Below are 72,089 nucleotides of genomic sequence, written 5' to 3' on the forward strand. Positions count from 1 at the left end.
TCACATCACCATACATGACCACATGGTTCACCACACCAGCATACATGACCACAAGGTTCACCACGCCAGCATACATGACCACAAGGTTCACCACACCACCATACATGACCACAAGGTTCACCACACCAGCATACATGACCACAAGGTTCACCACACCAGCATACATGACCACAAGGTTCACCACACCACCATAAATGACCACATGGTTCACCACACCACCATACATGACCACAAGGTTCATCACACCAGCATACATGACCACAAGGTTCGCCACACCACCATACATGACCACAAGGTTCACCACACCAGCATACATGACCACAAGGTTCATCACACCACCATACGTGACCACAAGGTTCACCACACCATAAATGACCACAAGGTTCACCACACTATACATGACCACAAGGTTCACCACACCAGCATACATGACCACAAGGTTCACCACACCAGCATACATGACCACAAGGTTCACCACACCATAAATGACCACAAGGTTCACCACACCATACACGACCACAAGGTTCACCACACCACCATACATGACCACAAGGTTCACCACACCACCATACATGACCACATGGTTCACCACACCAGCATACATGACCACAAGGTTCACCACACCAGCATACATGACCACAAGGTTCACCACACCAGCATACATGACCACAACGTTCATCACACCAGTATACATGTCCACATGGTTCACCACACCAGCATACATGACCACAAGGTTCACCACATCAGCATACATGACCACAAGGTTCACCACACTATACATGACCACAAGGTTCACCACACTATACATGACCACAAGGTTCACCACACCACCATACATGACCACAAGGTTCACCACACCAGCATACATGACCACAAGGTTCACCACACCAGCATACATGACCACAAGGTTCACCACACCATACATGACCACAAGGTTCACCACACCACCATACATGACCACAAGGTTCACCACACCAGCATACATGACCGCAAGGTTCATCACACCACCATACATGACCACAAGGTTCACCACACCATACATGACCACAAGGTTCACCACACCAGCATACATGACCACAAGGTTCACCACACCAGCATACATGACCACAAGGTTAACCACACCACCATACATGACCACAAGGTTCACCACACCAGCATACATGAGCACAAGGTTCACCACACAAGCATACATGACCACAAGGTTCACGTACCACACCACCATACATGACCACAAGGTTCACCACACCGGCATACATGACCACAAGGTTCACCACACCATACATGACCACAAGGTTCACCACACCACCATACATGACCACAAGGTTCACCACACCAGCATACATGACCGCAAGGTTCATCACACCACCATACATGACCACAAGGTTCACCACACCATACATGACCACAAGTTCACCACACCAGCATACATGACCACAAGGTTCTCCACACCATACATGACCACAAGGTTCACCACACCATACATGACCACAAAGTTCATCACACCACCATACATGACCACAAGGTTCATCACATCACCATACATGACCACATGGTTCACCACACCAGCATACATGACCACAAGGTTCACCACGCCAGCATACATGACCACAAGGTTCACCACACCACCATACATGACCACAAGGTTCACCACACCAGCATACATGAAGGTTCACCACACCAGCATACATGACCACAAGGTTCACCACACCACCATACATGACCACAAAGTTCATCACACCACCATACATGACCACAAGGTTCATCACATCACCATACATGACCACATGGTTCACCACACCAGCATACATGACCACAAGGTTCACCACGCCAGCATACATGACCACAAGGTTCATCACACCACCATACGTGACCACAAGGTTCACCACACCATAAATGACCACAAGGTTCACCACACTATACATGACCACAAGGTTCACCACACCAGCATACATGACCACAAGGTTCACCACACCAGCATACATGACCACAAGGTTCACCACACCATAAATGACCACAAGGTTCACCACACCATACATGACCACAAGGTTCACCACACCACCATACATGACCACAAGGTTCACCACACCACCATACATGACCACATGGTTCACCACACCAGCATACATGACCACAAGGTTCACCACACCAGCATACATGACCACAAGGTTCACCACACCAGCATACATGACCACAAGGTTCATCACACCAGTATACATGTCCACATGGTTCACCACACCAGCATACATGACCACAAGGTTCACCACATCAGCATACATGACCACAAGGTTCACCACACTATACATGACCACAAGGTTCACCACACTATACATGACCACAAGGTTCACCACACCACCATACATGACCACAAGGTTCACCACACCAGCATACATGACCACAAGGTTCACCACACCAGCATACATGACCACAAGGTTCACCACACCAGCATACATGACCACAAGGTTAACCACACCACCATACATGACCACAAGGTTCACCACACCAGCATACATGAGCACAAGGTTCACCACACAAGCATACATGACCACAAGGTTCACCACACCACCATACATGACCACAAGGTTCACCACACCAGCATACATGACCACAAGGTTCACCACACCAGCATACATGACCACAAGGTTCACCACACCATACATGACCACAAGGTTCACCACACCACCATACATGACCACAAGGTTCACCACACCAGCATACATGACCGCAAGGTTCATCACACCACCATACATGACCACAAGGTTCACCACACCATACATGACCACAAGGTTCACCACACCAGCATACATGACCACAAGGTTCTCCACACCATACATGACCACAAGGTTCACCACACTATACATGACCACAAGGTTCACCACACCATACATGACCACAAGGTTCACCACACCACCATACATGACCACAAGGTTCACCACGCCAGCATACATGACCACAAGGTTCACCACACCACCATACATGACCACAAGGTTCACCACACCACCATACATGACCACAAGGTTCACCACACCAGCATACATGACCACAAGGTTCACCACACCAGCATACATGACCACAAGGTTCACCACACCAGCATACATGACCACAAGGTTCACCACACCACCATACATGACCACATGGTTCACCACACCACCATACATGACCACATGGTTCACCACACCAGCATACAAAACCACAAGGTTCACCACACCACGATACATGACTACAAGGTTCACCACGCCAGCATAAATGACTACAAGGTTCACCACACCAGCATACATGACCACAAGGTTCACCACACCACCATACATGACCACAAGGTTCACCACACCACCATACATGACCACATGGTTCACCACACCAGCATACATGACCACAAGGTTCACCACACCAGCATACATGACCACAAGGTTCACCACACCATACATGACCACAAGGTTCACCACACCATACATGACCACAAGGTTCACCACACCATACATGACCACAAGGTTCACCACACCACCATACATGACCACAAGGTTCACCACACCAGCATACATGACCACAAGGTTCACAACACCAGCATACATGACCACAAGGTTCACCACACCAGCATACATGACCACAAGGTTCACCACACCACCATACATGACCACATGGTTCAATACACCACCATACATGACCACAAGGTTCACCACACCAGCATACATGACCATATGGTTCACCACACCAGCATACATGACCACAAGGTTCACCACACCACCATACATGACCACAAGGTTCATCACATCACCATACATGACCACAAGGTTCACCACACCATACATGACCACAAGGTTCACCACACCATACATGACCACAAGGTTCATCACAACACCATACATGACCACAAGGTTCATCACATCACCATACATGACCACAAGGTTCATCACATCACCATACATGACCACAAGGTTCATCACACCACCATACATGACCACAAGGTTCATCACACCACCATACATGGCCACAAGGTTCATCACATCACCATACATGACCACAAGGTTCACCACACCATACATGACCACAAGGTTCACCACACCATACATGACCACAAGGTTCATCACACCACCATACATGACCACAAGGTTCATCACATCACCATACATGACCACATGGTTCTCCACACCAGCATACATGACCACAAGGTTCACCACGCCAGCATACATGACCACAAGGTTCACCACACCACCATACATGACCACAAGGTTCACCACACCAGCATACATGACCACAAGGTTCACCACACCAGCATACATGACCGCAAGGTTCACCACACCACCATACATGACCACAAGGTTCACCACACCACCATACATGACCACAAGGTTCATCACACCAGCATACATGACCACAAGGTTCGCCACACCACCATACATGACCACAAGGTTCACAACACCAGCATACATGACCACAAGGTTCACCACACCAGCATACATGACCACAAGGTTCATCACACCACCATACGTGACCACAAGGTTCACCACACCATAAATGACCACATGGTTCACCACACCAGCATACATGACCACAAGGTTCACCACATCAGCATACATGACCACAAGGTTCACCACACTATACATGACCACAAGGTTCACCACACTATACATGACCACAAGGTTCACCACACCACCATACATGACCACAAGGTTCACCACACCAGCATACATGACCACAAGGTTCACCACACCAGCATACATGACCACAAGGTTCACCACACCAGCATACATGACCACAAGGTTAACCACACCACCATACATGACCACAAGGTTCACCACACCAGCATACATGACCACAAGGTTCACCACACCAGCATACATGACCACAAGGTTCACCACACCACCATACATGACCACATGGTTCACCACACCAGCATACATAACCACAAGGTTCACCACACCACCATACATGACCACAAGGTTCACCACGCCAGCATAAATGACCACAAGGTTCACCACACCAGCATACATGACCACAAGGTTCACCACACCACCATACGTGACCACAAGGTTCACCACACCATAAATGACCACAAGGTTCACCACACTATACATGACCACAAGGTTCACCACACCAGCATACATGACCACAAGGTTCACCACACCATACATGACCACAAGGTTCACCACACCATACATGACCACAAGGTTCACCACACCATACATGACCACAAGGTTCACCACACCACCATACATGACCACAAGGTTCACCACACCAGCATACATGACCACAAGGTTCACAACACCAGCATACATGACCACAAGGTTCACCACACCAGCATACATGACCACAAGGTTCACCACACCACCATACATGACCACATGGTTCAATACACCACCATACATGACCACAAGGTTCACCACACCAGCATACATGACCATATGGTTCACCACACCAGCATACATGACCACAAGGTTCACCACACCACCATACATGACCACAAGGTTCATCACATCACCATACATGACCACAAGGTTCACCACACCATACATGACCACAAGGTTCACCACACCATACATGACCACAAGGTTCATCACAACACCATACATGACCACAAGGTTCATCACATCACCATACATGACCACAAGGTTCATCACATCACCATACATGACCACAAGGTTCATCACACCACCATACATGACCACAAGGTTCATCACACCACCATACATGGCCACAAGGTTCATCACATCACCATACATGACCACAAGGTTCACCACACCATACATGACCACAAGGTTCACCACACCATACATGACCACAAGGTTCATCACACCACCATACATGACCACAAGGTTCATCACATCACCATACATGACCACATGGTTCTCCACACCAGCATACATGACCACAAGGTTCACCACGCAAGCATACATGACCACAAGGTTCACCACACCACCATACGTGACCACAAGGTTCACCACACCATAAATGACCACAAGGTTCACCACACTATACATGACCACAAGGTTCACCACACCAGCATACATGACCACAAGGTTCACCACACCATACATGACCACAAGGTTCACCACACCATACATGACCACAAGGTTCACCACACCATACATGACCACAAGGTTCACCACACCACCATACATGACCACAAGGTTCACCACACCAGCATACATGACCACAAGGTTCACAACACCAGCATACATGACCACAAGGTTCACCACACCAGCATACATGACCACAAGGTTCACCACACCACCATACATGACCACATGGTTCAATACACCACCATACATGACCACAAGGTTCACCACACCAGCATACATGACCATATGGTTCACCACACCAGCATACATGACCACAAGGTTCACCACACCACCATACATGACCACAAGGTTCATCACATCACCATACATGACCACAAGGTTCACCACACCATACATGACCACAAGGTTCACCACACCATACATGACCACAAGGTTCATCACAACACCATACATGACCACAAGGTTCATCACATCACCATACATGACCACAAGGTTCATCACATCACCATACATGACCACAAGGTTCATCACACCACCATACATGACCACAAGGTTCATCACACCACCATACATGGCCACAAGGTTCATCACATCACCATACATGACCACAAGGTTCACCACACCATACATGACCACAAGGTTCACCACACCATACATGACCACAAGGTTCATCACACCACCATACATGACCACAAGGTTCATCACATCACCATACATGACCACATGGTTCTCCACACCAGCATACATGACCACAAGGTTCACCACGCAAGCATACATGACCACAAGGTTCACCACACCACCATACATGACCACAAGGTTCACCACACCAGCATACATGACCACAAGGTTCACCACACCAGCATACATGACCGCAAGGTTCACCACACCACCATACATGACCACAAGGTTCACCACACCACCATACATGACCACAAGGTTCATCACACCAGCATACATGACCACAAGGTTCGCCACACCACCATACATGACCACAAGGTTCACAACACCAGCATACATGACCACAAGGTTCACCACACCAGCATACATGACCACAAGGTTCATCACACCACCATACGTGACCACAAGGTTCACCACACCATAAATGACCACATGGTTCACCACACCAGCATACATGACCACAAGGTTCACCACATCAGCATACATGACCACAAGGTTCACCACACTATACATGACCACAAGGTTCACCACACTATACATGACCACAAGGTTCACCACACCACCATACATGACCACAAGGTTCACCACACCAGCATACATGACCACAAGGTTCACCACACCAGCATACATGACCACAAGGTTCACCACACCAGCATACATGACCACAAGGTTAACCACACCACCATACATGACCACAAGGTTCACCACACCAGCATACATGACCACAAGGTTCACCACACCAGCATACATGACCACAAGGTTCACCACACCACCATACATGACCACATGGTTCACCACACCAGCATACATAACCACAAGGTTCACCACACCACCATACATGACCACAAGGTTCACCACGCCAGCATAAATGACCACAAGGTTCACCACACCAGCATACATGACCACAAGGTTCACCACACCACCATACGTGACCACAAGGTTCACCACACCATAAATGACCACAAGGTTCACCACACTATACATGACCACAAGGTTCACCACACCAGCATACATGACCACAAGGTTCACCACACCAGCATACATTGTGGGATATTTGGGTTTGATTCTGATTAATTAATAATTAAAGTAGTAAATTAAATTACGAAGGACCACCCGCTTTTAAAGTAAAGAGGGAAACTGAGAATTTCAGATCATTAGATAAAATTCTAGAGAAAACCAGTGACTATGGATATGACTAGAAAGTATGATCATAAGAATAATTAATGGGCTGTATTATTAAAACCAAACCTCAAACACCTACATTGGGGGGTTATTACTGGAGGTCAGTACGTCCAGGAATCAGTGTGGTTCGTTCACTAATTCTATTAATAATAATCTAATCCTATAATTAATGTAGAATATAATATTATTCATACAAAGAAGAACATGAATATGAGCATAATAATGAATTACAGTAAATCACACATTATGTTGAAAACATTCTGAATGTATCAAATTGCAATGTTACGAGTAAAAGAAATAAGCCTTAGCTGGTAATAGATTCCTTTAGATAACCCTGGCAGTCCTCTTAATCTCCAAGTCTGGTACACCGACGTCAGACACGGTTAACATGGAGAAGACAGCATGAGGAATTCGTCTCTCGAGCTGCAAAATAAATAACTACCAGTAGCAATTGATTTAACTACTCAATACATATTCAAGATTATTGATATCTACAGAGAAATTTCTAATCACCTGTTATTAGGTGTTGTCGTGCCGCGTGACGCGCAATCACCCCGCTATTATTAAACCTGTAAATGATGCATCAAATAAAAGGTACTTAGCTGTGGGCACTGTGTAAGTATTAAGATTGCCGTAATTTCGCATCCCAGGCTCCGGTGAACCTATCCTGGATTGATGCGTTTCTAGTTGGCTGATCACGTGTCGTCAGGAACCAAGTCTAGGGGTCCCTTATTTAACACCAGCACTAGTTGAAGATATTATCTGCAAGGTCGTTCACGCCTCACAGTGGCGGCTTTCATCTGTAGATAGACACACGTGTCCTATTTACTGGACAATGGCGTCTTTTGTGCGTACGTTAAGCGCAGGTCTGCCTCTCTCCGGTTCCCCACGTGTACGCGCACCGACACCCTCACCGAGTGAGTATGGCGTCGCGTCCCTCCCCCCACGCCGAGTCGACGTTCATTACACAAATTATTGGCATGAACATTAATATTTCTCGCATTCGCGCTTGAAACTCTAAAGACTGGACGGGTTTATTATTTAGAGGAACGAAATATTATTCTTTAACTATTTAAGAATAGTAAAGATACAAGGGAGAGGAATTAATGTCTCCCCATAGCATTCATTGATGACGTTAACACTATCGCGAGGTAGACGGTATAAATCTAACGCTCTATTCGGCTTTCAGTTAGAGAACAATTCGTCTGCAATCAGTTGTCATACAGAATGCCTTAATTATGGAGAATCGTATTTAATTCTCACACAAATTGTATATAATGTGTTTTACTGTAAAGAAATCTGACGCAATACTAACGTTAGATGACGTGAGAATTCTAGCCTAATGCACAGATGAATTATTAGTACAGGAGAATTCTACGAGTTGTTAATTTTACTTACTACAATATTAATATGATTAGTAATAAGTAATGAGAATACAACAATGTTGTATTCGATGTTGGAAATATCCAACATAACTCCGGGGGGGGATTCCCAGGGTCGCAGTGTACTGTGTTGTACTGACCTATCCCGAAGTAATATTAAGATTAACACATTAGTATGTTAGTATGTTAGTACACACATAACGAACGTCCCGGATTTATCAAGGACTTACAAGAATTTAAGTCTTGTTATTCACATGTCAACTGAAACATGTTTGTAGCCTACACAATATTTATAAATTTAACTCTCCCAATTTAAACTAACAGAATCTACAGTGATGCGATATCTTGGGTCATAGTGACGTGTAATGTTTCGTTACGCGATATCACATCGTAGTATCAGTACAGTTTCCTTAGGGGGAATTGAAGGAAATTATTCTTCTTCAGAGTTATAATAGGCTCGCAAATTCCGTCTACATTGTTGAGCTGCAGCTCTAGTGGGACGGTTGCTTGGAGGAACAGATTCATTGTCCTCTGAAATTACTGGGGAAGCTGGATTTGGCTGATATTCTTGTTCAGTCAGTTCTAGGGGAACCAGCTTCTCTAAAGTTTTTAGAGTAGTGTTGCCCTTGCATAAGACTTTAACCACTCTTAGGACACCTTGTCGATCTGGGTGGATGGTGACGATTTTTCCTATAGGCCACTCAGACCTTGGTCCATCACTGTCGACTAGTACAAGGTCTCCAGGTTTTAATTGTACCTTATTGTAAGGACTCGAAGCTCCGTAGTGGTATTCTCGTAGAGCTGTGAGGTATTCTCGAGTCCACACCTCATTCCACCTGTTGATAACTCTAGAAAGATGTTGGTAGCTTTCCACCAAGTCTCCTCGAGTCACATGGGATGGGTCTACTGGGTCCTCTTCGACTAAGGGGATGAGAGGGCTCAATAGACCTCCATGGATCAAGTGAGAGGGGCTCAGTGGTTCTCTCTGGGTGTAATCATCAGACAGGTAGGTGATCGGGCGGTTATTGACTCGCGCCTCGATTTCTACAACAATAGTTTGGAGTTCTGAGTAACTGACCCTTTGTCGGTGTAACGTTTTCCTTAGACATCTTTTGACTGTGCCTACCATTCGCTCATAGAACCCACCTTGCCAAGGGGCTCTTGGTGCTATGAATTTCCAGTGACATTGTCTTCTTTGTAAGACTGATTGCACTTCAGGGTGGTTCCAGACTTCTCGTAAACAGCTTTCTCCCGTTACAAAATTAGATCCGTTGTCTGATATCATTAATCTAGGACATGATCGACGGGCAGCAAATCTGCGGAAAGCTTGAATGAACGCTTCAGCACTCATGTCTGGGGTGACCTCTAAGTGTACACCTCTGGTTGTAGCGCAGGTAAAGAGACAAATGTACGCTTTCACTGGTATATTATCTGGGTTACCAGTGAGGAGTAAGGCTCCTGTATAATCTACTCCAGTGGTTTCGAATGGACGAAGATGAACTACTCGCTCTTCTGGGAGTGGAGGAGGTCCTGGGTAAGGACAGACTCTAGCGTCGTATCTCTTACAGATTACACAAGATTTAATAATGGTCTTAACAGTCTGACGACCTTGAGGAAGCCAGTACTTTTGTCTAAGATCGGTGAGAGTATCTAAAACTCCACCATGTAGGGTACCATATTGATGGTGATGTAAGACAAAAAGTTTAGTTATGATGTGGTGGCGAGGTAAAAGGATTGGGTTCTTAGTGTCTAAGTCAATCTTTGCATGTAGCAAACGTCCTCCACATCGTAGTATGTTATGAGTGTTGACATCGTACCAGATGCCCAGAGATTTAGTGAGTTTATCCGGAAGATTCTCAAATTCGCTTCCGTAAGTCTCTTGCTGCGCCCGCTTAATCCAATAATGAACAGGATTGGGGAATTTGTGTCGTATTCCTATTTTAGAGAGGAAATCAAACACGTGTGCAGTCACTCGTAACAATTTGCTTAAATTAGAATAATGATGAGGATTAATGGCTAATGTTCGCTGAGGCTCTGGATCCTTCATGGGAGTGGTGATATTGGTCACGATGACTTGTGGCTTTTGTTTGGGCCACTGACCACCAACAAGCCATGAAGGTCCGTTGAACCACAGTGAAGATTTGACAAGTTGTTTTAATGTCAATCCTCTCGACAAATAATCTGCAGGATTGTCCTTAGTAGGGACATGTCTAAACTTATATCCTGCGGATAAATCATGAATCTCCCTGACGCGATTACTGACGTAAGGAGTTTTGTTGTTATTGTTTCTTACCCATTGTAAGACTGCCTCGTTGTCTGACCACACTACAATCTCACCAAAGTGGATATTACTGAGTGTCTTTGCCAGACAATGGGCTAACCTTACTCCCACTAGCAACGCAGTCAATTCCATCTGAGGTAAGGATCTCTTTTTGATGGGAGCAACTCTTGCTTTTGATGTGAGTAATATTGATTGAGCACTGTTAACTAAATAGGCTACTGCGCCATATGCTTTGCCAGAGGCATCGCAAAAAACGTGCAAATTGGTGGGTAAGTTTGGTCCCGAGGCATTACGTGGAAATTTCAAAACACCTAACTGATTAAAATCCGTTGAGAGTATTTGCCATTTGGCTTGTAACTCACTTGGTAACGGGTCATCCCATCCCATATGTTGTTGCCAGCACTCCTGCATTAGGAGTTTGCCCTTTATTAATATAGGACTAAGTAGGCCTAAAGGGTCAAATGGTTGACTGACAAATGAGAGCAGTGTTCTCATGGTAAGGGTGGAGTTATCAGTTTGCACTGACTTGACATTCATTTCGTCAGTGTTGGTGTTCCATTCCACGCCTAGAACCTTTAAGCTACTGGGTACCTGATAATCGGGAAATTCCTTCTCAATTAACTGGTTAAGTAGTTTATTATTTGAGGCCCATGACTGTAGAGGCATATTAGCTCCTAACAGTTCACGGTTAGCCTCATGGTAGATTTCTACCAGATCAGCTTGATCATTAGTTGTCCCCTGGAAATTGTCGACATACAAGTTGTCGCTAATGGTTGCCTTATAAGGGCTGTCTGATTTCCTCAAATGCGTGTCTAATGTGGCTTGCAAAAGAAACGGTGAGGATGTAGCACCAAATAATACAGAGGCGAACCGATAGGTGATTATTTCACTGTTAGGATCCAGTGGATCCTTGTACCAGAGGAATTTTGTGTAGTCACGATCTTCCTCCTGCAAACCTACTCGGAGAAAGGCTTTGCTGATGTCAGCAGTGTAGGCAAAAATGCCTGTACGAAATCGTAACAATACGTCATGTAGCCTTTGTGTTAGGCTAGGTCCCGTTTGGAGACATTCATTTAGAGACACACTATCAGGCTTTACTTTAGCACTGCAATTAAAGACAATACGAATAGGTGTTGTCAGTGAGTCTTTCACCACAGCATGGTGAGGTAAATAATGACCTGCTTTTCGGTCATCGTGTTCAACAACTTCAATGAACTTATTGTTAAGTTGTTGTTGGATAAGTTGGTGATACATGGTTAATTTCTCTGGCTGCTTCTGCAGTCGTGTTAATTGAGACCGCAATTGTGAGGCTGCCATAAAATAATTCACTGGAAGTTGGGGATGATCTAACTTCCATGGGAGTCTTACCCAGTATTGTTTATTTGAGTAGACAACCGTATCCAGATATTGCTGGTAAGTCCATGTATCATCAGGACTTGGTTGCTCAGGGATGATGCCTAACGTATCTAGATCCCACAAACGATGTATTGGTGGGTCAGACTCAATGTCCTCGGCTATTTCCCTGAAGCGTAGGGGTGACTGCTCTAAGCCTAGTCACGCCACAATTACATTATTGGTTTGTTGGTTTGTGGGCGCTGGACCTTGTCTGAAAAGCACGGGTCCTGTGAGCAATTTGCCCCCTGCGGACGACAACAAATTCATACCATGTTGCCTAGTGCATCCAGTGATAAACTTGTAATAATGATCCGCGCCTATTAATATTCCAATATCTGTGAGACAATCGGAATTTATTTTATGATCCGCTAGCCTCATGCGGTTTCGCTTAAGGTGTCTCGCAGTTCGAGCTAATCCTGTGACTTGTAAGTCCGTAGGAATTTTATCTACGACCACAGCATGAATTGGGCTGGCAGAGGATCCTAATCTAACTAGTAATTTGACTACCTTGTAGTCACGTGGTCCACTATTTGATAGGAAACCAGAAATGTTTAACTTCACACTTTTGGTAGGTTTTAAATTTAAATCATCTACCAACTGTTGTGTGATGAAAGTTTTTTGGGAACCTTGGTCAAAGAGACCTCTACTGTTAATTCTAGATCTTCGGTTTATTAATTTAAGCTGAGCAGTAGGCAAGGTAGTACTGTTGCCTGACTCAGTAGCGAGTACATTCACTTCGTGATGTACCTTACAGTATTGCACTGATGTAGAATTAGTAAAATTCTCTCCAATGGGCATAGTTGGTGTAGGAGATTTCCTACATAAGGCGTAGTGGTGTACACCCTGTTTACAACGGTTGCAAGTACGTAGTGGTACTGCACATTTCTTGGGATCATGAGAACCCATACATTTAGTGCATTTGTGCAATTCCTGTAACCTTTTAACTCTAGCATTATACGTAGGATAAGCAGAGCATTGATAAGTGGTGTGTTCCTGATTGCAGAACAGACACTTTCTTTGATTAATAGACCTAGTCTCTTTAGTAGACAAGTCATGAGTTATCTCTGAAGGAGATACTGAATATGTACCTACATTTCCACTTCTTTTCCTGGTGGATGGAGTAGGTTTGGATTTATATTTATTAGACTTACTTGGAGTCTGTTTAGGTTTAACTGAATTATCAGTATTAATTGGTTTGGACTCAGGTTTAATTTTGTCATGAGTCTTTAACCTATTAACTGTGATCCTCAACCCCTCGAAAATCTGATCGAGAGTAAGAAACTCAGTATTATAATGTGAGCAGAGCTCTGTCAAGACATTCCGAGGTAATTTCCTCTGTAACAATAGCTTGATAGACCATTCAGAACTAGGTATATTAACCTTGGTACCTAAGGCCTTTACTAGAGACTCTACTTCTAGTCTGAAGCTTTGAAGTGACTCTGGTCTACTGTTTGGTGCATTCAGATCTAGCAATTGATAATAAAGGGTAGCTATACTTAACTCTTTGTTGCAATAGTTCAACTTCAGGAGTTTTATAGCTTCCTCATAATTACTCTCATCAAGAGTAAGGTTATGTATGACCTTTTTAGCCTCTCCTGTGAGAAGACTGAGTAGGTATGAAAATTTAGAAACCTTGTCTAGAGACTGTTTCTTATGGATGTGAACTTCAAAGGAAGTCCAAAAATTGTCCCAATTTTCTGTATCTAATCCTGAAAAGGTGGGCAAGTCTAGAGTAGGTAAACGAACCTCAGGTAAGTGATTATTGAAGTGAGACCCAGTGTTGCTGGCATTGGATCCAGACTGTTTGGCTAATTTAGAAAGCCTGAAAATTTTATCATGAGTCTCCTCTTCATATTGGGAGATGTCGTTTACTATTTGACTTACTTCATCAGGATCAATTTCTACAGTATTTAGCAGAGCAAGATAAGATTGACCTGCAGTTCTGACTTGATCAAACTTCAGATCAGCCAATCTAACTGTTGACTCTAAGTGATAAGAGTCAATGGGATTATCTTTAGTTAAGTCATCAGCCTTATTGATTAATCTGGTCAAGTGACCTTTAAGGCCAATGTAGGTTCTCCTCAATTGTTCAGGAGTAGCCATGTTGGGCTTAGGTTCAAACTTCACAGTGTTAGGGTATGTATTACTAATGAAGCTTGGATACTTGTTCATTAGTGAACAGGTAACATTAATTGTAGCCTAAATTAAAATGACTACTTTATGGTTTACCTCACTTGAGGTTGAATGTACCTACCTACCTAACAACAAATAGCTAGATATTTTGTGCACTGTCTGAACTCCACCATTAGTTCTCGTCCGGTTAGCTCATCCTTATCACCATCAGAGTTAATGGAGATAATCCAGCACTACACAAAATAGATACACAAAATAATGTATACAAGAGAAATATTATGGAGATACTCCAATCAGAGTTATCTCAAAATTTATCCCACCCTGTAGAGGGTCAGCACAATAATGTAATATATACACAACACTGACTAGTTTTAGATCTAGTCATAATAATTCCTAACTAAGAACTATAAAATTATTTAGTCTGGGCTTGTACCAAATTCAGCACAATCTCAGCCTAAATTCTACCTAATAACATGGGTAAAGATTATTGTGGTGCAATAAGGTAAATATAGTTGTGCTGTATTTTTTGGGTTTTTTGTTTTATAAGAGTGCTCTTGCACACACAGGTGAGTAATTATGTACAGTTAAGTTTGGCTTGCTAGCCACAGCCTTTTGTGATGGTTGATGGTGTTAATTAACTTGTCAACCACATGCAACCTAGATTCCCCTGACAAATGTACACCGTCTCTGGTCAGGTTCTGTCTGTAAGGTCTGGCTGTAAATTGTATATATGTGGCATCCAATCTCACTCGTTTTTTCAGCCTGAAATTTATGTACTTAGCAGCTCTCAGGTAGTATTCCGGAGTTACTCCCCAACGATTATCTTGGCTAGGTTGGCGAGGCTCCACTAATGTGAATACTACTGATTCACTGATGAGCTTGAAAGAAGAAATTATGTTTTTGAGGTGTTTGATCACCTCGGCTGGATGACGATTGGGGTGGATGTCATTGCCACCTAAATAGATGATGGTTAGGTGGTGAGGCCACTCTAACGCAGGTGTTAGGGTGGTGTTATTGTAAAAGTTGTGAGCTGTTGCTCCTGGTGACCTAAAGATTCTCACCTCGGTGTGAGGTATAGGTCTAAGTGTTGTGGGTAATTGGCTATGACCCACTAAAGCCACTTTATACATGAGATAAAGGTAGCAATATGTTAGTGTGATCTAGACTAACTGATGTGTTACAATGTTAGTTGACACAATTGATTAAATAGTTAGTCTAGCTTCTATCACACAAGGATTAGTTATTAATGGTTAATAATTTAATTATAAATTTAATGCCTATCCGGTTCGAAAAGGACCATAATGTGGGATATTTGGGTTTGATTCTGATTAATTAATAATTAAAGTAGTAAATTAAATTACGAAGGACCACCCGCTTTTAAAGTAAAGAGGGAAACTGAGAATTTCAGATCATTAGATAAAATTCTAGAGAAAACCAGTGACTATGGATATGACTAGAAAGTATGATCATAAGAATAATTAATGGGCTGTATTATTAAAACCAAACCTCAAACGCCTACATTGGGGGGTTATTACTGGAGGTCAGTACGTCCAGGAATCAGTGTGGTTCGTTCACTAATTCTATTAATAATAATCTAATCCTATAATTAATGTAGAATATAATATTATTCATACAAAGAAGAACATGAATATGAGCATAATAATGAATTACAGTAAATCACACATTATGTTGAAAACATTCTGAATGTATCAAATTGCAATGTTACGAGTAAAAGAAATAAGCCTTAGCTGGTAATAGATTCCTTTAGATAACCCTGGCAGTCCTCTTAATCTCCAAGTCTGGTACACCGACGTCAGACACGGTTAACATGGAGAAGACAGCATGAGGAATTCGTCTCTCGAGCTGCAAAATAAATAACTACCAGTAGCAATTGATTTAACTACTCAATACATATTCAAGATTATTGATATCTACAGAGAAATTTCTAATCACCTGTTATTAGGTGTTGTCGTGCCGCGTGACGCGCAATCACCCCGCTATTATTAAACCTGTAAATGATGCATCAAATAAAAGGTACTTAGCTGTGGGCACTGTGTAAGTATTAAGATTGCCGTAATTTCGCATCCCAGGCTCCGGTGAACCTATCCTGGATTGATGCGTTTCTAGTTGGCTGATCACGTGTCGTCAGGAACCAAGTCTAGGGGTCCCTTATTTAACACCAGCACTAGTTGAAGATATTATCTGCAAGGTCGTTCACGCCTCACAGTGGCGGCTTTCATCTGTAGATAGACACACGTGTCCTATTTACTGGACAATGGCGTCTTTTGTGCGTACGTTAAGCGCAGGTCTGCCTCTCTCCGGTTCCCCACGTGTACGCGCACCGACACCCTCACCGAGTGAGTATGGCGTCGCGTCCCTCCCCCCACGCCGAGTCGACGTTCATTACACAAATTATTGGCATGAACATTAATATTTCTCGCATTCGCGCTTGAAACTCTAAAGACTGGACGGGTTTATTATTTAGAGGAACGAAATATTATTCTTTAACTATTTAAGAATAGTAAAGATACAAGGGAGAGGAATTAATGTCTCCCCATAGCATTCATTGATGACGTTAACACTATCGCGAGGTAGACGGTATAAATCTAACGCTCTATTCGGCTTTCAGTTAGAGAACAATTCGTCTGCAATCAGTTGTCATACAGAATGCCTTAATTATGGAGAATCGTATTTAATTCTCACACAAATTGTATATAATGTGTTTTACTGTAAAGAAATCTGACGCAATACTAACGTTAGATGACGTGAGAATTCTAGCCTAATGCACAGATGAATTATTAGTACAGGAGAATTCTACGAGTTGTTAATTTTACTTACTACAATATTAATATGATTAGTAATAAGTAATGAGAATACAACAATGTTGTATTCGATGTTGGAAATATCCAACATACATGACCACAAGGTTCACCACACCATAAATGACCACAAGGTTCACCACACAATACATGACCACAAGGTTCACCATACATGACCACAAGGTTCACCACACCATACATGACCACATGGTTCACCACACCAGCATACATGACCACAAGGTTCACCACACCAGCATACATGACCACAAGGTTCACCACACCACTATACATGACCACAAGGTTCACCTCACCAGTATACATGTCCACATGGTTCACCACACCAGCATACATGACCACAAGGTTCACCACATCAGCATACATGACCACAAGGTTCACCACACTATACATGACCACAAGGTTCACCACACTATACATGACCACAAGGTTCACCACACCACCATACATGACCACAAGGTTCACCACACCAGCATACATGACGACAAGGTTCACCACACCAGCATACATGACCACAAGGTTCACCACACCACCATACATGACCACAAGGTTCACCACACCAGCATACATGACCACAAGGTTCACCACACCACCATACATGACCACAAGGTTCACCACACCAGCATACATGACCACAAGGTTCACCACACCAGCATACATGACCACAAGGTTCACCACACCATACATGACCACAAGGTTCACCACACCACCATACATGACCACAAGGTTCACCACACCATACATGACCACAAGGTTCACCACACTATACATGACCACAAGGTTCACCACACCATACATGACCACAAGGTTCACCACACCACCATACATGACCACAAGGTTCACCACGCCAGCATACATGACCACAAGGTTCACCACACCACCATACATGACCACAAGGTTCACCACACCACCATACATGACCACAAGGTTCACCACACCACCATACATGACCACAAGGTTCACCACACCACCATACATGACCACAAGGTTCACCACACCAGCATACATGACCACAAGGTTCACCACACCAGCATACATGACCACAAGGTTCACCACACCAGCATACATGACCACAAGGTTCACCACACCACCATACATGACCACATGGTTCACCACACCACCATACATGACCACATGGTTCACCACACCAGCATACATAACCACAAGGTTCACCACACCACCATACATGACCACAAGGTTCACCACGCCAGCATAAATGACCACAAGGTTCACCACACCACCATACATGACCACAAGGTTCACCACACCACCATACATGACCACATGGTTCACCACACCAGCATACATGACCACAAGGTTCACCACACCAGCATACATGACCACAAGGTTCACCACACCATACATGACCACAAGGTTCACCACACCATACATGACCACAAGGTTCACCACACCACCATACATGACCTCAAGCTTCACCCCACCAGCATACATGACCACAAGGTTCACAACACCAGCATACATGACCACAAGGTTCACCACACCAGCATACATGACCACAAGGTTCACCACACTACCATACATGACCACATGGTTCAATACACCACCATACATGACCACAAGGTTCACCACACCAGCATACATGACCACAAGGTTCACCACACCAGCATACATGACCACAAGGTTCACCACACCACCATACATGACCACAAGGTTCATCACATCACCATACATGACCACAAGGTTCACCACACCATACATGACCACAAGGTTCACCACACCACCATACATGACCACAAGGTTCACCACACCACCATACATGACCACAAGGTTCACCACACCACCATACATGACCACAAGGTTCACCACACCACCATACATGACCACAAGGTTCACCACACCAGCATACATGACCACAAGGTTCACCACACCAGCATACATGACCACAAGGTTCACCACACCAGCATACATGACCACAAGGTTCACCACACCACCATACATGACCACATGGTTCACCACACCACCATACATGACCACATGGTTCACCACACCAGCATACATAACCACAAGGTTCACCACACCACCATACATGACCACAAGGTTCACCACGCCAGCATAAATGACCACAAGGTTCACCACACCACCATACATGACCACAAGGTTCACCACACCACCATACATGACCACATGGTTCACCACACCAGCATACATGACCACAAGGTTCACCACACCAGCATACATGACCACAAGGTTCACCACACCATACATGACCACAAGGTTCACCACACCATACATGACCACAAGGTTCACCACACCACCATACATGACCTCAAGCTTCACCCCACCAGCATACATGACCACAAGGTTCACAACACCAGCATACATGACCACAAGGTTCACCACACCAGCATACATGACCACAAGGTTCACCACACTACCATACATGACCACATGGTTCAATACACCACCATACATGACCACAAGGTTCACCACACCAGCATACATGACCACAAGGTTCACCACACCAGCATACATGACCACAAGGTTCACCACACCACCATACATGACCACAAGGTTCATCACATCACCATACATGACCACAAGGTTCACCACACCATACATGACCACAAGGTTCATCACATCACCATACATGACCACAAGGTTCATCACACCACCATACATGACCACAAGGTTCATCACACCACCATACATGACCACAAGGTTCATCACATCACCATACATGACCGCAAGGTTCACCACACCATACATGACCACAAGGTTCACCACACCATACATGACCACAAGGTTCACCACACCATACATGACCACAAGGTGTGGGATATTTGGGTTTGATTCTGATTAATGAATAATTAAAGTAGTAAATTAAATTACGAAGGACCACCCGCTTTTAAAGTAAAGAGGGAAACTGAGAATTTCAGATCATTAGATAAAATTCTAGAGAAAACCAGTGACTATGGATATGACTAGAAAGTATGATCATGAGAATAATTAATGGGCTGTATTATTAAAACCAAACCTCAAACACCTACATTGGGGGGTTATTACTGGAGGTCAGTACGTCCAGGAATCAGTGTGGTTCGTTCACTAATTCTATTAATAATAATCTAATCCTATAATTAATGTTGAATATAATATTATTCATACAAAGAAGAACATGAATATGAGCATAATAATGAGTTACAGTAAATTACACATTATGTTGTACATTCTGAATGTATCAAATTGCAAAGTTATGAATAAAAAGAAATAAGCCTTAGCTGGTAATAGATTCCTTTAGATAACCCTGGCAGTCCTCTTAATCTCCAAGTCTGGTACACCGACGAATGACACGGTTAGCATGGAGAAGACAGCATGAGGAATTCGTCTCTCGAGCTGCAAGATAAATAACTACCAGTAGCAATTGATTTAACTACTCAATACATATTCAAGATTCTCGATATCTACAGATAGAATTCTAATCACCTGTTATTAGGTGTTGTCTTGCCGCGTGACGTGCAATCACCCTGTCATTAATACACTTATAAATGATGCACCAAATAAAGGTACTTAACTGTGGGCACTGTGTAAGTATTAAGATTGCCGTAATTACGTATCCCAAATTCAGGTGAGCTTATCCTGGATTGGTACGTCTCAAGTTGGCTGATCACGTGTCGTCAGGAACCAAGTCTAGGGGTCCCTTATTTAACACCAGCACTAGTTGAAGATATTATCTGCAAGGTCGTTCACGCCTCACAGTGGCGGCTTTCATCTGTGGATAGACACACGTGTCCTATTTGCTGGACAATGGCGTCTTTTGTGAGTACGGTAAGCGCAGGTCTGCCTCTCTTCGGTTTCCCACGTGTACGCTTCTCGACACCGTCACCGACTGAGGATGGCTTCGTGTCCCTCCCCCCACGCCGAGTCGACGTTCATTACACAAATTATTGGCATGAACATTAATATTTCTCGCATTCGCGCTTGAAACTCTAAAGACTGGACGGGTTTATTTTTTAGAGGAACGGAATATTATTATTTAACTATTTAAGAATAGTAAAGATACAAGGGAGAGGAATTAATGTCTCCCCATAGCATTCATTGATGACGCTACCTCTATCGCGAGGTAAACGTTTTGATTCTAAAGCTCTATTCGGCTTTTAGTTAGAGAACAATTCGTCTGCAATCAGTTGTCATACAGAATGCTTTAATTATGGAGAATCGTATTTAATTCTCACACAAATTGTATATAATGTGTTTTACTATAAAGAAATCTGACGCAATACTGGCGTCAAATGACGTGAGAATTCTAGCCTAATGCACAGATGAATTATTAGTACAGGAGAATTTTACGAGTTGTTAATTTTACTTACTACAATATTAATATGGTTAGTAATAAGTAATGAGAATACAACAATGCTGTATTCGATGTTGGAAATATCCAACATAACTCCGGGGGGGGGGGGTTCCCAGGGTCGCAGTGTACTGTGTTGTACTGACCTATCCCGAAGTGATATTAAGATTAACACATTAGTATGTTAGTAGGTTAGTATGTTAGTACACACATAACGAATGTCCCAGATTTATCAAGGACTTACAAGAACTTGAGTCTTGCTATTTACATGTCAACTGAAACATGTTGTTTGTAGCCTACACAATATTTATAGAATTCAACTCTACCAATTTAAACTAACAGAATCTACAGTGATGCGATATCTTGGGTCATAGTGACGTGTAATGTTTCGTTACGTGATATCACATCGAAGCATCATCAGAGTTATCTCAGTGGGATGTGAAAGAAATTATTTTTCTTCAGAGTTGTAATAGGCTTGCAGTTTCCCTTAGTGGAAACATGCATGAAATATTGAAACATTAAATGATTAAGTTATCGGTAATCAGGAACACTCTAAAGCTCACAATAAGCTCAACAACTAGGGTCGCAGTGACATGTAATGGTGAATTACGTAGCTGCTGAATCGTAGGTAAACTCAGAATAAGTTCCTAAGAACTGATAACACTATTGTATGATTATACAGTAAAGTATTATTAGTCATTTAAGATCAAGGAGACTATGACACTACAGTAAGGTCACTGTCTAGGGTCGCTGTGACTTGTAACTATTGAGTTACTAGACAATAACATCACGCAGCATCACGATCACCTCAAATTCAAATGAGGAAATTGAATTAAATGTGCACTGCCGTGCAGTAGTCATGCTGACTGATGGTACAACTAATTTGCTAACTAGCTAAAATAGAAAAGTAGAAACTGAAAAGTTTATTCATTAAAATCAAGGAAAATTCTGAGTCGACAGTGAGATTAGTAGCCTAGTCATTCTGACTTATGAGCTAATTAAATGGCAGCTCATAGGCTTGACACTGTAAACTTGTTAATACGAAATCACCTTTACAGGAATTTGAGTTTCTTAAATCAGTCTCTATAAGTATAGTCAACTGTAATTAATGGTGAGTACAGATTAAGCTAGTACTCAGTTGACACTACTAAAGTCCCTAAACCTACCTAAATAAATGGTTTGAATTTCTAACCTACCTAAGTAAGGGACTAAGCTAATTGTGAGCAAAAATGTACTCGAATTAACATTGTGAGCAGTATTGAGCTCATTAACAGGTCGAGTTATATTAAACTCTTGAACATGGTGAGCTACAGTGAGCTCGTCAGCAGTGCTGACAGGGTGAGCTACAGTGAGCTCGTTAGCAGTGCTAACAGGGTGAGTTGCAGTGAACTCGTCAACAGTGTTGACAGGGTGAGCTACATTGAGCTCGTTAGCAGTGCTAACAGGGTGAGCTACATTGAGCTCGTCAGCAGTGCTGACAGGGTGAGTTACAGTGAACTCGTCAACAGTGTTGACAGGGTGAGCTACAGTGAGCTCGTTAGCTAGTGCTAACAGGGTGAGTTACAGTGAACTCGTCAACAGTGTTGACAGGGTGAGCTACATTGAGCTCGTCAGCAGTGCTGACAGGGTGAGTTACAGTGAGCTCGTTAGCAGTGCTAACAGGGTGAGTTGCATTGAACTCGTCAACAGTGTTGACAGGGTGAGCTACATTGAGCTCGTCAGCAGTGCTGACAGGGTGAGCTACAGTGAGCTCGTTAGCAGTGCTAACAGGGTGAGTTACAGTGAACTCGTCAACAGTGTTGACAGGGTGAGCTACATTGAGCTCGTCAGCAGTGCTGACAGGGTGAGCTACATTGAGCTCGTTAGCAGTGCTAACAGGGTGAGTTGCATTGAACTCGTCAACAGTGTTGACAGGGTGAGCTACATTGAGCTCGTTAACAGTTAACAGGGTGAGTTCAGTGAACTCGTCAACAGTGTTGACAGGGTGAGATACAGTGATCTCGTCAGCAGTTCTGACAGGGTGAGCTACATGGAGCTCGTTAACAGTTAACAGGGTGAGTTCAGTGAACTCGAATTAACGAGGGGGAGTTTTGTCATTCAATTATCATGGCGAGCAATATTAAGCTCGTGCACATGGTGAACGAGCTCTCATATTATTACGTTAATTCTAAGGTGAGCTATGTTAAGCTCATGAAGCATGTTAATTAACAATGCTAATGGTTAACGGTAATGTATTAAACATATTAGTTCTCTGGAAATTCACTTACCTATTAGTAAGTTTGCAAGTTTGTTGTGTTGCGCTCCTACACTAAATAAGCAGAAACGAAAGAAAAAACAACTCAAACAATTAATGCAAGTATTTATCACTAACTCTTAGTGCAGAAAACATGGTATTAAGGTTTTCTTGGCAAACCTTTAAGCGCAAGTATAGTGGACCAGTGGTCCTAGTGAATGTTATCACTAAATGCAGGAAATGCCAGTGGCATTAAGTGCTAGATTCTCTAGCCTAACATGATTAATTCCTAGGGAGTACTAGTTTCTCTAGCCTAACATTACAATTTAACTAGGAAGACTGAGTGTGGTCAATTACTACTTGTCGAGAATAATTCCAGGTCTGCAGTGAATTCAATGGCTTGGTCGCTGTGACTTGTACTTGTTTGAGTACGGACCATTGGTTATCACTGAGAGCTATGAAACATCTCGGCGAGTATCAATTGCACTACATACAATCTGAGTTTATTATTCAGCTGTGTTTCTCCTTTTAGCTTGCTGCTGGAGAATTGATTTTCTGCTGACTAATTTATTATTGGCAGGCTTAGGCTTGTTCACATTCAGAACTTTACCAGTAAGTAAGTAGCCTCCTGCAGATTGGAGCATATTCATTCCCAATCGTTTAACATGTCCAGTTATGAACTGGTAATAGTAGTCGGCTCCTACTAGTACATCTACATTGTTAAGCCGGTCAGACATTAATTTGTTGTCAGCCAAATTAATTTCACGTTCCTGCAGGAAGTGGGCTGTGTACCCCAGACCCTTAATATTTAAGTCTAAAGGTATTTGATCTACAACAATGGCTTGGACAGCCTTGGCTTGACTACCTAGTCGTACAAGCGGTTGAACTACTGTGTATTCATGGGTTCCTCGATTTATCATGGACCCTGACAAGTTTAATTTTACCTGTCCTATTGGTTGTAAATTAAGTGCCTCTGCTGCCCTTTGAGTAATGAAAGTTCTCTGGGAACCTTGATCAAATAGTCCACGTATGGTGATCTTGGCTCCTCTGTTCTTCACTTGAAGTTGGGCAGTAGGCAAAGCAGCATCCACTTGAGATGCTTGTGAAGTTACGCTGTACACATCTCGCACCTTGCAGCACTGTACTGGTGTAGATTCTCTACGTCCTATTCTAGGATTGACATAATTAGTCTTAACTAATTTGCACAGTGCAGCATGATGCTTGCCCCTTCTACACCTGTTGCAGGTGTTCAGTGGGGTGTCACAGCTGTTAACATTATGTGGTTTGAGACACCTAGTACATTTGTGTAACTGTTTGAGTCGTCTGACTCTTGTGTCTCTATTAGGATAATTAGTACATTTGTACAGAGAATGTTTTTGATTGCAAAACAAGCACATTCCCCATCCTACCGATCGTTTAGATGTTACCGGTTTAGGTAAAACAGTATTAGCAGGTGGTGATGGTTTTGCTGTTTGCATTTGCTTGTTATTTATTCTCTTGTGAGTACTTGGTGTACTCTGGGGAACCATTAACAGGCTCTTGGGAGTGCTCTTTGGACTATCAGGTCTCTTAGGAGCACCTGTGAAGTTATTAGCAGTGCTCTTTGGACCATTAGGTCTCTTAGGAGCACCTGTGGGACTCTTAGTCCTCACTGATGAATCAGTACAGTATTTGACTGATTGTTGTCACATTGAGTATTAGCACCTTGGTTACCTAGTGACAGTGTCACTTTAGGAGTTTCAGGCAAGGAAACTGATGTAGGTACAGTTTTGGTGCATTCAGATTTAGCATTAATTGCTTGGTCTGCTGTATGATTGCTCATATTACGCAAACCTGTAAATATATCCTGCATTGACAGGGTATTACCATTCTGGCATACATATAGTTTATTAAGTGTGTCACCAGACAATTTTCTCTGGATGATAATTTTAGTCATCCACTCAGTAGTTGGGTGATCCACCTCTTTACTGAAAGAATTTATCAGTGACTCAAGCTGAAAACTAAAAGCTTGTAAAGAGTTAACTGATTGCTCTGGTGAAGATAAATTTAATAATTGGTGCACAAGGTTTATAATAGTCTTCTCATTGTTAGCGCTTGCTTTAGAAGGCTGTTGTGAGCAATTGTGACCATTACTTGTGTTGCTTAAGGCTTCTTGTGTAGCCTCAGCTTGAATTATAGCTTCAACTGCTGCTGCAGCATTAGCTTTATCATTTTCTGGTTCAGATTCACTGATCATTGCAGCTTCACTTGTTTCATCTGCAGCTTCATTTGTTTCTCTGGGTTCTGGTGATAAGCTAGTTAATTCAGTAGCAATATGTATCGAACTTATAGAATCCAGGGAACATTGAGAAGAGTGGTCTGAAATTTGATCAGACTCTGTAAACAAATCATCACATGGAGCTGTATTAGATGAGAGGTTAGAAAATGAAGGTTGATCTTCAGTTGCTGATCTTGTATAGTGATCAGCATTGATTAGAGGATTCTCCTCGTCTTGATTTAACTCAAGTATTTCATCTGAGCTGAGTGTTAGCTTGGATACAGGTCTATTAATGATCTGATCCACCCACTCGGGAATATCTTGCTTCGCAAGCACCTCCTTATATCGGTCTAAACTGGTTTGAACAGAATGTTCATATTATCGAGATCAGATTCTGTTAGACTTGAGGGGTCTGAGACAGTATGACCGGCCTGGAGTAAATTCCTGTGGGTCTCGATTACAGTCTTGATATAATCATATTTTTGGCTGGCGATCCTTATGGAACTTGCTAGTCTGTAGACGTCACCTGGGTCAGTTTCGACACAGAAATGACATTTCATAAGCAGTTTTCCTAAAGGGCCTTGAAGAGCTCTCAAGAATCTTGCGTTCCTTTGTAAAGGATCCATTCTTGTGGTAAATTGAGCCTGTTAGGGCTTATGTAGCTAGTGGTATAGCTATAGTCTGCTCCTTGATGCAGAGCAGGTATAAGTATTGACAGCCTAATATTTCTTGAGGCTGGTTGTAATTTACCTCATTTAGAGGTTAGCTACCTACCTAATAATAAGCAACTAAGATTTGAGTGGTACCTTGGTCTCACTACAGGTGTTCCTCAGCTTAGCTCTTCTAAATCAGCCTCGGATGGGTAGTGGACTTACAGTAACACTCAAAGACATACATAGAAATATGCAATAAAATAATTACACAATAAATGGTTAATCCCACCCTTGATAGGGTCAGCACAAAAGAATAATATATGTGTCACTAACTAGCTCAAGCCTAGTCGTGAGAATTTCTACTTGAGAAACTACAACTATATTTAGTCTGTGCTTGTGCCAGATTCAACACAATCACAGCCTAAATTGCTAACTAATAAGGTTGGCAAAGATTATATTATGGTGCAGTAATGTGCAAATAATTGTGCTGTGTTTTTGGGTTTTTTGTATTTTATATAATATACACTTGTGTAATTATGTGTATAAAAAATTAAATGAACACAAAGGAATTAATTGTGTTTGGCAGGTATTCTACTGCCGTAAATATTATCTAACTCCTGAATGTACTCCTAATTGTGGAATAAAATATTATCAGGGTTAGTAATGATTAACTAGTATGAGATCAGTAATTTATATGAGTATACTGGATCCCTAAATGTTAATTATCCACTGACTTGAGTGAATCAGTAATTATAACATGGATTCAGGCTATAATGGACAGTCTGCTGACAGCCATATATTGAAGCATTGGTATAGCCTAAAAGGTTAACACTTAATTGGTGTTAGTGATTAATATAAGGTTATGAGCTGTTGCTCTTGGTGACCTAAAGATTCTACTTCAGTATGAAGTGTAGGTCTAAATGTTGTGGGTACTTGGTTATGACCCACTAAAGCTACGTATAAGGTAGCTATGTTAGTGTGATCTAGGCTAACTGATGTGTTACACTGTTAGTTGACACAATTAATTAAATAGTTAGTCTAGCTTCTATCACACAAGGATTAGTTATTAATGGTTAATATTTTAATTATAAATTTAATGCCTATCCGGTTCGATCAGGACCATAATGTGGGATATTTGGGTTTGATTCTAATTAATGAATAATTAAAGTAGTAAATTAAATTACGAAGGACCACCCGCTTTTAAAGTAAAGAGGGAAACTGAGAATTTCAGATCATTAGATAAAATTCTAGAGAAAACCAGTGACTATGGATATGACTAGAAAGTATGATCATGAGAATAATTAATGGGCTGTATTATTAAAACCAAACCTCAAACACCTACATTGGGGGGTTATTACTGGAGGTCAGTACGTCCAGGAATCAGTGTGGTTCGTTCACTAATTCTATTAATAATAATCTAATCCTATAATTAATGTTGAATATAATATTATTCATACAAAGAAGAACATGAATATGAGCATAATAATGAGTTACAGTAAATTACACATTATGTTGTACATTCTGAATGTATCAAATTGCAAAGATATGAATAAAAAGAAATAAGCCTTAGCTGGTAATAGATTCCTTTAGATAACCATGGCAGTCCTCTTAATCTCCAAGTCTGGTACACCGACGAATGACACGGTTAGCATGGAGAAGACAGCATGAGGAATTCGTCTCTCGAGCTGCAAGATAAATAACTACCAGTAGCAATTGATTTAACTACTCAATGCATATTCAAGATTCTAGATATCTACAGATAGAATTCTAATCACCTGTTATTAGGTGTTGTCTTGCCGCGTGACGTGCAATCACCCTGCCATTAATACACTTATAAATGATGCATCAAATAAAGGTACTTAACTGTGGGCACTGTGTAAGTATTAAGATTGCCGTAATTACGTATCCCAAATTCAGGTGAGCTTATCCTGGATTGGTACGTCTCAAGTTGGCTGATCACGTGTCGTCAGGAACCAAGTCTAGGGGTCCCTTATTTAACACCAGCACTAGTTGAAGATATTATCTGCAAGGTCGTTCACGCCTCACAGTGGCGGCTTTCATCTGTGGATAGACACACGTGTCCTATTTGCTGGACAATGGCGTCTTTTGTGAGTACGGTAGGCGCAGGTCTGCCTCTCTTCGGTTTCCCACGTGTACGCTTCTCGACACCGTCACCGACTGAGGATGGCTTCGTGTCCCTCCCCCCACGCCGAGTCGACGTTCATTACACAAATTATTGGCATGAACATTAATATTTCTCGCATTCGCGCTTGAAACTCTAAAGACTGGACGGGTTTATTATTTAGAGGAACGGAATATTATTATTTAACTATTTAAGAATAGTAAAGATACAAGGGAGAGGATTTAATGTCTCCCCATAGCATTCATTGATGACGCTACCTCTATCGCGAGGTAAACGTTTTGATTCTAAAGCTCTATTCTGCTTTTAGTTAGAGAACAATTCGTCTGCAATCAGTTGTCATACAGAATGCTTTAATTATGGAGAATCGTATTTAATTCTCACACAAATTGTATATAATGTGTTTTACTGTAAAGAAATCTGACGCAATACTGGCGTCAAATGACGTGAGAATTCTAGCCTAATGCACAGATGAATTATTAGTACAGGAGAATTCTACGAGTTGTTAATTTTACTTACTACAATATTAATATGGTTAGTAATAAGTAATGAGAATACAACAATGCTGTATTCGATGTTGGAAATATCCAACACAAGGTTCATCACACCACCATACATGACCACAAGGTTCATCACATCACCATACATGACCACATGGTTCACCACACCAGCATACATGACCACAAGGTTCACCACGCCAGCATACATGACCACAAGGTTCACCACACCACCATACATGACCACAAGGTTCACCACACCAGCATACATGACCACAAGGTTCACCACACCAGCATACATGACCACAAGGTTCACCACACCACCATACATGATCACAAGGTTCACCACACCACCATACATGACCACAAGGTTCATCACACCAGCATACATGACCACAAGGTTCGCCACACCACCATACATGACCACAAGGTTCACAACACCAGCATACATGACCACAAGGTTCACCACACCAGCATACATGACCACAAGGTTCACCACACCACCATACATGACCACAAGGTTCACCACACCACCATACATGACCACAAGGTTCACCACACCACCATACATGACCACAAGGTTCATCACACCACCATACATGACCACAAGGTTCATCACACCACCATACGTGACCACAAGGTTCACCACACCATAAATGACCACAAGGTTCACCACACTATACATGACCACAAGGTTCACCACACCAGCATACATGACCACAAGGTTCACCACACCAGCATACATGACCACAAGGTTCACCACACCATAAATGACCACAAGGTTCACCACACTATACATGACCACAAGGTTCACCACACCATACATGACCACAAGGTTCACCACACCACCATACATGACCACAAGGTTCACCACACCACCATACATGACCATATGGTTCACCACACCAGCATACATGACCACAAGGTTCACCACACCAGCATACATGACCACAAGGTTCACCACACCACCATACATGACCACAAGGTTCACCACACCAGTATACATGTCCACATGGTTCACCACACCAGCATACATGACCACAAGGTTCACCACATCAGCATACATGACCACAAGGTTCACCACACTATACATGACCACAAGGTTCACCACACTATACATGACCACAAGGTTCACCACACCAGCATACATGACCACAAGGTTCACCACACCAGCATACATGACCACAAGGTTCACCACACCAGCATACATGACCACAAGGTTCACCACACCAGCATACATGACCACAAGGTTCACCACACCACCGTACATGACCACAAGGTTCACCACACCAGCATACATGAGCACAAGGTTCACCACACAAGCATACATGACCACAAGGTTCACCACACCAATATACATGACCACAAGGTTCATCACACCAGCATACATGACCACAAGGTTCACCACACCAGCATACATGACCACAAGGTTCACCACACCATACATGACCACAAGGTTCACCACACCACCATACATGACCACAAGGTTCACCACACCAGCATACATGACCGCAAGGTTCATCACACCACCATACATGACCACAAGGTTCACCACACCATACATGACCACAAGGTTCACCACACCAGCATACATGACCACAAGGTTCACCACACCATACATGACCACAAGGTTCACCACACTATACATGACCACAAGGTTCACCACACCATACATGACCACAAGGTTCACCATACATGACCACAAGGTTCACCACGCCAGCATACATGACCACAAGGTTCACCACACCACCATACATGACCACAAGGTTCACCACACCACCATACATGACCACAAGATTCACCACACCACCATACATGACCACAAGGTTCACCACACCACCATACATGACCACAAGGTTCACCACACCACCATACATGAACACAAGGTTCATCACACCACCATACATGACCACAAGGTTCCCCACACCATACATGACCACAAGGTTCACCACACCAGCATACATGACCACAAGGTTCACCACACCAGCATACATGACCACAAGGTTCACCACACCATACATTACCACAAGGTTCACCACATTATACATGACCACAAGATTCACCACATCATACATGACCACAAGGTTCACCACACCATACATGACCACAAGGTTCACCACACTATACATGACCACAAGGTTCACCACACCATACATGACCACAAGGTTCACCACACCACCATACATGACCACAAGGTTCACCACACCATACATGACCACAAGGTTCACCACACTATACATGACCACAAGGTTCACCACACCATACATGACCACAAGGTTCACCACACCACCATACATGACCACAAGGTTCACCACGCCAGCATACATGACCACAAGGTTCACCACACCACCATACATGACCACAACGTTCACCACACCACCATACATGACCACAAGGTTCACCACACCAGCATACATGACCACAAGGTTCACCACACCAGCATACATGACCACAAGGTTCACCACACCAGCATACATGACCACAAGGTTCACCACACCACCATACATGACCACATGGTTCACCACACCACCATACATGACCACATGGTTCACCACACCAGCATACATAACCACAAGGTTCACCATACCACCATACATGACCACAAGGTTCACCACGCCAGCATAAATGACCACAAGGTTCACCACACCAGCATACATGACCACAAGGTTCACCACACTACCATACATGACCACAAGGTTCACCACACCACCATACATGACCACATGGTTCACCACACCAGCATACATGACCACAAGGTTCACCACACCAGCATACATGACCACAAGGTTCACCACACCATACATGACCAGAAGGTTCACCACACCATACATGACCACAAGGTTCACCACACCAGCATACATGACCACAAGGTTCACAACACCAGCATACATGACCACAAGGTTCACCACACCAGCATACATGACCACAAGGTTCACCACACCACCATACATGACCACATGGTTCAATACACCACCATACATGACCACAAGGTTCACCACACCAGCATACATGACCACAAGGTTCACCACACCACCATACATGACCACATGGTTCAATACACCACCATACATGACCAAAAGGTTCACCACACCAGCATACATGACCACAAGGTTCACCACACCACCATACATGACCACATGGTTCAATACACCACCATACATGACCACAAGGTTCACCACACCACCATACATGACCACAAGGTTCAACACCAGCATACATGACCACAAGGTTCACCACACCAGCATACATGACCACAAGGTTCACCACACCAGCATACATGACCACAAGGTTCACCACACCATACATTACCACAAGGTTCACCACATTATACATGACCACAAGATTCACCACATCATACATGACCACAAGGTTCACCACACCAGCGTACATGACCACAAGGTTCACCACACCAGCATACATGACCACAAGGTTCACCACGCCAGCATACATGACCTAAGGTTCACCACACCAGCATACATGACCCAAGGTTCACCACATCACCATACATGACCACAAGGTTCACCACACTAGCATACATGACCACAAGGTTCACCACGCCAGCATACATGACCACATGGTTCACCACACCAGCATACATGAGCACAATTAGGTTCACCACACCAGCATACATGACCACAAGGTTCACCACGCCAGCATACATGACCACAAGGTTCACCACACCAGCATACATGAAAACAAGGTTCACCACACCAGCATACATGACCACAAGGTTCACCACGCCAGCATACATGACGTAAGGTTCACCACACCAGCATACATGAGCACAAGGTTCACCACACCAGCATACATGACCACAAGGTTCACCACACCATACATGACCACAAGGTTCACCACACCACCATACATGACCACAAAGTTCACCACACCAGCATACATGACCACAAGGTTCACCACACCAGCATACATGACGACAAGGTTCACCACACCACCATACATGACCACAAGGTTCACCACACCACCATACATGACCACAAGGTTCACCACACCAGCATACATGACCACAAGGTTCACCACACCAGCATACATGACCACAAGGTTCACCACACCACCATACATGACCACAAGGTTCACCACATCACCATACATGACCACAAGGTTCACCACACTAGCATACATGACCCAAGGTTCACCACGCCAGCATACATGACCACAAGGTTCACCACATCACCATACATGACCACAAGGTTCACCACACTAGCATACATGACCCAAGGTTCACCACGCCAGCATACATGACCACAAGGTTCACCACACCACCATACATGACCACAAGGTTCACCACACCACCATACATGACCACAAGGTTCACCACACCATACATGACCACAAGGTTCACCACACCACCATACATGACCACAAGGTTCACCACGCCAGCATAAATGACCACAAGGTTCACCACACCAGCATACATGACCACAAGGTTCACCACACCACCATACATGACCACAAGGTTCACCATACCACCATACATGACCACATGGTTCACCACACCAGCATACATGACCACAAGGTTCACCACACCAGCATACATGACCACAAGGTTCACCACACCATACATGACCACAAGGTTCACCACAACATACATGACCACAAGGTTCACCACACCAGCATACATGACCACAAGGTTCACAACACCAGCATACATGACCACAAGGTTCACCACACCAGCATACATGACCACAAGGTTCACCACACCACCATACATGACCACATGGTTCAATACACCACCATACATGACCACAAGGTTCACCACACCAGCATACATGACCACAAGGTTCACCACACCACCATACATGACCACATGGTTCAATACACAACCATACATGACCACAAGGTTCACCACACCAGCATACATGACCACAAGGTTCACCACACCACCATACATGACCACATGGTTCAATACACCACCATACATGACCACAAGGTTCACCACACCACCATACATGACCACAAGGTTCAACACCAGCATACATGACCACAAGGTTCACCACACCAGCATACATGACCACAAGGTTCACCACACCAGCATACATGACCACAAGGTTCACCACACCATACATTACCACAAGGTTCACCACATTATACATGACCACAAGATTCACCACATCATACATGACCACAAGGTTCACCACACCAGCGTACATGACCACAAGGTTCACCACACCAGCATACATGACCACAAGGTTCACCACGCCAGCATACATGACCTAAGGTTCACCACACCAGCATACATGACCCAAGGTTCACCACATCACCATACATGACCACAAGGTTCACCACACTAGCATACATGACCACAAGGTTCACCACGCCAGCATACATGACCACATGGATCACCACACCAGCATACATGAGCACAAGGTTCACCACACCAGCATACATGACCACAAGGTTCACCACGCCAGCATACATGACCACAAGGTTCACCACACCAGCATACATGAAAACAAGGTTCACCACACCAGCATACATGACCACAAGGTTCACCACGCCAGCATACATGACGTAAGGTTCACCACACCAGCATACATGAGCACAAGGTTCACCACACCAGCATACATGACCACAAGGTTCACCACACCATACATGACCACAAGGTTCACCACACCACCATACATGACCACAAAGTTCACCACACCAGCATACATGACCACAAGGTTCACCACACCAGCATACATGACGACAAGGTTCACCACACCAGCATACATGACCACAAGGTTCACCACACCACCATACATGACGACAAGGTTCACCACACCAGCATACATGACCACAAGGTTCACCACACCAGCATACATGACCACAAGGTTCACCACACCACCATACATGACCACAAGGTTCACCACATCACCATACATGACCACAAGGTTCACCACACTAGCATACATGACCCAAGGTTCACCACGCCAGCATACATGGCCACAAGGTTCACCACATCACCATACATGACCACAAGGTTCACCACACTAGCATACATGACCCAAGGTTCACCACGCCAGCATACATGACCACAAGGTTCACCACACCACCATACATGACCACAAGGTTCACCACACCACCATACATGACCACAAGGTTCACCACACCATACATGACCACAAGGTTCACCACACCACCATACATGACCACAAGGTTCACCACACCAGCATACATGACGACAAGGTTCACCACACCAGCATACATGACCACAAGGTTCACCACACCACCATACATGACCACAAGGTTCACCACACCAGCATACATGACCACAAGGTTCACCACACCAGCATACATGACCACAAGGTTCACCACACCACCATACATGACCACAAGGTTCACCACACCACCATACATGACCACAAGGTTCACCACACCATTATACATGACCACAAGGTTCACCACAGCACCATACATGACCACAAGGTTCGAATGGTGATTATACTTGATAATGATACTCTTATTATCGCATTATCACACTTGATAATGGTGCTCTCCTTATCGATCCCGCGATCGATAATGACTCCTGAGAATTACGTTACTCGACTGAGCGGTTGGCTGTCACTCCCGACAGCCTTGTCGCTCACCACAAAAATCTATCAAAATTTACATTAACATGTCAGTCACGAACATACATATATATACAACCACACTTGTCACAACCTTGGGGAACACAACATGAGAAATAATCACACTCTGTTATCACTCCACAATAATCAAATGCCAGGAATCCCTGGTGTTACACACGGACACTATTACCAGTGCACTTATGATGACCAGTACTGGATTTCCACACCTGCAGGAGATTACATCACATGGAACATGATAAACATCATGAATGAATTACTATAATTCTACCAGAGTGGAATATAAATATTACTTGGACATCCATCACAGTACTTGGCTAATCTATGTAAACTTTGTTCCCGTGTGTACTCACTAACACACACACATACAGGGACACCTGTCTACACCAGTCTAAATCCGTCTGGACTGACATGAATGTCAATAAGGGTGAAAATCTCACACGTTCCCATTTCACTTCACCCCACCGGGAGCTTGGAGAAAATGGGACGGAACACCTGACCTCGAATTCAGGCTTAAAGATAAAATCACCAAAAACACACACAAGGTTTTTATTCTCATTAACACAGCCGGCTCACATCCATACACCCTAGTGTCCCACTCCCTACACAGACCACCTGCTTTGTAGATGGTTGGTCAGCAATACCAGCGATAGGCTAAGCTGGTATAGCCTCGTGCGTTGATGGTCGTACACGGATAGCTCGGCGCATTTTTCGTAACCTCTCACACAACACATGGCTCGGATCGTACACCCCCGACCCACCGGTGAAGCGGTGCGTTCGTACACAAATGGCGCGTTCACGTCTAGCTTCAATTTTTACGAATTTCTGTGGGAAAACCTGCCTCTGAACACGATATTTCTCCGTTCACTCGACTGCTATAAGGCACTAGCAGGATTTAGAACGTTTGTATGATCACTGGAGTGGGGACCCACTGTAACACCGTAAAGGTGTTTTGTATTTAAAATATACATAGTACAGGAGTCACAGACAAGATTTCGAAAGGCACCAGGTTGGCGGCCTCTAGTAATTAATAAACTCTAACCTCTAAGTATTAACGACCACCAAGTGACCAAGGTCAGGTCGCGGGAAGTTGACCTGGTCTCTGCTAATCTCATAACTGCAGGCGGCTAGACGGGGAGGGGGGGGGGTTGACCTTCAAACATGCCGCCAATTTAAGGTGTGGTTTGGTAGAGTGCCTGGGGCTATCTACTTGTGGGCGGAGTTAGCTAGTTGGTCCCCAATATATACCCCGGGTACTGTACACTCGAGAGATAGACCGATAGGAAGAGACAGACAGAAGACAGGAGAACAGCCAGCAGACCAAAACCGAGAGGCTGTCAGCAGCACGGGGTCGGACAGTCTCTGTCAACTACAGTCCTCCCCTCTCACACTCTATCCAGCTATAGGCAGACACTTGGTGAGTTGATCATGAAAGGTGACGTAGTCGTGTTTACTAGTGTTGTGTGGCAATCAGGGAGCAGACGGCTGTAATGGTCTCGAATTCTGGTGTAGTGACTCACTTGGTACATTAATAATGAACCTTCAGTTCGATTGCTTGAATTCCACTATTTATCATACTAAATAAATAATTTATTCACTTGCTTTTAATTTGACTTTAATTGTGTTCCCGAGTTGTTGGAATTACTGATATATGCAAAACTAGAGGGTAGAGTACTCTAGAGTTAGTGAAAAGAGAGAATCTTGCCTGGAACACGATTCCAGTTAAATCATGCTAATAATGACCTGTTGATTCATCTTTGAGAATTTTGTGATACCGACAAGTTCTATTCCTTATCTTGTATATAATGGTTTTGAATGGACGATGGCAGTCTACCTTCTACTTCTACTATCTACTTTTCTACTTCTACCTATCTACCATTCTACCTCCACCACCACATCCTATTCATCTCTGTACCCTCTCTCCCTTTCACCGAACCACACTCCTCCCTCCTCCCTCACTAATTACTTCATTATTCATCTCTTTCCTTTCCTTTCTCTGATTCGTTCGTGGCAGTGAATTGCTGTAGAGTTCTCTTGAGTCGCGGGTAGCTGATCAGGTTACAATGCCTTGTGTTCGTGATACCTAGGTAATCAAATACCTAGGTCACAAGGTGTTGAATTAGAGAGGCTGCAGTAGGGACTCTGGGGGGAACTTTAGAATAGCTAACTGGGGAGTGGGATAATGGACAAGAAAGAGCTATTTCCCCCACTCCCCAGTTAGAATAGTTAACTAGGGGTGGGATAATGGACTAAAGAGAGCTGTTCCCCCCACTCCGCGTTACACCACGAGCACATTGACCGCTAGTATGCAAATTACCCACGTTCCAGATCTCTACTCACTACACTCCCTGTCTTTCTCCCCTTCGAACGGCGACGGCCGTATTGTATTCTGCTGCAGACGACGTCATAGTTGAGGTGGAGCATGGAACTTGTGGAGTAGTCAGCCGCCACGACGTCTTCTTTACTCAATTTGATCGAATTGAGCAAAGCAAGCGTCAGGACAAGGTGGCGGCTGGATTCCGAATGATGGCGTCTCTCGGCGAGTTGAAGCATCTTCCAAGGTTCTCCTCAAAAGAAACAATCAGAGGGAGGCACAAAGCGGCGTACCCCTCTCAACCAATCAGAGGCGAGCTACTAGGCCTGCAGGGCGACTCTAAGATGGCCGACCCAAGGTGGCGTCCAAGATGGCTTGCTGCCGTTGTCGTGGGAACAAGGCTGGCGGTGTGGCGGCGGGTGGCTACCTGCATCACCACGCTCTCCTCCTTCCCCGCAAACCTGTCTCCCTCAAACTCTACACAGTAAGAGTTGTTGCTGGCTCTATCTCTTTCTACAAATACGTCACAACAGCCATTGTGACATATTTGGATTGCTGATGACTGGGGCTCTCACATGAGCCCAAACACAAGATGATTCGGGTTCTGGTAACAAACTTAGGTCCCTGCACTTGCAAAGTGCACCGTCCGCCACAGGCACATAAAACCAGTGGAAGTTTAGTCTGGTGAAACCATCCCCTCTCACTATACCAGGTCTACACCACCAGCATCACGGTCCTCACCATACCAGGTCTACACCACCAGCATCAAGGTCCTCACCATACCAGGTCTACACCACCAGCATTATGGTCCTCACCATACCAGGTCTACACCACCAGCATCATGGTACTCATCATACCAGGTCCACACCACCAGCATCATTGTCCTAACTATAACAGGTCTACACCAACAGCAGCATCATGGTCCTCACCATACCAGGTTCACACCACCACCAGCATCATAGTCCTCCCAATAACAGATCCACACAACCACCTGCATCATGGTCCTCACTATACCTGGACCACACCACCACTAGCATCATGGTCCTCACCATACCAGGTGCACAACACCACCAGCATCATGGTCGCCACCATATCAGGTCCACACCACCACCTGCATCACAGTCCTCACCATTCCAAGTCCACACGATCAGCATCACGGTCCTCACCATTCCAGGTCCACACCACAAGCATCATGGTCCTCATTATACCAGGTCCATACCACCACCACAATGGTCCTTACCACACCAGGTCCTCACCACCAGCATTATGGTCCTCACCCTATCAAGTTCACACCACCATCTGCATCATGGTCATCACCATTCCAGGTTCACACCACCAGCATCATGGTCCTCACCATACCAGGTCCACACCACCAGCATCATGGTCCTCACCATACCAGGTCCACACCACCAGCATCACGGTCCTCATCATACCAGGTCCACACCACCAGCATCACGGTCCTCACCATACCAGGTCCACACCACCACCAGCATCATGGTCCTCACCATACCAGGTCCACACCACCAGCATCATGGCCCTCGCTATACCAGATCCACACCACCTTCATCACGGTCATCACAATACCAGGTCCACACCACCAGAATAACGGTCCCCACCATACCAGGTCCACACCACCACTATCATGGTCCTCACCATACCAGGTCCACACCACCACTATCATGGTCCTCACCATACCAGGTCCACACCACCACATCATGGGCCTCACCATACCAGGTCCACACCACCACCAGCATCACGGTCCTCACCATTCCAGGTCCACACCACCACGAGCATCACGGTCCTCACCATACGAAGTCCACACATCCAGCATCATGGTCCTCACTATAGCAGGTCCACACCACCACCAGAATTATGGTCCTCACCATACCAGGTCCACACCACCAGCATCAAGGTCCTCAGCTTACCACGTCCACACCACCAGTATCACGGTCCTCACCATACCAGGTCCACACCACCAGCATCATGGTCCTCACCATACCAGGTCCACACCACCAGCATCACAGTCCTCACCATACCAGGTCCACACCACCAGCATCATGGTCCTCACCATACCAGGTCCACACCACCACCTGCATCATGGTCCTCACCATATCAGGTCCACACTACCAGCATCACGGTCCTCACCATACCAGGTCCACACCACCACCTGCATCATGGTCCTCACCATATCAGGTCCACACCACCAGCATCATGGTCCTCACCATACCACATCCACCAGCATCACAGTCCTCACCATACCTGGTCCACACCACCTGCGTCACGGTCCTCACCATACCAGGACCACACCACCACTAGCATCATGGTCTTCACCATACCAGGTCCACAACACCACCAGCATCATGGTCCTCACCATCAACATCATGGTCCTCACCATACCAGGTCCACACCACCACCACCATCATGGTCCTCACAATAACAGGTCCACACCACCAACAGCATCATGGTCCTCACCATACCAGGTCCACACCACCACCTGCATCACGGTCCTCACCATACCAAGTCCACACCACCAGCATCACGGTCCTCACCATACCAGGTCCACACCACAACCAGCATCATGGTCCTTACCATACCAGGTCCACACCACCAGCATCACGGTCCTTACCATACCAGGTCCACACCACCAGCATCACGGTCCTCACAATAACAGGTCCACACGACCACCAGCAATCACGGTCCTCACCATACCAGGTCCACACCACCAGCAACATGGTCCTTCTCATTCCAGGTCCACACCACCAGCATCATGGTCCTCACCATACCAGGTCCACACCACCACCAGCATCATGGTCCTCACCATACCAGGTCCACACCACCATCAGCATCATGGTCCTCACCATACCAGGTCCACACCACCACCAGCATCATGGTCCTTACCATACCAGGTCCACACCACCACCTGCATCATGGTCCTCACCATACCAGGTCCACACCACCACCAGCATCATGGTCCTTACCATACCAGGTCCACACCACCACCTGCATCATGGTCCTCACCATACCAGGTCCACACCACCACCTGCATCATGGCTCTCATTATACCAGGACCACACCACCACTAGCATCATGGTCCTCACCTTTCCAGGTCCATAACACCACCAGCATCATGGTCCTCACCATCAACATCATGGTCCTCACCATACCAGGTCCATTACCACCACCAGCATCATGGTCCTCACTGTTGGAAATTTCCAACACCGAATACAACACTGTTGTCTTCTCATTAATTGTTACTAATTCTACTAATCATTGTAGTAAGTAAAATTAACACAACATAGAATTCACATGTACTAATAATTTCATCTGTGCAATAGGCTAGAATTCTTACCTCACCCGACGCCAGTATTGCGTCAGATTTCATTGTAATAAACACATTATATCCAATGTGCCTGAGAATTGAATTCGATTCTCTATAACAAAAGGTGTTCTGTGTGATAATTAATTACAGATAAATTGACCTCCAACTAAAGCCGAATAGAGCGTTAAAGTCATAGCAGTTATCTAGTAATAAAAATTAACGTCACAAGTGAATGCCATGGAGAGACATTAATTCTTCTCCATTATATGTTTACTCTCACTGAACTGGCAAATAATAATATTTAACTCTTCCAAATAATAAACCCGTCCTGACTCGAGCATTTCAAGCACAACCGCGAGAAATACTAATATTCATGATAATAACTTGTTTAATGAACGCGAGATGCGGAGCGGGGAAGGAGAGGAAGCCAGTGCACGTGTTAAGACGCTCCCGAGCGGACCTGTTCACGTAGTGCTCACGAGGAGACGCCATTACCCAGCCATCAGGGTAAACTCTATTCATTCTCCCGAAGAAAGTCGCCACTGTGAGGCATTAAGAGCCTTGCAGACAATATCTTCACCTGGTGTCAGTGTCATATAAGGAACCTATCAGATCTGGTTCTTTGTGATTCCACGTGACCGGCCAGTGAAGCGCGTCATTATCCAGGATAGGCCAAGCCAGAGCCTGGAACGCAAATTTCGGCAAACTTAAAACTTACACAGTGCCCATATTAGCTAAGTATCTTATCCTTATTTGATGCATCTGATAGGGTGTAGAATTATAGCTGGGTAGTTTGTCGTGACGACGTATACCAACACCAAATCACAGGTCATTATCCTTTACCTACTATTAATATTAATTTATTGGACATAGAAATCCAGCAGTTTAATTAGTTGCTACTGTAAATATTTATTTTGCAGCATGTGAGAAGAATTCTCCTAGCTGCCCTCTCCCATGTTAATCGAATCCCACTCGTCATCCAGTCGAGCCCAGGAGAATCAGAGGAAGCGTCGTGACTTACTTTAAGGAATCGTCATTAAGCTAAGATTCCTTTGTATTCCTCTAATTTATTATCTGGAATTATTTACATGCAGAACTCTGTTTCTGGGATTGACATGTGTTTATTATGATTATCATTATTATATTCATAATCTATGTTCCCATTAGTGATAATGACAATGATTTCACAATTATTCATAGGATTAGATTATTATATCGTGGATTAGTGAACAAACCACACTAGTTCCTGGACGTACTGAGTTCCAGTAATAACCCCCCAATGTAGGTGTTTGAGGTTTGATTCATTTAATTATACAGCCCATTAATTATTTCTATGATCATATTCTCTAGTATTTTATCCATAGTTACTGGTTCATCTAGGAATTATCAAATGATCATAATTTCTCAGTTTCCCTCTTTACTATAAAAGCGGGTGGTCCTTCGTAATTTATTTTACTATATTAATATTTAAATAATTAGATTCAAGCCCCAAATGTCCCACATTATGGTCCTTCGAACCGGATGGGCATTAAATTAATAATTACAAATATTAATCATTAATAACTAATCCTTGTGTGACATAAGCTAGACTAACTATTTAATTAATTGTGTCAACTAACAGTGTAACACATCAGTTAGCCTAGATCACACTAACATATTGCTACTTTCACCTCATGTATAAGGTAGCTTTAGTGGGTCATAGCCAATTACCCACAACACTTAGACCTATACCTCACACAGAGGTGAGAATCTTTAGGTCACCAGGAGCAACAGCTCATAACTTTTATAACAACCCCACACTAACACCTGCGTTAGAGTGGCCTCACCATCTAACCATTATATACTTAGGTGGTAATGACATCCATCCCACTCGTCATCCAGCTGAGGTGATCAAACACCTCAAAGCCATAATTTCTTCTTTGAAGCTCATCAGTAAATCGGTAGTATTCACATTAGTGGAACCTCGCCAACCAAGTCAAAATAATCGTTGGGGAGTAACCCCAGAATACTACCAGAGAGCTGCTAAGTACATAAATTTCAGGCTGAAAAAACGAGTGAGATTGGATGCCACATATATCTAATTTACAGCCAGACCTTATAGACAGAACCTGACCAGAGATGGTGTACACTTGTCAGGTGAGTCTAGGTTGCATGTGGTTGACAAGTTAATTAACACCATCAACCATCACAAACGGCTGTGGCTAGCAAGCCAAACTTAACTTTATATGTTTTCACCTGTGTGTGCAAGAGCACTCTTATAAAACAAAAAAACAAAAAATACAGCACAACTATATTCACCTTACTGCACCACAATAATCTTTACCAATGTTATTAGGTAGAATTTAGGCTGAGATTGTGCTGAATTTGGTACAAGCCCAGACTAAAGAAATTTATAGTTCTTAGTTAGGAATTATCACGACTAGTCCTAAGCTAGTCAGTAGTGTATGTATTATATTATTTGTGCTGACCCTAAACAGGGTGGGATTAAATTTTGAGATAACTCTGATTGGAGTGTCTCCATAATATTTCTCTTGTATGCATTATTTGTGTATCTATTTTGTGTATTGCTGGATAATCTCCATTAACTCTGATGGTGATATAGATGAGCTAACCGGACGAGAACTAATGGTGAAGTTCAGACAGTGCACAAAATATCTAGCTATTTGTTGTTAGGTAGGTAGGTACCTTCAACCTCAAGTGAGGTAAAGTATAAATAGCCACCTTAAATTAGGCTACATTTAATGTTACTTGTCCACTAATGAACAAGTACCCAAGCTTCATTAGTAATACATATACTAATCCCATGAAGTTTGGACCTAAGCCCAACATGGCTACTCCTGAGCAATTGAGGAGAACCTACATTGGCCTTAAAGGTCATTTGACCAGATTAATTAACAAGGCTGAGGGCTTAACTAAGGATACTCCCATTGACTCTTATCACTTAGAGACATCAGTTAGAGTGGCTGATCTGAAATTTGATCAAGTCAAATCTGCAGGTCAATCTTACCTTGATCTGCTAAATACTGTAGAAACCGATCCTGAGGAAGTAAGTCAAATTGTAGACGACATCTCCCAGTATGAAGATGAGACTCAAGATATAATTATCAGGCTATCTAAATTAGCAAAACAATCTGGATCCAATGCCAGTAACACAGGGTCTCACTTCAATAACCAACTACCAGAGGTTCGTCTACCTACTTTAGACTTACCTACATTTTCAGGATTAGATACAGAAAATTGGGACAATTTTTGGACTTCCTTTGAAGTTCACATCCATAAGAAGCCGTCTCTAGACAAGGTTTCTAAATTTTCATACCTACTTAGTCTTCTCCAAGGAGAGGCTAAAAAGGTCATTCATAACCTCACTCTTGATGAGATTAATTATGAGGAAGCTATAAAACTCCTGAAGTTGAACTATTGCAACAAAGAGTTAAGTATAGCTACCCTCTATTATCAATTGCTAGATCTGAATGCACCAAATAGTAGAACAGAGTCACTTCACAGCTTCAGACTAGAAGTAGAGTCTCTAGTAAAGGCCTTAGGTACTAAAGTTAATATACCTGCTTCAGAATGGTCTATCAAGTTACTATTGCAGAGGAAATTACCTCGAAATGTCTTGACAGAGCTCTGCTCACATTATAATACCGAGTTTCTCACTCTTGACCAAATTTTCGAGGGATTGAGGATCACGGTTAACAGGTTGAAGACTCATGATAAAATTAAACCTGAGTTTAAACCAACTAGTACTGATATTTCAGTCAAACTTAAACAGACTCAGAGTAAGTCTAATAAATATAAATCCAAAACTACTCCATCCACTGGGAAAAGAAGTGGAAATGTAGGTACATATTCGGTGTCTCCTTCTGAGATAACCAATGACTTGTCTACTAAAGAGACTAAGTCTATTAACCAGAGAAGGTGTCTTCTGCAATCAGGGACACACCACTTATCAATGCTCTGTTTATCCTACTTATAATGTTAGGGTTAAAAGGTTGCAAGAATTGCACAAGTGCACCAAGTGCATGGGTTCTCATGATCCCAAGAAATGTGCAGTACAGTTACGTTCCTGCAACCGCTGTAACCAAGGTGTACACCACTACGCCTTATGTAGAAAATCTTCTACACCAACCATGACCACTGGGGAGAATTCCACGAATTCTACCGCAGTGCAATATTGCAAAGTGCATCAAGAAGTAAATGTACTTGCTACTGAGTCAGGCAATAATACTACTCTGCCTACAGCTCAACTTAAACTAATAAACCGAAGATCTAGAATTAACACTAGAGGTCTTTTTGACCAAGGTTCACAGAAAACCTTCATTACACAACAGTTGGTAGATGAGTTAAATTTAAAACCTGCCAAAAGTGTGAGGTTAAATATTTCTGGTTTCTTGTCAAATAGTGGACCTCGTGACTACAAGGTAGTTAAAGTATTAGTAAGACTCGGATCTTCTACTAGTCCAATACAAGCGGTAGTAGTGGATAAACTTCCCACAGACCTGCAGGTCACAGGATTAGCTCGCACTGCGAGACATCTTAAACGAAACCACATGAGGCTAGCAGATTATAAAATAAATTCTGACTGCCTCCCAGATGTTGGAATACTTATAGGCGCGGATCATTATTACAAGTTTATAACTGGATGCACTAGGCAACATGGAATGAATTTGTTGTCGTCCGCAGGAGGCAAATTGCTTACGGGACCAGTGCTTTTCAGACAAGGTCCAGCGTCCACAAACCAACAATCCAATAACATAATCGTGGCGTGACTAGGCTTGGAGCAGTCACCCCTACGTTTCAGGGAAATATCTGAGGATATTGAGTCTGACCCACCAATACATCGTTTGTGGGATTTAGACACTTTAGGCATTATCCCTGAACAACCAAGTCCTGATGATACGTGGACTTACCAGCAATACCTGGATACAGTTGTCTATTCAAATAAACAATACTGGGTAAGACTCCCATGGAAGTTGGATCATCCACAACTTCCAGTTAATTATTTTATGGCAGCCTCACAAATGCAGTCTCAATTAACACGACTACAGAAGCAGCCAGACAAACTGAACATGTATCATCAACTTATCCAACAACAACTTAACAGTAAATTCATTGAAGTTGTTGAACGCGATGACCGAAAAACAGGTCATTATTTACCTCATCACGCTGTGGTGAAAGACTCATTGACAACACCTATTTGTATTGTCTTTAACTGCAGTGCTAAAGTAAAGCCAAGCAGTGTGTCTTTAAATGAATGTCTCCAAACGGGACCTAGCCTAACACAAAGGCTACATGATGTGTTGTTACGATTTCACACAAGCATTTTTGCCTATACAGCTGATATTAGCAAAGCCTTTCTCCGAGTAGGTTTGCAGGAGGAAGATCGTAACTACACAAAATTCCTCTGGATTAAGGATCCACTGGATCCTAACAGTGAAGTAATCACCTATCGTTTTGCCTCAGTATTATTTGGAGCTACGTCCTCACCGTTTCTTTTGCAAGCAACATTAGACACACATTTGAGGAAATCAAATAGCCCTTATAAGGCAGACATTAGCGACAACTTGTATGTCGACAATTTCCAGGGGACAACTAATGATCAAGCTGATCTGGTAGAAATCTACCATGAGGCTAACCATGAACTATTAGGAGCCAATATGCCACTACAGTCATGGGCCTCAAATAATAAACTGCTTAACCAGGTAATCGAGAAAGAATTTCCAGATTATCAGGTACCCAGTCAATTAAAGGTTCTAGGCGTGGAATGGAACACCAGTACTGACGAGATGAATGTCAAGTCAGTACAAACTGATAATTCAACCCTTACCATGAGAACACTGCTCTCGTTTGTCAGTCAACCATTTGACCCTTTAGGCCTACTTAGTCCTATATTAATAAGGGGCAAACTCCTAATGCAGGAGTGCTGGCAGAAACATATGGGATAGGATGATCCGTTACCAAGTGAGTTACAAGCTAAATGGCAAATACTCTCAACGGATTTTAATCAGTTAGGCGTTTTGAAATTTCCTCGTAATGCTTCAGGACCAAACTTACCCACCAATTTGCACGTTTTCTGCGATGCCTCTGGCAAAGCATATGGCGCAGTAGCCTATTTAGTCAATAGTGCACAATCAATTTTGCTCACATCTAAAGCAAGAGTTGCTCCCATTAAGAAGAGATCTTTACCTCAGATGGAGTTGACTGCATTGCTGGTGGGAGTAAGATTGGCTCATTGCCTGGCAAAGACACTCAATAATATCCACTTTGGTGAGATTGTAGTGTGGTCAGACAACGAGGCAGTCTTACAATGGGTAAGAAACAATAACAACAAAACTCCCTACGTCAGTAATCGTGTCAGGGAGATTCATGAGTTATCTGCTGGATATAAATTCAGACATGTTCCTACTAAGGACAATCCTGCAGATTATTTATCTCGAGGATTAACATTAAAACAACTTATCAAGTCTTCGCTGTGGTTCAATGGACCTTCATGGCTTGTTGGTGGTCAGTGGCCCAAACAAAAGCCACAAGTCATAGTGACCAATATCACCACTCCCATGAAAGAACCAGAACCTCGACGAACATTAGCCATTGATCCTCACCATTATTCTAACTTAAGCAAATTATTACGGTGACTGCATATGTGTTTGATTTTCTTGCTAAGGTAGGAATTCGACATAAGTTTCCCAATCCTATCCTCTACTGGATCAAACGTGCACAACAAGAGACATATGGAAGCGAATATGAAAATCTTCCAGATAAATTAACCAAGTCTCTAGGTATCTGGTATGATGCCAACACTCATAACATACTACGATGTGGAGGACGTTTGCTTCATGCAAAAATTGATTTGGACACAAAGAATCCAATTCTTCTCCCTCGTCACCACATCATCACTAAACTTCTTGTCTTACATCACCATCAATATGGTACTTTACATGGTGGAGTTTTAGATACTCTCACCGACCTTAGACAAAAGTACTGGCTTCCACAAGGTCGTCAGACAGTTAAGTCAATTATTAAATCTTGTGTAATCTGTAAGAGATACGACGCTAGAGTATTTCCTTACCCAGGACTTCCACCACTTCCAGAAGAGAGAGTGGTTCATCTTCGTCCTTTCGAAACCACTGGTATTGATTACACAGGAGCCTTACTTCTCACTGGTAACCCAGATAACATACCAGTGAAAGCGTACATTTGTCTCTTTACGTGTGCTACAACCAGAGGCGTACATTTAGAAGTCACTTCAGACATGAGCGCTGAAGCCTTCATCCAGGCCTTCCGCAGATTTGCTGCTCGCAGATCTTGTCCCAAATTAATGATATCGGACAATGGTTCCAATTTTGTGGCAGGAGAATCTTGTTTGCGAGAAGTCTGGAACCACTCAGAAGTACAGTCAGTCCTACAGAGACGACAATGTCACTGGAAATTCATAGCACCGAGAGCCCCTTGGCAAGGTGGGTTCTATGAGCGAATGGTAGGCACAGTCAAGAAGTGTCTAAGGAAAACTTTACACAGACAAAAGGTCAGTTACTCCAAACTATTGTTGTGGAAATCGAGGCGCGAGTCAATAACAGCCCAATAACCTACCTGTCTGATGATTTCACTCAGAGAGAACCTCTGAGTCCCTCACACTTGATCCATGGAGGTCTACTGAGCCCTCTCATCCCTTTAGCCGAAGAGGACCCTGTAGACCCGTCACATGTGACCAGAGGAGACTTGGTGGAAAGCTACCAGCATCTCTCCAGAGTTATTAACAGGTGGAATGAGGTGTGGACTTGAGAGTACCTCACAGCTCTACGAGAGTACCACTACGGAGCTTCGAGTCCTTACAATAAAGTGCAATTAAAACCAGGGGACCTAGTACTAGTCGACAGTGATGGACCAAGGTCAGAGAGGCCTATTGGCAAAATTGTTGCCATTCATCCAGATCATCAAGGTGTCCTGAGAGTAGTTAAAGTTTTATGCCGAGGCAACACTACTCTAAAAACTTTAGAGAAGCTGGTTCCCCTTGAATTGACTGAGCGAGAATATCAGCCAGATCCAGTTTCCCCAGTAATTTCCGAGGACAATAATTCTGATCCTCCAAGCAACCGCCCCACTAGAGCTGCTGCTCAACAATGTAGGCAGAATTTGCAAGCCTATTACAACTCTGAACAAGAGTAATTCCCTTTACCTTCCACTTAGATAACTATGATGATGCTGCGGTGTGATATCACGTAACAAACCATTACAAGTCACTATGACCCAGGATATTCGCATCACAGTAGATTCTGTTGTTTAAATTGTGTGATTTAAAATCTTTAATTATTGTGTAGGCTATAAATAACATGTTTCATTTGACATGTAAATAGCAAGACTTGAGTTCTTGTAAGTCCTTGATAAATACGGGACGTTCGTTATGTGTGTACTAACATACTAACATATTAACATACTAATATTAATACCAACTTCGGGATAGGTCAGTACTCCACAGTACACTACGACCCTAGAATCCTCCCCCCGGAGTTATGTTGGAAATTTCCAACACCGAATACAACACTGTTGTCATCTCATTAATTGTTACTAATTCTACTAATCATTGTAGTAAGTAAAATTAACACAACGTAGAATTCACATGTACTAATAATTTCATCTGTGCAATAGGCTAGAATTCTTACGTCACCCGACGCCAGTATTGCGTCAGATTTCATTGTAATAAACACATTATATCCAATGTGCCTGAGAATTGAATTCGATTCTCTATAACAAAAGGTGTTCTGTGTGATAATTAATTACAGATAAATTGACCTCCAACTAAAGCCGAATAGAGCGTTAAAGTCATAGCAGTTATCTAGTAATAAAAATTAACGTCACAAGTGAATGCCATGGAGAGACATTAATTCTTCTCCATTATATGTTTACTCTCACTGAACTGGCAAATAATAATATTTAACTCTTCCAAATAATAAACCCGTCCTGACTCGAGCATTTCAAGCACAACCGCGAGAAATACTAATATTCATGATAATAACTTGTTTAATGAACACGAGACGCGGAGCGGGGAAGGAGAGGAAGCCAGTGCACGTGTTGAGACGCTCCCGAGCGGACCTGTTCACGTAGTGCTCACGAGGAGACGCCATTACCCAGCCATCAGGGTAAACGCTATCCATTCTCCCGAAGAAAGTCGCCACTGTGAGGCGTGAAGAGCCTTGCAGACAATATCTTCACCTGGTGTCAGTGTCATATAAGGAACCTATCAAATCTGGTTCTTTGTGATTCCACGTGACCGGCCAGTGAAGCGCGTCATTATCCAGGATAGGCCAAGCCAGAGCCTGGGACGCGAATTTTGGCAAACTTAAAACTTACACAGTGCCCATATTAGCTAAGTATCTTATCCTTATTTGATGCATCTGATAGGGTGTAGAATTATAGCTGGGTAGTTTGTCGTGACGATGTATACCAACACCAAATCACAGGTCATTATCCTTTACCTACTATTAATATTAATTTATTGGACATAGAAATCCAGTAGTTTAATTAGTTGCTACTGTAAATATTTATTTTGCAGCATGTGAGAAGAATTCTCCTAGCTGCCCTCTCCCATGTTAATCGAATCCCACTCGTCATCCAGTCGAGCCCAGGAGAATTAGAGGAAGCGTCGTGACTTACTTTAAGGAATCATCATTAAGCTAAGATTCCTTTGTATTCCTCTAATTTATTATCTGGAATTATTTACATGCAGAACTCTGTTTCTGGGATTGACATGTGTTTATTATGATTATCATTATTATATTCATAATCTATGTTCCCATTAGTGATAATGACAATGATTTCACAATTATTCATAGGATTAGATTATAATATCGTGGATTAGTGAACGAACCACACTAGTTCCTGGACGTACTGAGTTCCAGTAATAACCCCCCAATGTAGGTGTTTGAGGTTTGATTCATTTAATTATACAGCCCATTAATTATTTCTATGATCATATTCTCTAGTATTTTATCCATAGTTACTGGTTCAACTAGGAATTATCAAATGATCATAATTTCTCAGTTTCCCTCTTTACTATAAAAGCGGGTGGTCCTTCGTAATTTATTTTACTATATTAATATTTAAATAATTAGATTCAAGCCCCAAATGTCCCACACTCACTATAATAGGTCCACACCACCACCAGCATCATGGTCCTCACCATACCAGGTCCACACCACCACCTGCATCACGGTCCTCACCATACCTGGTCCACAAGACCAGCATCATGGTCATCATACCAGGTCCACACCACCAGCATCACGGTCCTCACTATACCAGGTCCACATCACCAGCATCATGGTCCTCACCATACCAGGTCCACATCACCAGCATCACGGTCCTCACCATCAACATTATGGTCCTCACCATACCTGGTCCACACCACCATCATACATATGGTCCACACCATACCAGGTCCACACCATACCAGGTCCACACCACCAGCATCATGGTCCTCACCATACCAGGTCTACACCACCAGCATCACGGTCCTCACCATACCAGGTCCACACCACCAGCATCATGGTCCTCACCATACCAGGCCACACCACCACCTGCATCATGGTCCTCACCATACCAGGTCCACACCACCAGCATCATGGTCCTCACCATACCAGGTCCACACCACCACTAGCATCATGGTCCTTACCATACCAGGTCCACACCACCACCTGCATCATGGCCCTCACTATACCAGGACCACACCACCACTAGCATCATGGTCCTCACCATACCTGGTCCACACCACCTGCGTCACGATCCTCACCATACCAGGTCCACACCACCAGCATCACGGTCCTCCCTATACCAGTTCCACAACACCACCAGAATCTTGGGCCTCACCATCAACATCATGGTCCTCACCATACCAGGTCCACACCACCACCAGCATCATGGTCCTCACCATACCAGGTCCACACCACCACCTGCATCACGGTCCTCACCATACCAAGTCCACACCACCAGCATCACGGTCCTCACCATACCAGGTCCACACCACCACTAGCATCATGGTCCTTACCATACCAGGTCCACACCACCACCTGCATCATCGCTCTCACTATACCAGGACCACACCACCACTAGCATCATGGTCCTCACCATACCAGGTCCATAACACCACTAGCATCACGGTCCTCACCATACCAAGTCCACACCACCAGCATCATGGTCCTCACCATACCAGGTTCATACCACCACCAGCATCATGGTCCTCACTATAACAGGTCCACACCACCACCAGCATCATGGTCCTCACCATACCAGGTCCACACCACCACCTGTATCACGGTCCTCACCAGTAGTGTACAGTGTGACTAGAGCGACGCGCACCACCTGCCAGGTGGCACTCAGGTGAGTGCCACCCGACAGGTGGCACGCAGGTGTCTAGTCCTCAAGGGTTTTGGGGGATTTTCCCGGAAGTTTGGCGCGTTTCGGAGGCGTGTGAGCGTCCGGTGTTTGGGTATGTGGTCAGGAAAGAGAGTAAGTCATGTTGATGGGTGCCAGGTGGTGCGCGTCGTCGTCGTCGCAGCGCGTCGTCGTCGTCGCAGAGGGTTCGGGAGGGGAATTTCCCGGAAGTTTGGCGCGTGTCGGACGCAGTCTTGAGTGGTGGGTGAGCAGGTGCAGCGCCTAGCTCTAGTCACAAAGGGAATTTGTGGGAATTTCTGGGAAGACGTATGAAAATACAAGGATAAGAGTGGAATATGAGGAAGGAGTAAATGAATATGTATGTGTGTTTGTCATAGACTTGAGCCTATGCCTACATAGTGCCTGAGCCTAACCTAACTTAATCTAACTTTGTCTAAGGTGCTGTCTCTGCCTTACCTTTTACCTAATGTTCTCTCATTCATATAATTTCCTAAATAATCCATCAAGTCTCCATGCACTTATGCAAGCATCTACCTCAGTTTCATTGTAAAATTTTACTCTTAAATCTAATCTTACCCTATTCCAATTATATTTTAAATTTATTTGTATTGATCTATATCATTTATTGAAATCAATTATTGATCTCATTTTTGTTCTTTTAATTAAATTCATACTAATTATAAGTTAAAACTAAGCTTAATAAAAAATTTTATCTTTAAGATTATTTTACTTTACAATTATCATTTGTCAAATTTTTTTATACATTCATCTTGTCAGTCTCTACTGATTTTTTGTTCTCTCCACCAAACTTGTGTATCCTCCATGGCTATCTAGTGACCTTAATTCTACCTCTAATTGTTTCAATTCTTTTGTTTACTTGCATTTATTGTTGTGTTTTGCCATAATTATTCTCTAATTTAGCAGACTCAATACTTTGTAAGCTCTTATTGTATTGTTATATTATTATATTGTTGTGTTTTGCTATAATTACTTTCTATTTTACAGCAGATTTGCTTTCATCTGTTCCTGTAACTGCTCATCTTATTGTATCGTGACATTCTTATCTATATTGATATATATTATCTATCTATTGTTACTTACAGTGTACCTGAGAGCACTTGTAAGCAATCTACCTCATTTTTCATTTTTGATCTATTTGTTTTTGTATTGCTTAGTCTTGTTTATATTTTTGTTTTGTATATCTATATCTTGTGTTTTGTATAGTCCATGTTTATATGTTTTTTCTTTAATCTCATTTATTACCTAGGTTGCCTAGCCTAGCCATACTCCCTTACTCCATTGTACCCCTGTAAGCCCCTTTTGTGGTTGTTTTGCACAGTATTGTGAACATTTTTTTTTTTTTCCCTATTTTATAGCTTATTTCTACCTTGTAATCTGCCTTTCTTTCTTTGTTTTTCCTGCATTCAGCTTTTTTTAATGCAGTCAAGTATAGACCCAGAACTTAATCTCTTATCCACTATCTATGACAATAATCACTTTAATGATCTAAATTGCAGATATTTTGCAGCACATGATGTAAACAATGTAGTAACTCATAATCACAATATCTCTGTAATCAATTTGAATGTTAGATCCCAAGGTAAACACTTCGATGATGTTAGTGCCTTGATTGAAGCTATTGACAACAAATTCTCTTTTATTATACTTACTGAAACATGGTTGAAAGAGGATACCACTCAACTCTTTAACATGCCTAACTACTCAGCAATTCACAACTGTCGTCAACTTCAGAGAGGTGGTGGCACTGCTCTTTACTACCACCAAGAACTAACATGCTTAAAAGAAATTAGAACTAGAGACTGCTATGGGGAGTATATCTTCGCCAGCTTCAGAGTCAAGGGTGCCGAGTCTGTCCTGTCTGTGGGTGCAGTTTATAGAATTCCTAACACTGATGTGTCCGAATTCAACTCAAACCTTAGAAATCTAATACTTGATAACAGACTGAACAAAAACCACCTAATTATTGCAGGGGACTTTAATATTGACCTCTGCGAGCCAGAACACCCTACTACTGTTAGCTTCCTGAACTGTATGAACTCCTGCTTCCTCATACCCTTAATCACTAGACCTACTAGAATCACTGATAGCACTGCCACGACTCTAGATCACATCTGGACAAACATAACCTCTCCGCTTACTTCAGGTATAATCACCGATAGCACTACAGATCATTACCCCACATTTCTCTTAACTAACATTAGCAAACCACCTCTTGAGTCAAGAGAGATACGTTTTAGACTACACAATGAAACTGCTATAGACAATTTTATAACTGCTACTGATAATGTCAACTGGGAGTCCGAGTTAGGTAACATAGAGGACATCAACCTAGCAGTTCAATCTATTCTTCAAAAAACTCTTAGCCTTTATAATACCCACTGTCCTATGCTTACAAAACAAGTCACAACCAAAAGGCTTAACAATCCCTGGCTTACAAAGGGAATACTTAAATCTATTAATAAAAAACATGACCTTGAGAAGAAGTATAGGTTAGGAATTGTCTCCAAAGAATTCTCAAAGAATTACTCATTATTGCTATCTAAGATAATTAGACGAGCCAAAACTAAATACTACGAAGATAAATTTACCCAAATAAAGAGCAACATTAAACAAACTTGGAGAACAATTTCACAAATATTGGGATCAAAGAAGTCTATAATTAACAAACCAACACTCCTGTCTAATAACGATGGTCAGCTTTCAGCCTCGGATTCTGCTATTGAGTTCAATAGGTTCTTCTCTTCCATTGGTTCATCCCTTGCTAATGATATTCCATCTTCCAGTACTGACATTAAGGACTATCTTACAGGTAACTATCAACAGTCTCTGTACCTAAAGCCTATTAATTCCACTGACGTCAATGAGATAATCCTTTCCCTTAAAACCAAGTCTGGTGCCCTTGAGGAGATACCAACTTTAATCTACAAAAAAGCCTCCAGATCTTTAGCCCCTGCTATTGCTTTGCTCTTCAACAAGTCACTTGAACTCCAAACCTTTCCAGATATTCTAAAAAAAGCGAGAGTAACGCCTGTCCACAAATGTGGTGATCTCACAGATGTTAACAACTACAGACCTATATCAATCCTGCCAAACTTGTCAAAAATTTTTGAAAAACTAATCTATAAGCAGCTTTACTCATATCTAGCCAAACTCAATATACTTAGCCCTTGCCAATATGGCTTCAGGCCCAAAAAAAGCACTAACGATGCACTTATTAGTATGCTTAACTCGATTCATACAGCTCTTGATCAAAATGAGTTCCCTGTTGGGTTATTTGTGGACCTGCGTAAAGCTTTCGATACTGTCAACCAACAAAACCTTCTTCTTAAATTACATCATTATGGTGTCAGAGGACACTCCCTACAATACCTCAAATCCTACCTTACTGACAGGCTCCAATGTGTTTCTGTGAATAATACAATTTCTCCCACACTACCCATCAACATTGGTGTTCCCCAGGGCAGCATACTTGGCCCTCTCCTCTTTCTCATCTACATTAATGACCTTCCAAATGCCTCCCAACACCTCAAACCAATTCTATTTGCTGATGACACAACCTTCATTTACTCCAGTCCTGATCCCCTTGCTCTAAATGCCACAGTAAATACTGAGCTTAATAAAGTCCATCTGTGGCTAACTGCCAACAAACTCACCCTTAACATTGACAAAACTTTCTATATTCTGTTTGGCAATAAATCCTCTAATCAAATAAATCTCAAAATAAACAATACCCAAATTTGTAACAAATTAGATGGCAAATTCCTTGGCATTCTCATTGACCACAAGCTGAATTTCCAGGGACACATTCTAAACATATCAAAAAAAGTTTCAAAAACTGTGGGCATTCTTTCTAAGATCAGATATTATGTACCACGCCCTGCCCTGGTGACTCTCTATTACTCCCTTATCTATCCATATCTCAACTATGGTATTTGTGCTTCGGGCTCTACTACCCAAAATCACTTACGTCCTCTAATTACTCAACACAAAGCTGCTATTAGGACAATATCCAATTCTGGCCCCAGACATCACTCGGTACCCCTACTCAAATCTCTGAATATGTTAGACATTAAGTCACTGCACATTCTCTCATGTGTATTATACATATATAAAACGCTAAACTATAATGCCAATCCTGATCTCAAAAGCTTCATAGAAGGTTGTAACAGAACCCATGAGCACCACACCAGAAATAAATACAGTTTTGATATTCCTAGAGTACGACTAAATCAAACCAGAAATGCTCTACAAATCAAGGGGCCCAGAATGTGGAATGACCTTCCTAACCATGTTAAAGACTGTACCTCTCTCAACCAGTTTAAGTTAAAAACGAAGCTATACCTAATAAATTCCATGTAACCCACCTTACCCCCCTGTTGTCAACCCATGTATATTTTTTGTTTTTTTGTTTTTCAAATCAACGCTGTTTGAATGTAATTTTCTGTTATAATTTGTAATTGTATTTGTGCTGCTTTTTCAATAAGGTTCCCCCCTCTTTTACCTCTAATTTTTATATGTACTCATCACATCTTTTCTTTTTACCCATTAGTTTTAAGCTGTAGTCATTAATGTTTTTCCTGCCCGAAACGCTTTGCGTAATAGTGGCTTTAGGCATTGTATGTACTAGCTCTATCTACAAAGCCAACAAACTTTGTAAATCTCTTTATGTATGTACCTTACCTAAATAAAGATTATTATTATTATTATTATTACTTAATCCTGTGTGATGATGATAATAGTTTGATGATTGTGAGTAGAGGATGAGAGGGGATCCGACATATTGGATATGTTGTTTGGAGAGGAGGACCCCCGTACCTGAGAGGAATGCCTGGACGTCCATTAGCTCCCCCCTACAGGAAGTCGTAAGTGGGAGAGGTTAAGAGAGAGCACCCTCCTGCGGAAGTGAGCCATTGGGTTAAAGGGTTTTCGTTGTCTTCAGAGTGGAGCTGTTCGGCCCACAACGCTTCCCCATACACTGTGGATTCGTTAAGGAGGAGCGAGGTACATACTCCTGCCGACAGACCCACACCTGTCAGCCATCAATCACTCCCACCCCTCACCCCGCTCCCCATACCATCAACCATTGTTCTGTGCAAACCCTTTGAGTATGTGTAAGCTATATCGTAATGTGATCAACATGGTGAGAGCAATAAACAAGGGAAATTAAACACATTATATAAATTTATTTCTTTATTAAACACTTAAGCGATTTACAACGATAATAATAATAATAATAAGTCTTCTTCTTGGTGGTTTATCTAGCAGACAGATGGCGAAAGGCTTTCATTCAGCCCATCGAATCTCTCTCTCTCTCTCTGCCTCTCTCTATCTCTCTCTGTCTCTGTCTCTGTCTCTCTGTCTCTCTGTCTCTGTCTGTCTCTCTCTCTCTCTCTCTCTCTGTCTCTGTCTCGGTCTCTCTGTCTCTCTCTCTCAATGTCTCTCTCTCTCTCTCTCTCTCTCTCTCTCTCCCGCTCTATAGTCCACCACACATCTCTTCACTTAGTAAACTCAGTCAAAGTCCGGAGGTTAGCGTTTACTAAAAGAGAGAAACATTTCACATCATCACGGAGACGCGATCTCCACCTACGAATTATTCTTGTTAACTGTGATCACATCATCTACTGGCTCAAATAAATATCATTGAAATGTATGCATGTTTACTCAATCTCCATCACCTCTTCGTCCTACAATCACTCATTACTGCTGTGTTGGAGATGTTCATCCCGCCGCGATTCCCCGTACACTGAGATTCTGGTAATGAGGGAGCGAGGTACATACTCCGCCAGCAGGGGTCCTCACCGGCAGACCCACACCTGCCAACCAGCAACCACTCCCACCCCTCATCCCCACCCGCTCCCATACCATCAACCATTGTTCCGTGCAATCCCCCTTTAGTATTATTTCTGTTAATATGTGTAAGCTATATCGTAACGTGACCAACATGGTGAGAGCAATAAACGAGGGAAAAGTAAACACATTATATAAATTTATTTCTTTATTAAACACTTAAGCGATTCTCTATGTCTCTCTCTCTCTCTGTCTCTCTCGCTCTGTCTCTCTATCTCTCTCTCCTTCACATTGTTCATTCATAGTTCCTTTTCATTAAACTATTCAGTTTTACATATATAAACAAAGTCAAGGACTAGTTTTACTAATACATCTTCTCTAGTATCCAATGATTTTCTTCGAGATTTAAAACACAGCTATTTCAAACATATTAAAATACAATAATTTGGTATCGAGCTCCAGCTCCTATCCCCGCCTTAGTCCCCTGTCGTATAATGAATACTAACAGTCCAAATCCCTCTAAAATTTAAAAATAATCATATTTCAAACGTAATTCAATACAGTAATTTAGTTACCGAGCTCCAGCTCTTGTCCTCCACCTTAGTTCCCTCACACATCTTCGTTAATACCTATTCAAATTCCCCGAAATTTCTACCCTCTGTATTTCAGACATAGTTTAGTAAATGCAAACAGTTACCGAACTCTAGCTCTTATCCTCAGCCTTAGCTCTCTCTCGTATCTTCGTTAATATCTAATCAAATTCCCTGAAATTTCTACCCTCTGTATTTCAGACGTAGTTTAGTAAATCCAAACAATTATCAAACTCGAGCTCTTGTCCCCAGCTTAGTTCATTTGTACAAGATCGTTAGTAACAGACCAATTTTCCCCGAAATTTAAAGCAGACATACTTCAAAGTTAGTAAATAAGATCAAGTCAGTTACTGAGCTCCAGCTCTCGTCCCCCAACTTAGCTCTCTCTCGTATATTTGTAAATAACCCATCAATTTCACTGTAATTTTTACCCTCTGTATTTCAGACACCGTAAATAAGATCAAAACAGTTAACGAGCTCCAGCTCTCGTCCACACCTTAGTTCTCTCTCGTATCTTTGTAAATATCCTATCAATTCCCTTGAAATTTTTACCCTCTGTATTTCATAGTAAATATGATGTAAACAATTATAAAACTCTAGCTCTTGTCCTCTGTGCAAGTTCACTCCTGTAAATTTATTACTATCAGTCCAAATCCCCCAGAGATTTGAACACCCAACTACATTTTCAGACATAGTAAATAAAAACCGGTTCAGTTATCAAGTTTCAACTCTTGTCCCCCCAGCTTAGTTCATTTTGTACAAGTTCTTTATTTTCCAACTAAATCACCCTGAGATTTAAGATCACCTTATTTTTAACGTAGTAAAATTAATCTGGACATTAGCCAAGCTCCGTTTCCTCAGTCTTAGATCATCGAACACAATTATATCCGATCAAGTCCCTCTACAGCCTAACTGTTTATCAGAGTAATCACCTTACCATTCTCATCCCCAACGTATCCAAACCTTCAATAATCATCATACTGTATTTGCACACTTACTCTATATTCAGCTGTGTTCTTCACATTTTTTCCATGTTTTCTGTGTTCATTCCATGTTCTACAAATGTTCACAGCATGCTCAGTTCAATTCTTTTCACCTGTTTTTCTCATTTTTTCTGTTTTCTACCATTTTCCCCATATGTTCACTATGTTCTTTGTCATGTTTTCATGTACATCATATGTTCTCTGTATAACTTTTATACTCAATATTCATGTTCTCAATGTTCTTAGCTTGTTCTTCACATGTTCAGTATTCATTCTTGTATTCCCTATCATGTCTTCATATTCTCTATAAGTTCATATTCCATGCATGTTCACTCTATTCATCAACTTTTTCTTACATGTTTTCTGCGTTCACCGTATGTTCACTGTGTTCATTCCCCTACTTAACCTCAATTTTTTTTATGTTCTTTGTTTCTTTAAACCAATTTGTTTCTTCCATTCACTATCTAGTTCCTTGTCAAATAATATTATACTGCAATACAGTTCCCTCAACAATTTTAGCCACCCAGTTTTTATTTACAAAACTATGTCAAAGTAATTCTCATAGACAACTTAATAGTTCTACCAACCCCGTTCTTAAACAAATCTACACTTTATTCAGTTCCAAATTTACAAAGACAAACCTTTCTTGTAACTTCTTAACTAAAAATCTTTCGCCAATCAACTAAAACATAGCCACTCTCCTCATTTCTCAACTAAACTTATTATCCGATCAACCAAAAATAGTCAAAGGAATCTTTCCAACGCTGTTCATAACTAAACTTATTCCCTACTCATCAGAAAAATAACCGTGTTCTTCATGTTTCATTGTCATTTCATAACTAAAATTAACCATCAATCAACAGAAAAAGTCATATTCATCATCATTGTTCCTAACTAAAATTGTGTTTTGTCAAGAAAAAAATAACCAAAGATATCTTTCATCGCTGTTCTTAACTGGCATTATACTTTGGGGAGCACAATTAGTCTCCCTCGTCATGTTTTGTCTTTTCCTTAACTACAAGTATTCATCAGTCAAATAAAAAATAGTTACTTCATCATGTTTCCATGTCATTTCTTAACTGAAATATCACTTCTCTCATCTGAAATAGTCATGTGTAGCCTCTTTCCAACACTGTTCTTAACTAAAGTAGCCTTTCACTTTGCTAAAATAGTCATATTCATCATTGTTCCTAACTAAAATTATATGACGTTAAGTAAGAAATATAGTCAAAGACACTCTTCGAGACATCAAGGACTTACTCAAAGACATCAAAGTTGATCTGCAAGATATCTTCGAGACATCAAAGTTACTCTTCATTGCATCAAAGACTCATTCAAATACTACTCATGTTCTCAGAAGTCATTCTCAAAGTCATCACCGATTTTCTCAGAGTCACCAAAGTTATTCTCTGAGTTAACAAAATACTACTCATGTTCTCAAAAGACATTCTCAAAGTCATCAAAGTTATTCAAAGAGCTAACAAAAGTTATTCTCGGAGTCACCTTCGTTCTTCAGAGAAACTTTCCAAAACATCTTTGTTCATCAGTTATTCTCGGAGTCATCAAAGGTATTCTCTAACTCACTTTTGGTCATTAAAGTTAATTTCTATGTTATAAAAGTTTGTCTCTGAGACATCTAAAGTTAATCTTAGAGTTATCAAATGTAATCTCTAACTCACTCTCGTTCATCAAAGTTGTTTCAAAGACATCAAAGGTAATCTCAGAGTTATCCAAAGATATTCTCTAAGACATCAAAGTTATTCTAAGAGCTATCAAAAGTTATATGAAATATGTATATATGAAATAAAATGTGACCAACAACTCCTGGCCTTCTTAACACTTTCGCGCTCTCGGCTCTCAAAAAAAAAACAATACCCCAGACGCTTTCGGCACTTCGCGCGCCTACGCGGTAAGACCGAAAAAGTGTACACTCTTTTGACTGTCCTGACAATAATTGAAGGCGCACGTATTTAAATTTGGTATCACTGTGTTCGCAATGAAATTGTCTATAAGAGCATACCTATAAAATGCCGCCCAAGCATAAGGAGTATCAACACCAAATAAAAAACTATGCAGATCACTCGCCGAGAGCGCCAAACAGCAACAAAATGTTTCCACTCTCTTAATGGTTGCGAAGCCTACAGTTGTCCTACATCGCTAATTTTGGTATCATTGGATCGCAATAAAATTCTCTACACGGACATATGCATATGAATGTTTAATATAGGTAATTGCCCACCCGCAAGAGTGTGTGAAGTGGAGAGTAGTTAGCCGCGAGCGCACTGGCGAAAACACGGGGGAAATCATGCTTGGAAAGTTTATACATTTATACGTTTCCTGACCCTACTTTTCTATGTACGTATTTCTTTTTTATACCAATGTGTTCGCAATAAAATTTTCTATAAGATGAAATGTATAACAATTGTACAAAGCATGTGTAAGAGAAGCGCCAAATATAGAACCACGTCGCTCAGTATGCGTTCGCGGCAGAAACGAACGCATTGTTTTCGTTCGTTTGATGTTTGTCATGTTTATACTTGTTGAAACATTTTATAATTTGTATGACAGTGATCGCAGTAAAATTCCCTACACAGACATATACATAACACATACAAATATTTCCCACGTGTTGGATATATCAACGGCTAAAGGGAACCCACTGCCACACGCCCGCCACACCCGCCACACCCCCAAACATACTTTGTGTTTTTTTTTTTTACTCATAGAAGTTTATGTGATATAATATTCATTCTGGTACCAAAAAATTCGCAAATAAATTCTCTACAAAACGTATATAATATAACTTCTTATAGATGATAAAAAATTCCAAATAGGTGTACTTACCCTGTCTATGTTGATTGAAGATCAACAGTTGAGCATTTTTTCTTCACTCCACCATCTTCAGACTTCTGATCCTGAAGTTGCTCATCTGATGTTTCTTAGGTGGAGTGAAGCTGTTGCCGGTGGTTATTTTTTCTCCACCCAAAGTATCTTTCTTCGGTGGTACCTTGTGTAGCAAGGCGCAGCGCACAGTGCCACATCACAAGTTTTACATCCATATATCACGTCCCTCCTTTTGCCAGACTTGAAACAAACACGGCATCTTCTTTTTTTAGCCAAGTGCACGAGTTCATGCGTCAACTTGTAGTTGAGACGTTGTTCTGAATCTATAATTCTTCTATTTCTTGGATGCACTGGAGGAATATTGTCTTCTACAGGAACCACCAAACTTGTAGTAGAATCTTCTATGAAATCAGAAACATCAAGTGGTTCTATGTCCTCAATGTCCATTTCAGAATTTGTGGTTGATGAGTGGGCTTGAGGTGAACAGAGGACGCCTCGCACCAGATGGGCCGGGTGTTGAAACTGCCGCGTCAGCAGGAGGAGCTGCGCTGGCATCTATGTCGGGAACTTGTGGTATGCTTGTTGTTGTTGGCCATTCCTCGCTGTTCCATGCCAATAAGAACGGGAATTTCATGGAGAAAATTCTGAGAGTATCCCCATCCATTTCGGTTAGAAAATGGAATTTATAGAAATATTTTTTCGATGTACTACAAAAGTAGTCTGTTATGCGGAATCGTAAGAAAAAACGGTGACGAGTTATCTCTAATCTAACGCGCGAAAGTGTTAAGTGATTGTGGTATATCTGAAAACCTGAACCCGACCAATGCCAGTACCTAAAATAACTCTTTCAGTGCCTGAGCCTAACCTAACTTAATCTAACTTTGTCTAAGGTGCTGTCTCTGTCTTACTATTTACCTGATGTTCTCCTATTCATATAATTTCCTAAATAATCCATTAAGTCTCCATGCACTTATGCAAGCATCTACCTCAGTTTCATTGTAAAATTTTACTCTTAAATCTAATCTTACCCAATTCCATTTATATTTTAAATTTACTTGTATTGATCTATGTCATTTATTGAAATCAATTATTGATCTCATTTTTGTTCTTTTAATTAAGTTCATACTAATTATAAGTTAAAACTAAGCTTAATAAAATTTATTATCTTTAAGATTATTTTACTTTACAATTATCATTTGTCAAATTTTTTTATATATTCATCTTGACAGTCTCTACTGATTTTTTGTTCTCTCCGCCAAACTTGTGTATCCTCCATGGCTATCTAGTGACCTTAATTCTGCCTCTAATTGTATCAATTCTTTGTTTACTTGCATTTATTGTTGTGTCTTGCCATAATTATTCTCTAATTTAGCAGACTCAATACTTTGTAAGCTCTTATTGTATTGTTATATTATTATATTGTGTTTTGCTATAATTACTTCCTATTTTACAGCAAATTTGTTTTTCATCTGTTCATGTAATTGCTTATCTTATTGTATTGTGACATTCTTTTCTATATTGATATATATTTTCTGTCTATTGTTACTTACAGTGTACCTGAGAGTACCTGTAAGCAATCTACCTCATTTTTCATTTTTGCTCAATTTTTTTTGTAATGCTTAGTCTTGTTTATATTTTTGTTTTGTATATCTATATCTTGTGTTTTGTATAGTCCATGTTTATATGTTTTTTTTCTTTAATCTCATTCATTACCTAGGTTTCCTAGCCTAGCCATACTCCCTTACTCCATTGTACCCCTGTAAGCCCCTTTTGTGTTTGTTTGGTACAGTATTGTGTACATTTTTTTCTTTTTGTTTTTCTTGTTTTTCCTGCAATCAGCTTTTTTTATGCAGTCAAGTATAGACCCAAACTTAACCTCTTATCCACTATCTATGACAATAATCACTTTAATGATCCAAATTGCAGATATTTTGCAGCACATGATGTAAACAATGTATTAACTCATAGTCACAATATCTCTGTAATCAATTTGAACGTTAGATCCCTAGGTAAACACTTCGATGATGTTAGTGCCTTGATTGAAGCTATTGACAACAAATTCTCTTTTATTGTACTTACTGAAACATGGTTGAAAGATGATACTACTCAACTCTTTAACATGCCTAACTACTCAGCAATCCACAACTGTCGTCAACTTCAGAGAGGTGGTGGCACTGCTCTTTACTACCACCAAGAACTAACATGCTTAAAAGCAATTAGAACTAGAGACTGCTATGGGGAGTATATCTTCGCCAGCTTCAGAGTCAAGGGTGCCGAGTCTATCCTGTCTGTGGGTGCAGTTTATAGAATTCCTAACACTGATGTGTTCGAATTCAACTCAAACCTTAGAAATCTAATACTTGATAACAGACTGAACAAAAACCACCTAATTATCGCAGGGGACTTTAATATTGACCTCTGCGAGCCAGAACACCCTACTGCTGTTAGCTTCCTCAACTGTATGAATTCCTGCTTCCTCGTACCCTTAATCACTAGACCTACTAGAATCACTGATAGCACTGCCACGACTCTTGATCACATCTGGACAAATATAACCTCTCCGCTTACTTCAGGTATAATCACCGATAGCACTACAGACCATTACCCCACATTTCTCTTAACTAACATTAGCAAACCACCTCTTGAGTCAAGAGAGATACGTTTTAGACTACACAATGAAACTGCTATAGACAATTTTATAACTGCTACTGATAATGTCAACTGGGAGTCCGAGTTAGGTAACATAGAGGACATCAACCTAGCAGTTCAATCTTTTCTTCAAAAAACTCTTAGCCTTTATAATACCCACTGTCCTATGCTTACAAAACAAGTCACAACCAAAAGGCTTAACAATCCCTGGCTTACAAAGGGAATACTTAAATCTATTAATAAAAAACATGACCTTGAGAAAAAGTATAGGTTAGGAATTGTCTCCAAAGAATTCTCAAAGAATTACTCATTATTGCTATCTAAGATAATTAGACGAGCCAAAACTAAATACTACGAAGATAAATTTACCCAAATAAAGAGCAACATTAAACAAACATGGAGAACAATTTCACAAATATTGGGATCAAAGAAGTCTTTAAATAACAAACCGACTATCCTGTCTAATAACAATGGTCAGCTTTCAGCCTCTGATTCTGCTATTGAGTTCAATAGGTTCTTCTCTTCCATTGGTTCATCCCTTGCTAATGATATTCCATCTTCCAGTACTGACATTAAGGACTATCTTACAGGGAACTATCCCCAGTCTCTGTACCTAAAGCCTATTAATTCCATTGACGTCAATGAGATAATCCTTTCCCTTAAAACCAAGTCTGGTGCCCTTGAGGAGATACCAACTTTAATCTACAAAAAAGCCTCCAGATCTTTAGCCCCTGCTATTGCTTTGCTCTTCAACAAGTCACTTGAACTCCAAACCTTTCCAGATATTCTAAAAAAAGCGAGAGTAACGCCTGTCCACAAATGTGGTGATCTCACAGATGTTAACAACTACAGACCTATATCAATCCTGCCAAACTTGTCAAAAATTTTTGAAAAACTAATCTATAAGCAGCTTTACTCATATCTAGCCAAACTCAATATACTTAGCCCTTGCCAATATGGCTTCAGGCCCAAAGAAAGCACTAACGATGCACTTATTAGTATGCTTAACTCGATTCATACAGCTCTTGATAAAAATGAGTTCCCTGTTGGGTTATTTGTGGACCTGCGTAAAGCTTTCGATACTGTCCACCACCAAAACCTTCTTCTTAAATTACATCATTATGGTGTCAGAGGACACTCCCTACAATACCTCAAATCCTACCTTACTGACAGGCTCCAATGTGTTTCTGTGAATAATACAATTTCTCCCACCCTACCCATCAACATTGGTGTTCCCCAGGGCAGCATACTTGGCCCTCTCCTCTTTCTCATCTACATTAATGACCTTCCAAATGCCTCCCAACACCTCAAACCAATCCTATTTGCTGACGACACAACCTTCATTTACTCCAGTCCTGATCCCCTTGCTCTAAATGCCACAGTAAATACTGAGCTAAATAAAGTCCATCTGTGGCTAACTGCCAACAAACTCACCCTTAACATTGACAAAACTTTCTATATTCTGTTTGGCAATAAATCCTCTAATCAAATAAATCTCAAAATAAACAATACCCAAATTTGTAACGAATTAGATGGCAAATTCCTTGGCATTCTCATTGTTAAGTGGGGTGGTGGGTTTGGGTAAAAATATACAAAAAGGAGAAACAAAACTACATCTGAAAGGTTAGGAAAAGGATAATATATTCAACAAATACGTCAAAAACACAATAAACTACATCTGGAAGGTTAGGTTAAGGGGTTGGGGAATACGAATAAATAAATAATAACAAACATAATAAATACAACTTATGAGCAACTTGATGAACTTTAACAAATAACCCTTGATCTGCAAAAATGACCATTTGAGAAATTTTCCCTTGAAACGAGTAAATTCCCATATATAACAAAAATCCTTTGAAATGGTTAAACACCCAATCATAAACAAATAACACTTGAAATGCAAAAATGTCCATTTGAGAAATTAACCCTTGAAATGAGTAAATGAATATGAGACAATGATTGACGAAACACAAAAGACAAGCAGGAATAATTATGTAAGTTAGATCATGGCTGGCTTGGACTAGATAAGTTAGGATACATCAGTTTGGGAATGTAGATTAAGTTAGGTAAAGCAAGTTAGGTTACTTTAGGATAGGTAAGATAAGTTATGTAAGTTAGGTTGTGCAGGTTAAGTTAAGTAAGATAGGTAATGTAAGGTAAGTCATATTAGGATAGGTAAAGTTAGGTTATGCAGGTTAAGTTAGGTACAATAGGTAAAGGTAAGGTAAGTTAAGTTAGGATAGGTAAAGTTAGGTTTAGGAACGTTACGTTAACTAAGTAACATTGGGTGGAGAGGATAGGTTACGTAGGATTTGGACAGTGTAGTTCTGAGAACAGTTTTAGGGTAAAGTGACTAAGAAAATATATTTTAACAGAAGTGCCGGTTTGGTATGAAAAGCTGAACTAGTTACATTTTGGAGAGAAATTTTATGACTGAAGATGTCTTAAAGAATAACATGATGGAAGGAGAGTTTCTTTCATGAATGAAGGTGTCTTAGAGAACAACTTTTTGGTGAACGAAGGGGAATTAGAGATCTCTTTGATGATTCTGAGAATAACTTTGATCAACGAAGATGGATTGGAAAGTTTCTCTAGTAAACGAAGGTGCCTTAGAGATTAACTTTTATGATTTAGAGAACAACATTGATGTCTTAGAGAACAACATTGATATCTTAGAGAACAACATTGATGAACAAAGATGTCTTAGAAAGCTTCTCTGATGAACGAAAAGTTACTTAGAGAATAACTTTGATGACTGGGAATAACTTTTGATAGCTCTTAGAATAACTTTGATGTCTTAGAGAATATCTTTGGATAACTCTGGGATTAACTTTGATGTCTTTGAAACAACTTTGATGAACAAGAGTGAGTTAGAGATTACATTTGATAACTCTAAGATTAACTTTAGATGTCTCTGAGACAAACTTTTATAACATAGAAATTAACTTTAATGACCAAAAGTGAGTTAGAGAATACCTTTGATGACTCCGAGAATAACTTTGATGAACAAAGATGTTTTGGAAAGTTTCTCTGAAGAACGAAGGTGACTCTGAGAATAACTTTTGTTAGCTCTTTGAATAACTTTGATGACTTTGAGAATGTCTTTTGAGAACATGAGTAGTATTTTGTTAACTCAGAGAATAACTTTGGTGACTCTGAGAAAATCGGTGATGACTTTGAGAATGACTTCTGAGAACATGAGTAGTATTTGAATGAGTCTTTGATGTAATGAAGAGTAACTTTGATGTCTCGAAGATATCTTGCAGATCAACTTTGATGTCTTTGAGTAAGTCCTTGATGTCTCGAAGAGTGTCTTTGACTATATTTCTTACTTAACGTCATATAATTTTAGTTAGGAACAATGATGAATATGACTATTTTAGCAAAGTGAAAGGCTACTTTAGTTAAGAACAGTGTTGGAAAGAGGCTACACATGACTATTTCAGATGAGAGAAGTGATATTTCAGTTAAGAAATGACATGGAAACATGATGAAGTAACTATTTTTTATTTGACTGATGAATACTTGTAGTTAAGGAAAAGACAAAACATGACGAGGGAGACTAATTGTGCTCCCCAAAGTATAATGCCAGTTAAGAACAGCGATGAAAGATATCTTTGGTTATTTTTTCTTGACAAAACATAATTTTAGTTAGGAACAATGATGATGAATATGACTTTTTCTGTTGATTGATGGATAATTTTAGTTATGAAATGACAATGAAACATGAAGAACACGGTTATTTTTCTGATGAGTAGGGAATAAGTTTAGTTATGAACAGCGTTGGAAAGATTCCTTTGACTATTTTTGGTTGATTGGATAATAAGTTTAGTTGAGAAATGAGGAGAGTGACTATGTTTTAGTTGATTGGCGAAAGATTTTTAGTTAAGGGGGCATATCAATGTAAAAATAAAAGTGGTTCAATTTGCTTATAATTTTTTTTATGAAATGGTTATAGAAAGGGCTGCAGCTGGTCCAAGTTTCATCATCACACCCTAAACAGAAAAGGAGAAAAAAAATAAACAACGAATTATGCAACGAATTTTCAAATAGTTTCAGGGAACACATGTGTCAACTAAAATCATTTCTATAACACTCAGATATTAAATTAAGCACATAATAAAGGATTCTAGTGATCAGTTTTATCAAAAAAGTGTTTAGTGCAATAATATAATTTTTCAAAGTTACCCTTCTAAAAAAATATGCAATATATGATATTTATAAATTTTTATAAAATCAACAAATAGACTTTGGACTAAAATGTCTACTAGATTCTGTAGAAGCACAAACGCTACATATAAGGTGTAATTTGCATGTAAATTGATTAATAAATGAAAGCTCTGAAGTAATTTGAAGGTGTAAATTACTTTCCAGAGTAAAATAAAGATCCAAGTTCGGCCACCTGTAGCTGAGCTTGACTTAGACAGATTTCGTTCATAATTGGCACCCTTGCAGATAGGCATCCATTGAGCAAGGTGTGCAAGTTTCATGCAAATCCCTTGATAACAAACGAGAAAAAAATATTGGCCAAAAAAAAAAGAAAAAAAGAAATTTTTTTTTTTTTTTTAAATATAAATATATTGCACATACATATTACAATTATTACAAGAGTTTGTGCTTCTACAGCACATAGTAGACATTTTAGTTGACACATGTGTTCCCTGAGATTATTTGAGAATGTTGAACATTCGTTGCATAATACGTTGTGTATTTTTTTCTCCTTTTCTGTTTAGGGTGTGATGGTGAAACTTGGACCAGTTGCAGCCCTTTCTATAACCATTTCATAAAAAAATTTATAAGCAAATTGAACAACTTTTAATTTATAACGATTTAGAATGATATGCCCCCTTAAGAAGTTACAAGAAAGGTTTGTCTTTGTAAATTTGGAACTGAATAAAGTGTAGATTTGTTTAAGAACGGGGTTGGTAGAACTATTAAGTTGTCTATGAGAATTACTTTGACATAGTTTTGTAAATAAAAACTGGGTGGCTAAAATTGTTGAGGGAACTGTATTGCAGTATAATATTATTTGACAAGGAACTAGATAGTGAATGGAAGAAACAAATTGGTTTAAAGAAACAAAGAACATAAAAAAATTGAGGTTAAGTAGGGGAATGAACACAGTGAACATACGGTGAACGCAGAAAACATGTAAGAAAAAGTTGATGAATAGACTGAACATGCATGGAATATGAACTTATGGAGAATATGAAGACATGATAAGGAACATAGGGAACACAAGAATGAACACTGAACATGTGAAGAACAAGCTAAGAACATTGAGAACATGAATATTGAGTATAAAAGTTATACAGAGAACATATGATGTACATGAAAACATGACAAAGAACATAGTGAACATATGGAGAAAATGGTAGAAAACAGAAAAAATGAGAAAAACAGGTGAAAAGAATTGAACTGAGCATGCTGTGAACATTTGTAGAACATGGAATGAACACAGAAAACATGGAAAAAATGTGAAGAACACAGCTGAATATAGAGTAAATATGCAAATACAGTATGATGATTATTGAAGGTTTGGATACGTTGGGGATGAGAATGGTAAGGTGATTACTCTGATAAACAGTTAGGCTGTAGAGGGACTTGATCGGATAATGGAGCTTGGCT

The sequence above is a fragment of the Procambarus clarkii genome, chromosome 17 (assembly GCF_040958095.1).
Source record: "Procambarus clarkii isolate CNS0578487 chromosome 17, FALCON_Pclarkii_2.0, whole genome shotgun sequence".
Classification (NCBI taxonomy): Eukaryota; Metazoa; Arthropoda; class Malacostraca; order Decapoda; family Cambaridae; genus Procambarus; species Procambarus clarkii.